Source organism: Micropterus salmoides, unplaced genomic scaffold, assembly GCF_014851395.1.
Source record: "Micropterus salmoides isolate LMB-PRFRI ecotype aquatic unplaced genomic scaffold, ASM1485139v1 Ms_hic_scaffold_23, whole genome shotgun sequence".
Classification (NCBI taxonomy): Eukaryota; Metazoa; Chordata; class Actinopteri; order Centrarchiformes; family Centrarchidae; genus Micropterus; species Micropterus salmoides.
This window is the reverse complement of record NW_024041484.1, coordinates 13,668,464-13,735,332: the sequence shown is the minus strand read 5'-3', so window position 1 is coordinate 13,735,332 and position 66,869 is coordinate 13,668,464. Positions and strand designations below refer to the sequence as shown.

At 38.8% G+C, this 66,869-nt stretch overlaps 3 protein-coding genes across 3 annotated transcripts; all 3 read right to left on the bottom strand.

Moving 5' to 3' along the window:
• Positions 1-8,264: 8,264 nt before the first annotated feature.
• Positions 8,265-10,333, bottom strand: LOC119918369 (green-sensitive opsin-like). The gene is made up of 5 exons (XM_038739067.1): positions 9,949-10,333; positions 9,601-9,769; positions 9,214-9,379; positions 8,827-9,066; positions 8,265-8,723 (listed from the first exon to the last, which is right to left on the bottom strand). The coding sequence occupies exons 1-5, from the start codon at positions 10,331-10,333 to the stop codon at positions 8,625-8,627; spliced, it is 1,059 nt and encodes a 352-aa protein (XP_038594995.1). The 3' UTR covers positions 8,265-8,624.
• Positions 10,334-16,369: 6,036 nt separating this feature from the next.
• pkp2 (plakophilin 2) lies at positions 16,370-29,809 on the bottom strand. Its single transcript, XM_038739051.1, has 13 exons — positions 29,514-29,809; positions 27,703-27,773; positions 26,158-26,777; positions 25,934-26,072; positions 25,194-25,401; positions 24,781-24,958; positions 21,501-21,618; positions 21,026-21,175; positions 19,305-19,481; positions 18,226-18,379; positions 17,888-18,080; positions 17,629-17,716; positions 16,370-17,088 (listed from the first exon to the last, which is right to left on the bottom strand). The coding sequence occupies exons 1-13, from the start codon at positions 29,704-29,706 to the stop codon at positions 17,026-17,028; spliced, it is 2,352 nt and encodes a 783-aa protein (XP_038594979.1). The 5' UTR covers positions 29,707-29,809; the 3' UTR covers positions 16,370-17,025.
• Positions 29,810-32,781: 2,972 nt separating this feature from the next.
• On the bottom strand, positions 32,782-48,490 carry nudt4b (nudix (nucleoside diphosphate linked moiety X)-type motif 4b). Its single transcript, XM_038739061.1, has 5 exons — positions 48,017-48,490; positions 39,722-39,832; positions 37,972-38,016; positions 37,564-37,651; positions 32,782-36,381 (listed from the first exon to the last, which is right to left on the bottom strand). Exons 1-5 carry the CDS (start codon positions 48,110-48,112, stop codon positions 36,161-36,163), a joined length of 561 nt encoding a protein of 186 aa, XP_038594989.1. The 5' UTR covers positions 48,113-48,490; the 3' UTR covers positions 32,782-36,160.
• Positions 48,491-66,869: the final 18,379 nt, after the last annotated feature.

Genomic DNA, 66,869 nt, shown 5'->3' with positions numbered 1-66,869 from the left:
ACGTTTTTGCCATATGAAAGAAAGCAGGTGGGATGCTTTGGACAATCTTATCATAGTGTTGACGGTTGCACTGATTTTGTACCAAAGTCTTCAAAAGATAAAACATTTCCAGACTTGTCTAGTAAATGGGTGACAGACCAAATGCTGTTTTTCATCCATTCATGGAAATACAAAGACTTATTTCTAAAGAGAATCAATCTGTAATTCCAGATGGGTACATCACGGGGCGTAAAATTGTGTTTGTACAGTAGTTTCCAATAGAACAGTACTTGTGAATGGAATGCACACAGTTTTATAGGTAGTTTTGGAACATCACAGTCAAAGAATACAAGTAAATCAATACATCCAATTTAAAAAATTCCCTGGAGACACAATACCAAACGCCACTTCCGCCTCCACTGTTTGCTAGAAGGAATCTCAACCATTTAGTTTTTAAGGTTCCATTCATACACTCAAAGTCTATGGCTTGTAGCCCACCATCTTCATAGTCTTTCACTACAGTCACTTTTTTTTTTTAAATAATGAGATTTTCTTTTCCAAATGTATTGAAAGTTTAATGTGTTGATGGCTTTAATAGCGTTGTTGTGGATTGATAAAGAATTTTGGTTATATAGATGTAACCAAAAAAGAGAAAGATCTCTTTTTAACCATCGGTCTAATAATGATTTACATTCATTTTACATAACATACATAAGTCATTTTGTTCCATACATTTAAGGTTTCACTTAGAATTGTTTTTTATATGTAAACCTAAGTACTTGACTGTAGTTTTATTATTAGGGATGCCGTACTGCCTCAAGGTGGCAGTCATGTATAGGTAATAACTCACACTTTTCCAAGTTCAGTTGTAAATCGGATGCTTTTGAGAATGGGTCTATAATTTCAGCCTTTGGGACCTGCTCAACATATAGCATAATAACAGATATTGAAACTCAGACTGATAAAGAATAAATACAAATTTTCAAATTAGGGGAGACCGGGTATGGTTGTAACACTTTTGCTTCAGTAACTTTAATTTTTTTTTAAAAGAATTTTTAGCTAGAAAAATTCTCAAATTTTTATACAAAGTACCCACATTTGTTGACCACAAATGGCACCAATTAAATCCTCTACAAGAATATCACAGACCTCGTGAGTTGATGTCAAATGCAATGTGTTCCCTTGTTACAACCTACCCCAAAAGCGGGGTAGGTTGTAACAATCACACAAAATAATCAAAAATTGATGCCACACTATATGATATGCTTCCAAAACAGGTAGTTATATAAAAGAACAATGTTTCTCTCTTGCTGTAACAGACTTTGTCTGATGACTCACGCGCATGTACAGTGTGTGTGTGTCACTGTGTGTATATTTTTATTCAGAGCCACAGTCAGTGCTTGAAGTGGGCCGGTATTGGGTTGATTGTTCTTATCTAGTTTGTATGATGCTTTGGCAATATTGTTGTTATGCATCCATGCCAATAAAGCTACTTTGAATTTGCATTTATTGAGCTGTTGGTGTCGGTATATAAAAACATCTCATATTGAAGCCGAAGCCACAGAGTTGAAAATAGTCTTGAAAATAAAAGTGTGTTCAACCATGTGAAATGCCAAGAATATAGAACAAAACGATCATCATTTATATGCTCATTATATTCAAGTAAGTTAAGGACAAGGCGGCTTTAATTGTGTATTGATCTACCTTTCATAAATCCTGATTAAGTATCACTTATTATTTGAGAGAGATGATTGAGAATATGTATGTTAGCAATTTGTAGTCATTGTTCAGAAGTGTTATTGGTATCCAGTTGTCCCTGATTTTGCGATCTTTGTCTGGTTTCGGTATGAGAACAATTACACCTTGCCTCAACGTAAGTGACAGGTTGTTTTTAGCTTCTTTAAGTGTTTCAAATAAAAGCGCTTTGATATGCTCCAAGAAATATTTATAAAAATTGGCTGTCAGATCATCTGGGCCAGGCCAACAGTCACAAGTCAAATACTGCATCACCTTTTCATGCTCATTATATATGATCTCTGCATCACAGCTACTTTTGAGGAATAAAACCTCTAATATTATTAAAATAGGTCACTGCTGCACAGGGCATTTCAGAGACATTTGGAAGGGCATGTTGTCAGGGAAAAATTCTTCCCAAATAATAAGAGTACGGAGTCAAATATTTAATGAATCAATTCTGTATACGTGGCCACGTAGAGAAAGATCACATTTCTCGCTCAACATGTCTCCCTCTCCTTAAATCAAATACAAAGGCACAGCAGCAAATGGGGAACTGCAAAACAAATGGCAAATCACAAATGGAGTATTAGCATACACTCATTGGCTCTTCCTAAGCTGACAAAAGGAATAAAAAATGTATATAGCACAAAGATGTCCCCATATCCCTATCGTCTCATCCATTGGTCTGTGTTAAAATCTCACCTATACGCTCGCAGACGTTTATGTAGACCAGTACCCTTTGATTGGTGATACTTAGGAAGACTTATTTTCCAGAATCAAATCCTAGTCCTAAGAATCTGCAACCTAAAATTTAATTGTTAAGTATTCCTTGGGGATACGTGAATAGATACAGATTGTTCTGTATCGATACATCGGCAAACGCTGAGACGCAGTTTTGAAAAAGAAACACAAAACAGAAAAGACCATTTTAAGTTTAAAAATTAAAGAAATATTTTCTTTGCACCTATTAATAACTCTGGGATTAAAAACTAAATTGTCTGAACCTCAAGCCTTTCCTTCTCTGTTATATAGAATAATTAAGAACAGCTGTTATAGTAAATTCTTTGTAGGACATGATCATTAATCAAAATCAACATAGCCACTGTATCGTGATACATATCTTATTGTTAGATTGTAGAGAATATCGAACTCTAGCTTTAAAACATTGTTGGCTGACGTGACTTACGGGGAACAGTTGCTGCTGAGGGGGTTGCTGGGGATGTTGCTGCCTTTGCTGTTGGTGTTGCTGCTGATACTGCTGGAAGTGATCTGAGACTAGAGATATTAAAATAAACATAGGAGATATACCTGACCTGCTGTAGTGCTGCAGCTGCTGCAGAGGCTGACTGCTTCGAGAAAAAAAGAGGGAGATGCTCACATTAAGTTTTCATACATTCTCCTGAAATCTACTAGGGCCATTTTGTCACTGTTCACTTTGATATCATGAATTATTTTTTTTTACACTGACACTGACATTTTTCTATGTATTTCCAATTGTTGAGTTTATATAGTGTTTTTGTTGTTGTGGAGAAAATATTTATTTCATATTTTAAATGGAAATCTATTACAGTCCTATTCTGAATTGAATGGTAATTTAAAAAGGTGCTGATTAGTATAATTCGGAGGAATAAGTATCACCAACAAAGTCTCTGGCGCTTAACTTGTCATTTGGGTCACAGAATCTGATAGGTCACACATTTTGGTGTCACACCTGCTGGCTAACCGGCACATTACTTCTCCAGGCTACACACAGCAATATAAACAACCACTGTGCGTTCTCTCTTCACGTCGTTCTCGTAAAATACATCCAACAACCCACAACAAGCACAACGCTACAACCCCGTAACGAAAGTTTTCTGTAGGCAGCGCGGCTGAATCACTGACGGTGGCTGAACGGGAGGGCTCGTCACGGATAAGGTCATCAGGTGAAAGGTCATTTGTTTTACTCACTGCTGAATTATTTATTCATTTTACTAATAGTTATATTGGGCAGGCCTTCACAAAAGTGCCTTTACAAAATAAATAAAAAATAAGAAAAGTTTGCCTTGACAAAAGTGCACTTTGGGTATCTAGGGGCAAAAGGTGCTGAAGCACATACATTATGCTCATGCAAAGTACATGCACAACTTTGGATAAGATTTTCTTCTCCATTGTTAAAATACCTTTGAATCACATTGCTCAATATTCCTAATTGATCATCACTGAAACATTTGCTAAATATACATGTATGTATTGTTGTTTCATTTGCCCCGATATGTTCAGGTTCAAAACTTCAGAAACAGTTTTTAACTGTATGTGACCTCAAACCCACAACCTTAGAGTTAGTAGGTTAGTGTTCTAACGAACAGAGCCACAAAGGACCACTGCAATGATTACAGTAGCCTATGTACAATACAATGCTGCAAAACGTACCACATGATTACTATCTATAATTGTTGTACCTATATGTTGCAATACTGTAAAATACCGAATAGTAAAAATTTGTTCCTTGAATCACTGGGAAGATGTCTTCATTGATCACAACATGATTCCATATGGGATAGATATGATAATGATGATTAGATTCACTGGTAGTTTAAACGATTAAACTGAGAAGAGAAAAAAAAAGAGTAGTGAAATTTTACCACATACTTGCGATAATAGCAGTGAACAAAAACTATAAACATTCTGTCCATTCCCACTGTGTGTGGAGCCGTCTTTGACTACTGAAAATAAACACAAACTTTTGGCATCCTCGCACTGCAGGTTAATTCCAATTTAAGTAGGCTAACTAGATTACGGGCTGGAGTGTTCCGGCTTATGAATTACAAGGTTTTGGCAAAAGAAATTAGGACAGTAATCTTATTTCATTAGAGATTCAAAATATATCCGTTGTACAAACAGGACATTATCTTATTAACTGAGGATGAAGCCCTAATACTAATTGAACCACTTTGCTTTGCTTTAAATCTATGACCTCAGTTTGGGCCCTTGTGAATGAAACCATTGCGCCATTCAAATTTATTCAGAAGCAGAAATGTACATGTCATGTACATACACGCATTGGTATAATTTGCAATTATTTAATCAAATATTTACCTCTTTATATATATATATACACACACACACACACACATACGTTTTATGTTAATTCGTTTATCATGATTAAATATCTGTGTTAGCAGATTACTTACAGAACAGTTGTGTTTTTGGAGGATGAAAGGAGACTCAATTCTGTACCAATTATTGGACAACATTGGCAGTTAATATTTCAAGTTTGTGTTTTTATGGGTTGAAAAAAGGGCTATGTGTTAGGGACTCTTGCTAGGGTGTTATCATTAGGTTATTATATATCATTGTTCAATATGACATACTGGGTATTTTATGCAAAGTGGTTTATCTAGCAGCTGCTGTTGCTTTTGGTTGCTAATCGATCATTGTCCAATCTTCTATAAATCAATAAATCAAATATGTTTTAGATCAAGTAAACTGCTAACAGGAAAGGAGAGATTTTGCTTTTCTGAAGATATATTTTCAGCCCTTTCCCCTCCCTTTTGTAGCAGACTTGAACTGCAGTGCATTTTAATCTGCACCAGGTAAAGTAAAGCTTTTGCCAGTCTTTCACAGTCAGTGTTCTCACATGTGTAACACTCAATAAATTGCAAGAATCAAAAAATGGAAAATGAGATGAACCAAAACTTAAACTAATGCTAACATTTTTCTTACTGTAAGCATCTACATGGGTGGGATTTGGTTAAATGAACCAGCACTTCAGTAATACAATGTCTAATACAACATTAGCCAGAGGATTATGCAACTTTATCTCTTGTCATATTACATGAGCTCACTATTCTTAATTAGGGCTAATATGTTGATAATTGTTGTGCCGGATCTCCTTTTATATATAAATGACTGCAAGCCTGATGGTTCACAAAATGCATTTGCTCCATAAAATCTACCTGCAAATAAAAAAACACCAAATACTTGATGATGATATTGTTCTAACCCAACATCTATGGAGCAAGGAAAGGGGAATGTCAAATCGTTTTGTTTCTTTCAGCTCAAAAATACAGCTAGAATCTTTTATGTACCAACAAACTGTTTTTTGTGCTCTTAGTTTACTTAGTTGTTACGGAGAGTAAAGAGAATGAGGATGGATTTCTAAATATGTTTATATACCAGTTTGGATTATTATCTGTGGCAGGTCCCACAGTCCAAAGATGTGCAGGTCAGGTAAATTGGTGACTCTATATTGCCTGTAGGGTGTGATGAGTGTTGTGTGGGGATGTCTGTCTGTATGTGTCAGCCCTGTGATTTGAGCTCACTGCGTTTGTGTCAGTTTACCCTGGGTTTTCCTAGGTTAAGTGATTATCAGTGCCTTTCAGTGGTGTAGTCTAGTTTTTTCTATTGAGTATACTGTGATTTCTCCCTCCCAGCCTCATACTCCCCCGTCCCAGCGTGACGTCCCATAAGCGCCACTACACTCACTAATACATACAGTATGCATGTACATATAATAGAGAGCATTCTGAAGGACTGCTTAGGATGTGTGTTTTCAACAACACAAAGACTTTAACAGCTAATGACAGTTTCAGGTGGGAAAGGGCGTCATTTTGTGTTCAAACGTGGTGGGGACATTTTAGGGCTCAGATTAGAGTTGTGACAAAAAACTTAGCATATGTGACAATCCAGAATATTGGGGGTCACAAGATCAAGACTAGAAGATATTTTAATAGTATTTAAAGAAATATTCATTGATGAGTACATGATTGGGGGGTGTGGGGGTCCTCCCCCAGAAGATTTTGAGCATTAAACATTTAATTTCCTGCATTCTGGAGACATTTTCTGCACCTATTTATGGTAGAAATATCTAATGTTAAAGCACATCTAACTCAGCCAGTTAAGAGCTACATTTATCCTTAGATGTTATATGAATCTGGTTTTATCATCTGGCAATTTTCAATGCACATTTCACAGTGCAAGTTGCGCTGTGTGCTGTATATGCAGTTCTGTCACCAAAACTCATTCATTACAGAACATTAGCACTGAAGACACACCGAAAGTGGTCCATATCCTCTCAAGCTCACTTTAAAAAAAACATTGTCAAACGTAGGTTATGTACTTTATCAGCTTAAATGCACGAGCAAGCATCCAGGAAAGGCTACTACTGTACACACACACACACACACACACACACACACACACACACACACACACACACACACACACACACACACACACACACACACACACACACACACACACACAGTAGCTTATTCATTGATCCACCACATTAACATTAGTTAAGTAGTTCTAGATTCAATTCAATAGACCAACAATGCTGTTACAGTTCAGTTAATGATAGCTTTAATGACAACATAGGCCAATATGCTATTTTCACTCACCGGGTAGCCTAAATACGACAGCATCAGCCTCATCTGGCTCGTTTTCTGTGTTTCAGTAACTTTAACGTTCGTGTCACCTGCTGCAGCTGTAGTATCACCCGGAGCGGCAGCAGCTTTAGCTGCAGGCTTACGAAGATACTAAAAGTGTAGTTTGAGTTTGCTTGCGTTTCACATCTCCTTCAGTGATTCACATTAGTTCATTTCAAACGCGCCACGCAGCTGTGTTGTTGTTTGGTAGCTGACGTCAGATCCCGGTCACAGGCCACGGAAGCCGCAAACGTCAGTTCAGAGCTTCGCAACACAAACGGGGAGAATTTATTAATGAACGTGTTAAAGTTCTGTCACAAAACGATGTTGTTACGTATCATCTTGCCATTTCAAGTGGGTATACGGAAATCTTTGACCATTCCTAGTGGGTATACGGCCCATACCTGCGTATCACGTAGACTACACCACTGGTCTGTTCTCCTCCCCTCCTCCTCTCTTCTCTTCCTTTCTTCTCCTCCTTTCTTCCTTATCTATCTATCTATATATCTATCTATCTATCTTTTTCTCTACCTCTCTCTCTTCCTCTACTGCGCTCTCTTCTCCTTGCCTCTTCTACTCCTCCTGTCCTCCCCACCTCAACTACCTGATTAATGTTAAGGAAAGATTGTGGTCATGGTTAAAGCTTTCTCCCATAGGTATTTTATCTGTTTAAATGATCAAGCGTCTGCACATAACATAACAAACTTTCCTGTGACAATGCTTAAGGCGTCAGGGTTGCAACACTCTTATCCCTGCTCTTTTCACTGTTAATTGGATCAGATGACATGATCATAAGGTGTCTCCTGTGGGTGCTTTCAGGCAGGATGCATAAGCAGGTATTAGGCCAGGCTAGGCAACATTTGGTCAGCTATCTTAGTGCTGAACACCATGAACAGGGGAAACACAAGCTTCTGTGAGTTTCATTAAACCAATTTTAATCCTGTTAAATGAAAATAAAGTTCAATGTCTCATTAATAAACACCTTTTGAAGTCCCAACTTTATAGTATTGACTGCCAGATTCTATGGTATGTAGTTTGAAATGAAATCAATATGACAACACATTTTGATGCATGCATTTATTTATCTATGATTTTTTTTAAATTTTTTAGATATACAATGTTTACAATCATCCACGATGACCAACTAAAATGGTTTAACATTGTACATAGTTGCTCATTTTGAAAATACAGTACAAAATGTGTCCCCCACTGATGTAGATTCAATGGTGCAAAAAAGCTGAAAGATTTCAGGGACAACTGTGCCTTTGACGGCAAGGGTAGTCAAAGTGAGCATCCACATACACATCGACATGAAAAACACTTTTCCACATCCTTTAAATAAATGATGAGAAAATGCAGTTCATTAGTTTGGTCCTAGAGCTGTTCAACAAGTAGTTCAGACGTCCCTGAACTTCACTCAGTCCATGTCAAGGATTATTCCAGATCAAAGAGAAAGTAGAAAGGAAAATGTCCAGGTATATGAAAATGTCTCTGTATTTAAGAGACAGAGGATACCTCTGTCTTGCTGGCAGAAACTGAGGTCTCATCCTCCACCATGCCGCCCATTCCAACAGTGCTCAGCATGCAGTTACGGAACTGAAAAAGAACACAAAGGATGTTGAAATAAAAGGCATGTAATGTGCATCATGGTGGGATAAGCGTGAAAAATGAAGGTTAGATCATTTTCATGTACACATACCTGTTTGTTAAACAGCACGTAGATAATAGGATTATACAGAGCTGAGCTCTTTGCAAAGAAGGCGGGAATAGCTGCTGTCAGGGCGGAGAAGGAAGCTCCCTTGTTAAGGAAGATCCAACCAGCGAAAGTGGCATATGGCACCCAAGCTAACAGGAAACCGAAAACCATCAAGACGCACATGCGTGTCACTTCCTTCTCGGCTTTCTGGGTGGAGGCCGAGTCCTGCTGCTGGGCTGCAGCCTAAAGAGTTTGTGACCAGAAAGCATCATCAGAATTCACAGCACAGACAGTTTTGCAGAACATTAAATGAAAAGAAACTATAGAATCATTTTTTATTGAGGTTTGGCTATAAGTTTAACATCAGTCATGAACTTGAACTTGACTTACAGCTTTGACAGTCAGCACAAGGCTTCCGTATGTAAAGAAAATGATGAAGACGGGAGTAAAGAAGTGGACGACAAACATGTAGGAGACGTATGATTCATTGTTGTAGCCTGGGGCCAGAGTGTAGTAATCGGGTCCACAGGAGCATTGCATACCCTCAGGAATGTACCTGTGTGAGGTTTAAGAAGAGCAGTTATGGCAAAAATCATTAAGACTTTAGCTATACAACAAGATTTGCTTGTCCAGTATGTAGGCTACCATGACTACGCTTGTCATTTTCTTTGTTTTGTTTGAGCAGTTCTAAACGTTTTTAAATAGTTAGCTGTCAGACTGTAAAAGTTTAAAGTCGTATTTATTGTAGATAAAATGACAAATACAAATGAGAATTACCTGGACCAGCCCATCAGTGGAGGTCCAGCGCATGCGAAGGCCATAACCCATGTGAAAGCTACTCCAGCTCCAGCATGAGTTCCACTGAACTTGAAGCTTCCCATGGGTTTGCAGACGACAATGTATCTTTCAATAGCCAGGACCACCAGTGACCAGAGAGCAATTTCACCTGTAGAAAGGAAAGGCCCAATTTATGTTCAGTATATTTCAGTCATTGTCAACAACAAATGGTGCGTCATGATACCTGCTACTTGCTGCTCTGTGGTAAATGTCAATATACTGAGAAAACTTTACAGGAATTTTAAGAAGCTGTTCAAGCAGTATGAAAAAACAGAGTGGACGTCATACCTCCAAGTGTGGCCATGAATCCCTCAATAGCGCAGGCAGTGGGTCCAAGAATGAAGTAGCCATTAACAGCAGATGTGATGGTGATGGTAAAACCAAAGCCGCACATGATCAGTCCAGCCACAGCCAGGTTGACCAGGATGTAGTTGAGAGGTTGCCGGAGCTTCTTGTTCTGGGCCGTTACAAACAATGTCAGACCGTTGATGGGAGTTCCGGTGCAGATCAGGAAGAACATGTAAAAAGCTAGAAGCTTGAACCATATAGGATCTGCCAAATAGTATTGTGTGTATTCAAAAGGACTTCTTACAATCCCAGTCCTGTTGGACATAGGGATGTAGAAGTTCTTGCCCTCTGTGCCATTGGGCTCGATTCCTCCATCCCAAGCCATCTTCTCTATTGTTTATCTGTTGAGCGTCTTCGCCTGAAGAACCCAAAAGTGTTGATGGACACGAGAGTCAGAGATGTGCAGCGTGATTTTTATACTTCACCACTAACCCTGTCATCAAATTGCCAAAACTGGATTACAGGACTGAAGTAGTACAGAAGTTAAAGGTCAGCAATTAAACTTAACTGGCTATAAAGATTAGAACAAAAGTAAACTGATCTACTTTCCAGGTCTGGAGGATTTTCTTAATCCTGAGCCTTTAGGCAGTGACGCGCAGGAATATTATTAATCTTGTAGAGATTCAAACTAAGGCACCAACTCTAGTGACCGGAACAAACGCACTTAAAATGGCGCTTTTTTTATGTGAGATCTCTCTTCAACAAGACTTTTCTTCTCAATGACATCATTTTATCTGCACATTTAGATTTTATGTTTTTAACAGAAACTAATGATCACAGCCAAATTGTTGAACTGTGTCCCCCACATTCTGACTGTTTTAATCAGCCCAGTGTCAGTGGTCATGGTGGGGGCCAGTGTTTTTAAGAAGAGCTTTAAATGTCACAAAGTAACGTGTGAGACATTCTTTTCCTTTGAAGCTCTCATTTTTAACCTTGGCCCTACAAAACCACCAGGCAGCTTTTTTACCAGAACTCAGAACACAGAATTTATATCTACTCTTGTTTTAAACTATGACAAAGCTGTTCTTTGTGTTGATTTTAATATCCATGTGGATGACTCCACCAATAGTTCTCTGAGTTTTAAAATATCACAAATTCTTTTACCTTCAAATAAAATGTAAATGGACAAACACATTATCGTGGTCATACTTTGGACTTTGTTTTTACTTGAGGTGTGAAAATTTCAACTGTGGAATTACTGGATTTGGCTGTATCCCATCACAGATGTATAGTTTTTAACTGTGAGTCACCCGCTACTAATACGGTCTCATCCCACGCCATATGTTCTTGCATCCTAAATTACCACACTGTCTCAACATTCTGCACACTGTTTGGCAGTCAAAGCCCTCACTTGTCTGAATACTCTAATACTAACAATCTGCTTGTCCTTATTAAATATTACAGCACCCCTTAAAGTTAAGTCTAAGTCCAGAGAAAAAAAGCAGCCTTGGCTCAACGACAGTACTCACAGCTCGAAATGGGAATGTAAGAAAGCAGAATGCAGGTGGAAAAAATCTGGACTGCAAGTACACTATACAAGCATGAAGGAGCTGCTGTTACAGTATAACAGAATGGTTAAGGATTCAAGAACAAAATGTTTTTCAGAACTCACCACTGCCCACCGCCACAAGGTTTTTTATTTAGGACTGTATCAATTTATCTGCATGATGCTTTGTCTTTAACTCTGGTCCCCTTATTATTTTTATTACAAGAGAATGAGGCTCTCAGTCTGACTGATTCTCAGAGCAACATAAGCTGTGAGGAGACAAGCAGGATATTGTTAAAAGGATTAGGCTTTCTTCTTTCCTTGTGCCAAAACTGAGGTAGAAAATCGTGGCCTTTTATACAAAAGGGGTAAATTAGAAATTGGCAATGGAAAAGGGAGAAAGAGCACAGTTTAGTTTTTCAAATGGGAAGGCTTAGGGTTTACCACTTTAAAACTTGTGAGAGTTTATGACTATGAAAAATAAATGTTATTTGGATACCACTAGTCCCCAAGTGGTATCCAAATAACATTTATTTTTCATAGTCATAAACTCTCAAGATGAAAGTGGAATTGTTTCTCAGCTCTTCCTTGAGGTGACAGATAATGTTACACCACTGCCCTCTGCAGGATATTTTAACAACCAACAACCAACTTATATTTTTCTTGTTTTACTGACTAAAAATAGGATTCTATATCTTTAAAGAAAACATAAATGCATCTGAAAAGTGTATTCATTCTATTATTCCATGTCCTCTGGGAATCTTCTATGTTTTTAGATTTATAAAATGTTTCTCCTACAGCATAGCACAAGGCCAGAAAACAGGAGAAAATTGCAATTGAAGTGAAAAATTTTCCTTGCAGATGCGTACAGGCTGGCCAGTGTTGTCATGTCCTCGCTCTGTGTGGGCTGGAATAAAGGGGGATACAAGTAGAATCACTGACACAAAGCCTCTTTGTGGGGTACTGTTAATTTGATTTAGAATATTCAATCACCATCTGAAATCAAGTGAGGCCTCTTTAGATTTCCCTGTTGGGATCAGCTTCATTAGACAAGTGGATCTCAGGGGGAATTTGGCCTTTTTAAATAAAAAAGTGTGTGAGCAAGACCACCAAGGCTCTGAGGATGAGATTTCTATTAGTTCCTATGAGCAGTGACTTCTAGACCTGCTTACCTTCATTTCATATGACACACACAATTTCCTATCTTCCACTATCCACTGTATCACTGTTTCTAAAGTCACTGTTAAACTAAATCAGTTTATTTAAGAAAATGTTGCTAAAGCCCCCCTTGCCCTGGCCTTAAAAGTCTTGTCTGGGAGGGGTGATGTTGATTGTCATCCAGCCTCATATTCTCAGGTAACAGAAATATGCACTCAAAGAAATCGTATTCACTGTACCTGTAATATAAGACGATATTTACATTATATTATACTTTGCAAAAGTCATTTGTCATATATAATGCCTTCACACCGAGTGACTTTTTTAATAAAATTTTTTGTAGACCTCATTATAAAGAGTGATTTATTATTATTTCCTGGTATTCACATCTAGATGTGTTAAACAACTCAGGACATACCACCCTTTGTTTGAACCCACCCATTTTTCAAGTGAGCAAAAGTATTGGAACATGTGACTGACAGATGTTTCTTGTTGCCCAGGTGTTGCCTTTTAGGTTGATTGTCCAAACATTAAATAGCTCTGCATGACTAGTCTAAGTTTTCATCCTTAGTTCAAACCTATAAAGACTGGATTTCCTGTTAAAGAGGTAAAACCAACATGAAGACCAGAGAGCTGTCTATGGGAGAAAAGCCAGCCATTGTCAAGCTGAGAAAAGAAGGAAAATCAACCAGAGCCACTGGACAAACATTGGGCATAGCAAGCACAACAATTTGGAATGTCCTGAAAAAGAAAACTGGTGTACTGAGCAACAGACGTCGGCCAAGGAAAACAACAGTAGTTGATGACAGAAATATTTTGAGAGCTGTGAAGAAAACCCCCAAAACATCAGTAAGTGACATCACCAACGACCTCCACAGTGCAGGGTGAAGGTATCACAATCCACTGTTTGAAGAAGACTCAGAGAGCAGAAATATAGAGGCCACACCACAAGATGCAAACCATTTATCAGCAGGAAGAATCGGAGAGCCAGATTGAAATTAGCAAAGAAGTACAGAGATGAGCTGCAAAAGTTCTGGAACACAATCTTATGGACTGATGAGACCAAGATTAATCTCTACCAAAGTGATGGAAAGGCCAAAGTGTGGAGAAAGAAAGGAACTGCTTATGATCCGAAGCGTACAAGCTGATCTGTGAAGCATGGTGGAGGTAATGTCATGGCTTGGGCGTGCATGGCTGCTTCTGGAACAGGCTCATTAATATTTACTGATGATGTAACTGTACAGAAACACTTTGTCTGCCAGTTTAGAGAAATGCATTTAAACTAATGGGGAGGAAGTTTATCATGCAGCAGGACAATGACCCAAAGCACACTGCCAACAAAACAAAGGGCTTCATCAGGAGGAAAAAGAGGAAGGTTTTAGACTGGCCAAGTCAATCATCTGACCTGAACCCAATAGAGCTGCATTTCACCTCTTTAAGAGGAGACTGAAGGAAGAAACATGCCACCAAATATTAAATGTTACTTCCTTTTTTAAATTTTTTTTAAACCTGTCCTGCCCAGCAGCCTGGTATAGAGTATGATGACCTGGATACCATATTGTGCCAGCCGGATTTTACTTTAACAAGAGAGTATTAATATACTCCTTTGTCTGTTTTATTATATTTATTTTAAGATTTTATTGTTTGTTTTTAAAGCTGTGAATGGACTGCCCCAACATATATCTCGGACCTCATCCAAATTTATATGCAAGCGCGGCCACTGAGGTCAGAGGGCCAGCTTGCAGTCCCCAAGACAAGACTTAAAACTCGGGGGGCAGGGCCTTTTCTGTGGTTGGATCTAAACTCTGGAACGCTCTGGCCCTCCATGTCCGAACAGCCCCCTACAGTTGAGTGTTTTAAGTCTCGTCTAAAGACACATTTTTATTCTTTGGCTTTTAACTCTGCGTGAGTTGTGTGGTCCTCTGATGTCTTTTATTGTTTTACTGTATTTTAGTATTTAAACCTGATGCTCTTATTTTGTTTTTACAAAATTTTATATTAATTGTTTTGTATGTTTGAGTCTTCTGTGCAGCACTTTGGTAACTTTGTGTTTGTAAAATGTGCTATAGAAATAAAGTGGACTGGATTATATATTTAATTATGTATTGATTTGTCATCGCGGGCCGGAGCGGGGGGCAGACACGGGGATGGGGGGGCACAAACAGACAGCACAGAGAAAGGACAACACCTGTAAGAGAAGGGGGATGGAAGGTGGGGACAATAGGGAATAGCAGAGGGAAACACCAATTGCAGAAAGCAACGAAACCTGCAATAGAACAGAGAGGGGGGCTTGGGGAGGAGGGAAAAACAACAACAAAACAATAAAAATAATAATAGTAAAAGACAACCAGCCGAACAGCAGCAATAAACAGCTGACATAGTAAGACAACTAAGAGAAAAATGAAAACAAGAAACAGTCACACACACTAAATAAGCAACACAGCACAGCCACGAGAGCTGGAATAATAACAATTAATTTAAATAAGTAACTGATAGACAAGCATCAGGAATAATTCTACCAGGGACAACCCAAATTAGTTTGTGTCTATGTGTGAGACTGTGTCTCTGTATGCGTGTGGGTGAATGTGTGTGTGTGTGTGTGTGCACATAAGCCTGTTAAAGAATGTAGTTCTTAGTGAGAGTGGGATGCCACAACTGTGCCACACCTACCCCAGCAACAGGCAGGCAAGAACCCCAGTAGCCAATAGGGGTGGGAGAAAAAAATAAAAATGAATAAAAGACTCCCAGATGCACCGCGATGCAGACGCGGAGGACCCCGACCCAACCAACAGACGCCCCCAAAAATAAATAAATAAAAATCAAAATAATAACGACCATCCAAATGCCCCCACGCCAGGGGAGCCACGCCCCCCCCCCAGCCCAGTTTAGGCAAGGCCGTCACCAACCCCACGGCACCCCCAAGGCCCGGGGCTCCAGGGGCAGGACACGAGGCCAATGAGAATCCCCCCCCACTCCTTCGACCCCTCTACCTGCCTCTGTAAATGTATTGTTTTGTGTTGGATGCATGTCATGGATTGTGAAGTGTTGTATGGTGGAGTAAAGATAAGGTGTGTGGTAACTAAGGTGCAGTTAAAATTAGAGGGTAGTTGTGACACAGACACCCCACAACTGTCAGGTAGTGGAGCCTCCCATCGTGCCCCTCCTACCCCCCAAGCCCTCTCTGTCTAATGTGTAATTCAAATTGAGGGGCGGCCAGTGGGGGAGGAAAAAAGGGCGAGGCCGCAATAAAGCAGCCTGTCTGCCCCCCAGAGTCCTAAGGGTGTATGTAGTGAGACATGACCAAAGGGGGAAAGGTGAAGGAGGTCATAGGGAGGCTAGAATGGTCCTCCTCACTGGGACCAGATTCCTGACTGGCCCCATCATGTTATTTACTTTAAGATTATTTGTTCCATTACTTTTGCTCACCTAAGAATGCTGTGGTCTAAAACAAACAGTGATATGTCCTAAATTGTTTAACACACCTAGATGTGAATACCAGGAAATAAAAGCAGAAATTCTGAACTCTTGTCTCATAATCACCTTTTGATCTTAAACCCAAATGTCTTCAGTGAACAACAAAAACAAAGGAATTTCCCTTCCAATACTTCTGGAGGGGACTGTATATGTGTGTGTGCATATTATATTATATATATATATATATATATATATATATATATATAATATAGATGGATACAACTCAAATCAGAGAGCAAGAGATTTACAGCAGGAAATGATTTTAATTATTTAATAGACTATATACATTTACATATAAATTCATTGGTTTGTCAGAAATAATGGTTGGTTTGATTTTCATCCTTCACAATTCACGCTTGAAGTGCTCAAAACAAAAAACAAAACACACAAAACAGTATACACAAATGTTAAGCTGCCGCTACAGTAAAACTACACAGTCATAAAGAAATACTTCATTCATTATCTTGAACATATCATCTGAGACTGGAGAGACTTTGTTTTCAGGATGTGTTATGTTTTCTACATTTATCCGTCAGTTTTTCTGACCAAGAGAGAGGCCAGAAGTATCTGATGAGGAATGTGTTCTGAAATGTCAGTGGGTTTATTGTTCTGTTTCTCCATTATCTCTTTTTCAACATCCAGCTCTTTCCCCATGTCATATAATGAAAATGGCAAGTTTATCCTTCAGCTAACACACATGTCGCAGGACCTTTAAGGGAAATATAAACATGGTTCACAATATTTTGTTTGCAGCCTTGAGGAAAAAAAACAGTTACTAAAATGTGACACAGACCATCCAGTAAAGGAGGAAGAGCGCATTAAGTGATTTGGGACCACAAGTGCAATTTTTGTTGACAATTATGGTTTGAGTTTGGTATTTACAGATCCATGGCTCAGTCTCATACAGAGTTCACAGCCTTTGTTGTCCTTGCATTGATGAAATCAGTTTTCCTGTAGCCACACTGTTGAGAGAAAAAGTTTTGAATATGGACACTATATTTAGAAGAGATTCTTAAAGCCAAAATGTATTTGTTTGGAATTCTTTCACTTGCTGCCCACAGGGGTAGTATAAAAAAAGAGAGCAATGCAAGGTGGCCAAACAAGTGAATTAAATACCTGACAGACCCAATCCTATTAATGTAATATTGCCATGAAGCATCCTCTCTCTCTCTCTCTCATAGCCGACACTGTCGAATTTTCTACAACAGGCCTAAATTTTCAGTGTTATGTATGTTATGCTGTACAAAACTGAAATGACTGGCGGCTATTTGCTTTGTCTACGGTATAAAACATGACACCTCAAATAAAAATGTTTTTTAAAGCTTCTAATGGTTCATAAATAGATCCGATAAACATCAAAGAGGCTGCAGAAATACATGCAGATGGGATGGCAACATGTGTTGAGCAGCATCTAAACAATGACTCCAACCTGCTCACTGTGTGCAGACAATCAGGACAAATGACTAAGACATTAGTATTGTATTGCATGAATAGGAACCCACCTTCTTGTAGGCCCCATGGAGATCACTGTGATTCCACATGGTGTGCAGCAGGACGCATGCTGCCTGACCTGCTCTGGTTGGTCCATGACTAGGAAATTTAAAATAATTAAGAAAAATGCTCTTGTAATATAAGTATTAAAAGCTAGACATTCCAGGCTCTTTGCCGTCACTACATTCTTCATAAATAAATCAAACAGGACATTATTCAGTTTCATATAGGAGCACTTTATGAGCAGCGATAAGCTGAGCGCAGACTAACCCGTTGTCCTTGCTGCTGATGTTGATGATCTTTGGGAGCGCTCTCTGGTTGACGATGGCCCTGACGTGCTGCGTGCTGCTCTGACTCAGGTTGATGAGGATTTGACACAGAGAAACAGTCACCTCAGTGGGCAGGTCTGTGCCGGTGTAGTTGTTGGGTAGCATGCCCACCACTTCTGGCAACAACTGCTTCACTTCAGGGTAACAAATATAAGATATGTTGAGAGTGTGCTGTTTTTTAAGGTAACATTCATGGTCCAAATGTAAACAAATGCTTTGTGGAGAGAAATAAACATGGTTAAACATCAAAGTATCTCAGGTTTGAATGGAAATTGTTACCGATGTCAGGGTGCAGTTTTTGGTAGCGCGAGAAGTTTTTTATTAGCGATATGGCTGTCCTCCTCACATCACTCTCTCCTTCCTTTAACATCTTCTTGACATGCTGAAGGCCATTTTCCCGTTGGACAATAGTTAAGGCAATAGCTTCAGTCACCTGCAAGGCCACAGAAAACACATCAAATGTGTGAGTTTGAATTTGATTAATATAACAATGTTTTTTTGATGCTGTTAAAGCAGTAGTTCTCTAATGGGTCATGGATGTTGAGCGGACCTAAACTTGCATGAATATGATTCAGGCGGTGACATAAAAAAACAAAGGTGCTCTGATGCTAACAAGACTATTGTGCTAACCCGAATCTTGCTTATTCCAATCGCCTGTATTGTTAATGATTGATAAAAAATGACATCCACTTTTGCTGGGGAGGAGGGGCATGAACTTTTTTTGGCTTCTTAATGAGGGTGTGACAGAAAAAGTTTGAGAACCACACTGTGAAAGGTTTGTTTACATCAATAGTTTTTGTAAACAGTCTGACAAATAGTTTTTATTGTGATCAGTTTTCCATCTACAATTCCCTGTACACATTGTCAAAGAAATACTCAGTGTGCCTTTAAAAAAAAATAAAATGAGTGACATGAATGAGTCAGATTTGTTCCATTACATGAATTTCTCCATAATCACCAAAAATAATAATTTTGAAAATTAAGAATTAAGAATTAAGAATTTTCTTGATTAACTCTGTGTTATATTATAAATTTAAAATTAATTTCCATAACTTTCCAAATGTCTCTACTCATTTTGTAAAATCACTTCAACTTAGTTTCAGTTATCAGACAGAGATGTAATCCACAGACTGCTGGTAAAATAGGTGCGACATTTAGTATCCAAAACATTTATTACATTTATTACTTTGGTGTTTTGACTGTGGTTCAGGAAAGTACAGCAGGTACAAGTAAAACTAAAAATACAGTAAAACTAAAACATTAAATCCAAATATGGATCTACAGAAGTCTACAGCTGTATATGTCAGTAGTCTTTATATGTTATTTTCCTCTTTGCAGAATGAACCTGTAAAACTTACTGCTCCGTTCCCAGCTGTGATGTTCTGCAGGGCTCCGATGGCAGCTTCCTGGGTGTAGTGACGCACACTGCGGGCCATCAGTGACAGGTACATCCGGATAGTGATGGCGCTCCACAACCACTCTATGCCACGGGGGTTGGCCTTCTCCTCCAGCAGGGAGCACTGTTGCTCCAGATGCTGCAGAGAAAAGGGTTTATGAGCTGCAGCTGATTTTATATTGGTGGTGTTAACTGGGTTCATAATGACGATGAGGCCACTATTATGCAGCAGATTAACTATGAATTACATGCCTACTTTTTTGTCTGTGTTGTTTTTCTTGCTTTTTGTGCTTGAGTAGACATTTAAAGTTTGTTTTATGGCTGACCATCCATGCCATTTTGCATCATACTGTAAATTCCTATAATTATAAAGAAATCACACTGCCTAGTGCAGTCAATGAGCAGCTGCAATGCAGATTGGATGGGCATGCAAAGACTTTTTTCATTAAAGACACAGTGAAATGAATAATACATTTTCCAAACTGTTATCCCCTATCCCTGTTTTTATTTTCTATTTGCTTGTTACATACTAGAAGTCTTGTTACATGCTAAATATATGTTAAAAAAAGAGAGTATTATTTTATCAATATCCCTCTACTTTCTCATCCTGTAGAGCAGTAAAATATTTTTGATGGCTTTCACTCCCCTGATTTAACACACAAAGTTCAGTTTTCTCATCACAAGAAGGGCTACTCTGCCTTTGAGAACTGTTGTATAATGTCTTCTGTGACTCTGGAGGAAGTAAAATAACCTTCATTATGTAATCAGGGTTATCCATACTAGGGACAATACAGTAAGTCAGGATACCTCCACATAAATATGACACCCCTCTCCACACATATGTGTACTACCCTTAAATTCAAGTAAGGGAAATCTTAATGGTATAGCATACACTGACATTTTATATAATTGTGAGCTTCTAACTTTTTGCAAAGCGTGTGGTGTGGCAGATCTTCACTGGCCTGCATAGAGGCCTGAACTCAACCCCACATATACACATACATCTCAAAGATACACTAAGATAAATGCAAGCATTCATTTGGAGTTTTGTTTCTGTCCACCTGACAAAAGTCCATTTGGTCACTCTCCTTTTAGCTCTGGTTTGGTCTCCACCAACTCATGAGGGAAATATCAGAATCTTTAGCTCTACTATGCTGCCTAAATAGTTGCTAATTTTGTTTTATCTGCCATTGGGTGCTGGACAGGAAGCATACAGTCAGTTTTTAGCGCTCCTTTTGTCTGGAAACAAGAGCAAGGAGAGTGAACCTTGAACTGAAAACACTGCAGAACTGAGGGGAACTGCAGTAGTCATTATTCTCTGTGGGTTTCTAACTGCTTTTGACACCTTTCATATACTGTTAATCTAAAAATATTTATTTGATCTAATTTCTTAGATATTAGAATGAATTTATTAGTAGTTTTTAATTCTAGATTTCATGAAGCATTTAAACTTTAAGTTCTTTGCATTGTTGGCACAGACGCACCAGGAAACAGCAGGAATGTAAAATGTATTATTTGGTTTGACGTTTCTCTCCACACACATACTTTGTATATAAACCTTTTCAGAAGCTGTTTTATGGGTTATTAAACCTGCAGCAGTTTTTACAGAATATCGCTCTCAGATATTATACAGCAAGGACATCTTTTATACTGTCAATGTGGATTATTGTTTGAAGGGATTACCTCTGTGATCTTTGCACTGCGATAAGCAAAGCAGCCGACGGGAACCAAGTTTTGTTGAGATTCCCGAACATCTCTGATGTACTGGTTAGGAAGCTCTGCCTCTATCTGATAAGACAGGTTGTGCAGGATGCAGACACAGTTTTCTGTGGACTTCATAGCAGATACATAGATAAATATCAAATTAAATGCAGCATGGCAAGCTGTATAGTCCAGTGAGTTTGGCTTTGTAAGTGAGACCCAACTGTTCCTGAACTATTGACTTTAATCCAGTGAGAAGCAATAGGATTTATATGAATGACCTGACATGCACTACAGGATAGAAAAGTTACAAAATATGTGCATGTGGAGGAGAACGATTTAGAAATTCTGACATGTAGACCAGTTATAAGTTGCACAATAGATCAAACCACTGAGCCGGTTGATGTGAAACAGACAATAAATGGTATCTCTGGAATGCTTATCATATTCATTTCACCTTGTCATCTGTCTTATAGTCAGCTATGGATCCCCGGATGTAGTAGACCAGAGAGTCAATAAGATTCTCACACTCCCTCATTGCTTTCCTGCTGTGTGGTCCAGCAGAGCTCAGATTTCTAGAAACAGAAACAGTCAAAGTAATGTGATATTTGTGTTTGTTTCAGTCAGATGAGCATTTTTCAGTCCCACTGAAACCATTTTAGAAAACTTAGCAACATTAATGACAAATAATTCTGATAATTATAGTAAGCCAAATGAAAATTGCATCTTATGTCAAACACATCTTTTAAAAAAGTTAATGGATGCACCATTTTGGATCTCAGGCATTTTCATAACTAGTAGCAAGCATGAGAAATTATTTCAGACTACCAAACCATTTTTATGTAATCCTACTTCCCTAGGAAAATAAATACAGCTATTAACATTGTAACTCCACACAACAGGTTCTTTGTGCTGTGATGAAATTTAAATTGGAGAGGAACTCATCATTTTTCTCATCCACAGGGAGCTCAAAAGGTTTGAGAACATGATTAGGAGAACATGATAACAGCAGAGCAGAGAGAAGAGAGAGCCCAATGAATAATTCAGTCTCTCTCATTTGATTTGGCTATAGTTGCCAAGGGAGTAGTACTTCTGATATCTCCTGCTTGGTAAACAGAGAGATGATATATGTCTTAACAACTAAGCCAACAATATGATACATAATCTTAGACCACAACATTTAAATTGTAGTTTTCCACAATACCATGGCAGTAGAGAACTTGTATAAAAAATAGGATAGGGATTACTTATGATTTTTTTGTGACTAGGCTTAAATAGAAAGCAGTATTAGTCTTGTTATTTTTAGCCACGCTAGCTAGATGTAGTGGAGAATGAGGCTTTTCGCCACACTTTATACTTTCATTTGAATCCTTCAAAAACTGAATATATAATATATTCCCTTTCAATGAGTAATGGAGGTCTCAACTCGAAATGGAGTAACCTGACTCTCCTTAAGCTTATTCAGTTCAACTTCAAAAGATATGGACTGTCAAATACGTCTTGCACTTGTGACAATTATTCTCATCGTGGGGTTGCTGTGTCTCAATTCGCGCCCTTCCATACTTACACATACTGTTATGATTGCATAGTTGCATTCACACTGACAAGTATGGCAAAATGAGTACCCAGATGGAAAACTCTTAACGGTCAAAAAGTTGAGCGTGGAACACTGGACACTTTTCACCCTCAATGGTTTCCATCTTGGCTACGTAGCGGAAGAGGAAGGAGCATCATCTTATTTTCAAATAAAATGGCGGTAGAGGAAGCTGCGGCAGTTGCAATTGTCAAGTACATTCATTTTACTCATAAAACTTAAGTTATTGTTTTTGGAGCCAAGGAAGAACGACTGAAAGTCAGTGCTCAGCTTCAATCGGTAATATTAAAAACCACAGACCAAGCCAGAAATCTTGGTGTAGTCATGGACTCAAACCTGAATTTAAGCAGCCACATTAAGACAATTACAAAGTCAGCCTACTATCACCTGAAGAATATTTCAAGGATTAAAGGACTTATGTCTCAGCAGGACCTGGAAAAACTTGTCCATGCATTTATCTTTAGTCGATTTGACTACTGTAACGATGTTTTCACATGGCTCCCTAAAAAAGACAGCTGCAGCTGATTCAGAACGCTGCTGCTTTCATCCTCACTAAGACCAAAAAAGTGGATCACATCACTCCAGTTCTCAGGTCTTTACACTGGCTTCCTGTATGTCAAAGAAATCCTGCTGTTAGTTTATAAAGCACTAACTGGTTTAGGGCCAAAATACATTTCTGATCTTCTGCTTCGTTATGAACCATCCAGACCTCTCAGGTCGTCTGGGACAGGTCTGCTTTCCGATTCCTTTCTGAGTCTAAACTAGTCAGTTCAGTTTTTCTGCTCCATATATCTAGAACAAACTCCCAGATAACTGCAGGTCTGCTGAAACAGTCAGTTCTTTTAAATTAAGACTGAAGACTTTTCTTTTTACCACTGCCTTTAATTAAATCAAATGTAAGGCTACAGATCAATATTGTACAATGCACTGTGACTTTTACAGTCCTGTTTTACCCTATTTAACTCTTTAAAATTAATTTTATCCTGTTCTAATTTTCTATTTTACTTTTTAAAAATTATATTTTAATGTGTTTTTTTTCACTTTCCCTATGTTGCTTTTATGTTTTATGTAAAGCACTTTGAATTCCCTTGTTGTTGAAATGTGCTATACAAATAAACTTGCCTTGCCTTAATGAATGTGAAAACCAACCCTGTTCTCCCCTATTGTCATGACTTTGGTAATCCGCTGACTTTTGCTCTTGCACCACCACCAGCTTTTGTGGTTTTAAATAAATGTCTTGACAACTATTGGAATTTCAATTAGTTAATTACTCTGGTTTATAAGCAAATTCCTGCTAAACTAATGACATTACCATCAGCTTCTCCAGTACTGTGTGATTAGTGCTCACTAGCAAATGTTAGAATGCTAACAGGCTAAACAAAAATGGTGAATATAAACCTGCAATACTGTGAGCATGTTTGAATAATGATGTTAGCATTTAGCTCAAGTAGGCTACAAAGCTACAAGCATGGCTGTAGACTCTCATTGTTAAGATGACTGATAACTGAAACTGAAGACACTGAATATTTCTTTACTGCATCATCAAGTTACTGTCCTGTTTGTTTCCTTCTTTAAATTCCTTTTATTGGGAGTTTGCCACCAAGATTAATTGGAAATCAAAATGACTAATAGTCCTTTCCACAGAAATCCTTGTCAGTATTTCTTGCTTATTATTGTAGCAAAATAAAGCTAAAGCAACAGTTAACACCTTGTTAACACCTTGTTGTTTACGCACAGCCTGACACTAAATTGTAGTTCAGCCATCTGTAAACTCTTGCCCTTTGTAATATCATAAAAGTATTGCCTTATGCTGCACAACAATTACCAAACAATAACTCTACTGTGGATCTTTTTTACTGCTAACTAACTTTTTCCACCAGTTTTTTTTCCCAAATGTGCCATTCTGTTCCATACTGATCACAAAGTATGACTTTGTGGTCGTTGGTGTTAAAGTGTAATCAATTTTTATGTATTTAATGTCCAGCAAAGCACATGCCTATTGTTGTAGACATTCTCAAATGCCATATTTAGTTTGGTACGAGCTGATTATCTAACTCCAGTAATGTGTCTGTTTACTTTTCTATAATCAACACGGCACAAGCCCTCTGAGTATCTCGTTTTAAAGCTAACAAAAGAAGCTTACCGCAGGCAGCCAGTAGCACTGTAGAAAACATCAGCATCAGCTAGGAGCTCGTCTTTTGGGTTTTCCCCTTCAGAAATACCAGAACTGGGCACCAGGACTGACTGGGTGAGGACTGATAACGCCTCTCTTGAGAAGCGCTCCTTCAAAAGGTCATGAGAGGAGAGGTTCCACAAAAGACCTAGGAGTGAGATGGAAATTTACTTTTTTATTTGCAAAGAGCTTTATGTCAAATGTTTTGCTAAACTAGGTCTATATTTAAAACCCCTACAGTGCCACCCTTAAAGTCAGCATGTGTATATAAAACAAGTACAGTTGGGGTGACAATATTACCAAATAGTGCAGCAATCAAAAGTAGAAAATGTGGTTTTAAACATTGTCGAGATCCTCTTTATGTAGGTAAGTAAATAGCTGACCAGTAAGTTCCCTTCTGGTCTCCACATCTCGGCTGCTCTTCAGTGCATGCAAAATGGTGGCCAGGCCGTCATTTTCCTTCACCTCCATCTTGTTTTCGCTGCTCTGGTAAACTACATTGCGTAGTGCCCCAGCTGCGACATGCTGCACTTCCTCATTGTCGATGCTAAGAAGCTGCAGGAGCTTTCCAATCCCACGGAGACAGTATACCTGGGAACAAGAGTGGATTATTGATTGACAGATTCATTGGCAGACAGACGCAGAATCTAAATAAGCCGTGCCATTCAAATGTCACGTATTAATTCATTGACAACATGAAAGTGAAAATAACACTGCTGTTTCCCTATTTTATTGTTCCTTCTAAATGCTCTGAATCTACAACATTTAAAGTGTGTCTGAGATGTCTGTTTTTATGTGATTGAGCTAGGGTTTGAGGAGAGAAAAATACTTAAAATCTTATATTTCAAATCAGGCTTGGACTATTTTGTTTAAAAACGGTTTGGATACACTACAAATAATAATAATACACTTTATTTAAATAAATAGTAGGGTGGGTCATATGCAAAAGACACATTTCAACCCCACTTAACATGACTTGTGTCTGTTGAAATGTTGCAGTAAAACCTACTACAGACATTATCTAGAGTGATAAGATGTGGTAATATGTTGCAATAAGTGCCACAAATGAAAACTTTGAAATCACTGCAAAATGATCCCAGACAATGCATATGATAAAACATACCATCTTTTTAGCATCTGCACTCTTGAAACATTGACTCTGTATGTGGCTGGCTGCACAGATCAGGGTTTCGTCATTATCCTGGGTCAGCAGGTTCACGGCCCTCTCTAACGTCATCTCTGGGGGCTTCTTCTCTGACTTCCTGTGTGAGAAGACAGCCATGAATGCAAAAACCCCCCCCCAAATGTCTCAGACATTACAGGACACAAACAAACACATAATCTTACAGTGTCATGACATTGTGTGCCTGTATCTGCTGAGTGGGGAGTTCTACTTCCATCTGCCTCCCCATGTCCACCTCCATGCTGGCGACCGAGGGTGGGTATGAATTCAGTCTGCGGGGACCCTGACTCACCCTCCTCATTTGACCCAACCAGGACAAGCCTTCATCATGCTGGATAGCTCCAAGCACCATATCACCATTTCTCTGCACTGTATGTTTCTCCTGTTTGACAACACTTTGGTTAGGATTCCAGGAAGAGCCATATTTGCCACTCTGAAACGCTGCCTTCGCAAGCACAGGCCGTGGTGCGACTGTCTGTCTAAGTGACCTATGGCGGTAGGTCCCGAGTGCAGATGTGGACATGCTTGGCCGCGTCGCACGGGGTGCCTCTGAGAAGGCATAGCGTTGAAATGAATCAGCAACCACTGAGTGGTCTAACAGAGTGCCCCCCATGTGCGACTGACTGGGTCCCGGATGGGAGTATGTCCCAAAACGGAGACTACTATAATTGAAGCATCTGCGAGGTAACGCTGGGCTCTCTGGTGGAGACACTTCCACTCTCCTGAATGGTCTCTGCACATTGTTGCTTGAAAGAGAGCGGCTAGCGAAGCCCAATCCATTTACCTGTGAGAAAAAAAAACACAATCCACACTTTTATTCAATCCAGATATTTTTTTCAGCTGGTTCTTTCAGTTTAAAGTCCTTTATTTAGTATTTATATATATATATGATTACTGAGTAATATAATTCATTAAAAAAAACATTCATTCTCATTGTATTTATAACTGAACACCCGCATACAAACTCCACTATTTAATTTACACAAATGAAATGTCTGAAATGTATTGTCTTAAACTGTGCTGTACGAAAAAAATGGGGTATTATATAGTAATATAATATAATTCCCTATTTACACAAGTTGCCATGTACAACATTTTTTGTTTCTACAATAAGCACATTGGCAAAATCTCCTGTATGTGGAGCCAGGCAAAATGTGGTAAAAGGTTATCAGACAAGTCAAAAATATAACTGAATATATCCAAACATCTTAAATTAGAGTTTAAAAAGGAATCTAAAATTTTATATTTTTCCTTTACCACTAATCACATGATAAAATACATTACACAGTCAGTTTGAGGGCTCCATATACCTAGAGCTAACACGGTCACAAATGATCTATAATGTCAAACTACATGTAAGAACACAATGATTCATTTGATAAGCCTGGAAGCTCTGAACAAACTGCAGCAACAGACCATTTGACTACATTCAAATGATGGAGTACAATTTTTAACGTGCAGCCTGATATGCATCTATGAGTACAAGTAGTTCTTTTATAATGGACAGGTACAAAATTAAAAAGAGGACAACTCAAACACGCAAAGTATTGAACTCATGGCTTTCTGTCATAGAATTTTCTGCATGAGTTTTAACAGGGTGAAAGGACAATCAGATCAGACGTTTTAGTGACAGAAAATGATCAATGATAGTAAATAGTTTGTGTGTGTCTGTACATGAATAGGGAGAGCGAGGTAAACCAGTCCCTTACCTGTCTCTTTGGTAAAAGTCCATCTGGAGCAGCAAAGCTGTTGGCTGTGTTTTTCTGTAAATGGACACCAGCTGAAACAAGTTGAAGAGGTTTTGTTAGTGTACTGTTTCACACTGTAATTCCTAAACGCATGGATACACTACCACTTCCTTGGGTTGGGGGCATGACTCCTAACCCGGCTGCCTGAGCTGAGACAGTACAGTGCACACTCGTAGTGCTGCAGGGGTCTATAAACTATCGCAAACCAAATATCATGTCCATTTGCATTATGACAAGAGGATGGCAGATGAGATAGGTATTTTAAACCCTGTCTATGTCTGTTATTTAAGTGTTTCATTAAATCATATAATTGCCACAAATACCAAGTTCCACGTTATTTATCAAATAACATAGTTAATTGATACTTTCTTAACTTTTGGTTGGACAAAAACAGACATTTGAACCTTCGGCTTTATGATATACATTTTTAAAACGATTTCCCCATGTTTTATAACCAAGCAATTAATCACTTATTATAGAAAATAAGTGCCAGATTAATCAATAATGAAAATAATCGTTGTAGCTGCAGCCCTATTAATATGTAATTGACAAATTTCCCTCTAGACTAAATAATTTCTGACTCAATATTCATTAACGCTGAGCTTATTCTACTTTTTCAGGTCTGAAATGACTTCACACTTGTTTTAGTTATGGAACTCGCTTGAGAAAGCCAGCTGAAATAGTTTCATTTTTTCGTCCTACATTAGACCGACATGGTAAATCATCTTGTTTAAATTCATATAACCTATTAATAAGTAGTGACAAACTTATCTTTTATAGAACAATAAAACAACAAAAATATTAGTATTATTTTTGGTTTACGACTGACTGGAGTTCACAGCTGACCCACCCTTCACTTTATTTAGGCTACCAGTGCAAAATAAATAAGGGCATAACCCCATGGAAAACAGGCCAGCGGGTGAGATATTAAATTCAAGCTTTGTCACCTGTCGCTTTGATCTCCCTTTAGTTGGATGAATGAAACTGCAGAAACCTGTTGGACAAGCAAAACACTATGCAGCATGCATTCCAGTCTCAAAATATACATGTATTTAGTCTAAATGATAGTAGACATCCAGTAAGCTAACCACAGAGCGTATCCTCTGGATAGAGAAGGCCGCTTATAGGGTTTATAGCAGTGGTTCCCATCTTAGGGATTAGGACCCCTCCACAAGGTCAAAAGATAATTAATGGAACACGAAAAAAGAAAAACATTGTTCTGCTGCTCAAATTTCTTTAACCTAATTGTTGCTTTTTATTCTCTTGTAAAATATTATAATATAATAATGGTTTCCCCTTGTTGGGGTCTAAAAGTTAAAGTAAAACAATCAAATGAATCAAACTGAGAGGTTTATAGGAGAAATCAGTGTCAACCAATGATGATGGGTCACATCACCAGCAAGTACACACTTCATTAAAAGCAGTCACGAACCAAAACATGCTGGAAACTATTGTTTAATAGCTTATAGTTCAACTGTCTTATACAGTGCTTCCCAAACAAAATTTCAAAAAGAGAAAGAGGCCTAGATAACTAGTCTTTGTTTTAAGTATGAATAGTGTGAGGGCGCCTTGTGAATATTTGGCCCCCAGAGTGTACCACCCTCAGTACACACAGGCAATTTTGAAAATAGTGGGCTATCTCATAGGGGTGACCTGATGTGCATCCTGATGCGGATACATTTGTTAACAGCCTAATATCGGAGAGCCTATTTTCGGTATCCTGTGACTCATCCATTCATTAATCAAGACAATATAAGAAAACTGGATATTACCGTTTGATGCGGGCTTTCTTGCCTTCCGTGACAGTGTGAGCTGAACCTGCTGGTGAACGCGCAGACTCCGGTCGTTAGAATTCAGTTTCGTCGAGGATCTTGGAGTCGGCTCGGCCGGCAGAGCCAGACTGGTGTCATCCAGCACGAAGGAGTCCTGCGCAGGTAACGCTGATTTAAAAAACACCTCTTCCATTGTGAATAAATTCAAATCCGCTGAGAGTCTAGGTCGGTCGCTTCATTTGACTCGATATGTCGGATAATGTCCTTCTTTGTTGTCCCATTCAGGTGGGTCGACCGACGTCCTGACACTGAGGAGGGCGGGGCTAGAGGCGGACTTACCTGAGGTGTCAGGTGTGGGGAGGTAGGCCTATCGGTTAACATTACTTTTTAATATTACAATCAGTGTGGGATGTAACTAAATAAATTTACTCGGTCACTGCAGACTACTTATAACCAGGGTAGGTAATATATTTCAAATGCATTTTTGTTATAGACTATTTGTTGAAATTCTCTTTACATCCTGACAGCAATTAATAAATCAAATGCCCATAAACCCATCCAATCATTTCATTAGGCTGAAGTACAATTAACTCAGTTGTACTGTAATTATTTTCAATTCCTGCTACTTACGCCTACTACATTTCAGAGGGTAGTGTAGGCCTACTTTTAATCTACATTAATACAGCTTGACTATTCAAGGCATTGTAAGCAACTGATTCCAGGAGTTCAACTGGAAAGGATAAATGTGATTTTTTTTTACAAGGTACAAGGTAGATTTATTTGTCACATTACAACAGGTTGCAAAGTGAAACTGGGTTTGTAACTCCCTTCTGCTACAAAGCAATTAGAAAAATGGTAGACAGTAATAAACTATACTAATTTCTTTCTGTCCGCTCCATATATCACAGAGAAATCAACACATATGTTTAATCTTTCTATCGCAACAGGCTTATTTCCTAGTGTATGGAGGTCGGCTCAGGAAGTCACTGCTCTACATAAAGGATGTAATAGAAATGATCTAGATCAGGGGTCTGAGAGTCTCAAGTCTGAGACTGTGGGCCTCCCCTCAGGCTTGGCAAAAGGCACCTCCTTGACCTTCCTTAGTTTCCTTAGAGGTTAGTTTCACTCAAGTCCAAGATGCCTAAGGGATCATGATTATGTTATTTGATGCCATAGACTCAACAATTGAACAAAAACAACCTAATATTGCTGTTTAACATAATTTCAGACTACACCAAATACAAAAAGAGGTCTGTCCTGAGGCATTTATTGTTTCTGACTCTGGGAAAGTGGGAAATACAGTAAAATTCCCCTAAGCTACTGTATCTCTAAAATATCTCTTCAACCAAATCACACACATTTAGGATATTCTATCTCCTTTTTATAACTAATGTAATATTTTTTCACTGAGCCTCCCCTGGAACAGTTTAGAAACCCCCCAACTTGGAACACGTCTGATCTAGATAATTACAGAACAATAGTAGGTAGTGTCCAGGGTGAGAACACAAAAGGTGTTCTGCAAGGCTCAATTTCGGGTCTGTCCTCTTCACCATTTATATTAATAATATTGTCACATCATTAAGTGGTTGGCAAGTCCGTCTTTATGCTGATGACACTAGTGTGTACTGTATTGCTGATTCTGTACAATGAGCCAATGAAAACCTGCAACTTTCCTGTAATGCTTAAACTGGTACTTAATACAAATAAGACAAAATTCATACTGTTTACCAGAGACACCGATATTGATCATAATAGTATGCGTATATCCATGGCAAATGAATCTAACATTGAAATAGTTACTGAATATAAATATCTTGGCATCTGGCGGGATGAAAAAATTTACAGTAAAATACCATAAAGACAATCTTCTGCAAACTATGTCAAAAAAGTGACGGAGCAGTTTACAGGAGAAATCACACTTTGTTAACCAGTGACAATGGGTCATTAGCACACACTGCAATTTAAGATGGATAATTTATCTTTATTATAACTATGAATAATGTGAGAGAGGCGTGTGAATGTTTGGGACTGCCATCAGAAAATAGAAACAAGTCTGTCATATAGGGGTGGCCCGATGCCCGTGCATCTTGTTGCAGTCACCTGTGTAATAGTATCTGAGAGTCTATTGTGTGGTTAATCAAAATCACAGAAGAAAAATGAACGGTCTATCATTCTGCCCTCAGATTTATTACTGGTGATAGCTACGGCACTCACTATTGTATCCTGTTTGATAAAGTGTGGTCTTTTCTGGAAGAGAAGGACAATAGACATTGTTATTCATTAAAGTCCTTGTTGGAAAGCTGCCACCTTATGATGCTGGACTGGAACTTTGGAGCCAACCTAACTCACTAAAAATTATATATCTGATTTATACCATAGACTGTTTATACATGTAAGGTCCCCCGAAGGTGTCCCAAATGCTTGGAATGATCTTTAACACACACTGAAAATCAATACTCTACAACCTATCCCAAATTTCCCTATGTGTAACTGTTTTAACAGATTTTTCTTTAATCTCATATGTAATTTAACAGCTGTAGTGTAACTTAACTTTAAATATTATATCACATGGTTACAAGACAATTTAAATTATGGTTATAAATGCAAAATAACGTACCCACAAAGTAGTTATTTTTAAGTAGACTTTTACTTGTAATGAAGTATTATAATAATGTGGCATTGCTACTTTCATTTACTTGTACAACATCTGAATATTTTTTCCACCACTGATGATCATAAACACACCCAATTTTTTATGAGGGCACACAAAGTCAACTTTCAACTAGCAGGTGCAGGCTTCTGCTCACCTTGGGATGAATAAGTAATAGACACCTTTAGGAGTCACGATTAAGTTTTCCACACTAGACCAGAACATCGCCCCCTTTGCCTCGAGTTGTAAGGGGATAGCCAGACAGAAGAGCGAACTGTTTAACCCAAAATTGTCAATGCCAATAAACGTATAACATCACAGATGCTAATCCCTGCTGAGAATGGGGGGTTGGAGGTGTGAAGCTGCCCACATTTTTTACTCCCGGGTGCTACAGTAGATTAATCTAAGCAAAGTATTAAAACATAAAACCTTTAAATGTTTTGACATCATGGCTCATTAGGTGTTGGGCCTCTCATTGACAGGGCTTCTTTTTCTTCTGCTGCTGGTAGATACAAAGCCACAGAATCATTTGCCAAACAGGCATAATTATGACATTTTGCCTCATCGGCAATGTATACAGTAGATCTTGCCTTCAAATAAATGAAAATTCAACAACAGTTACAATAAGATGTTTCCCCTTTAATGCAGTATTTTCTCAAAATCACTGTTTCCAGTCCAGGTCTTCAAATCACATTCACATTAAACTTTTCTGTGCATAATATTTGTGACAAATCTTGTGTTTGCTTTCATAAAAAAAATTCTCTGGATACATCCATGTGACATTACAATGTGTTCAGCAAACAATCACGCTGTCTAAATCTGCAAATCATTTAGTGGACGCTTGTGTCCAGGTTGTCTTGCATTGTTGTGCTTGGGCACATACATTTCATATGTGCTGTCGTGCTTTACCCCTAAAAGGAGTGTTCATAGCTCAGCACAGACCCAAGCAGCAAGCAAAAGGTTTCAACAAGTGAAGGAAGAAGGTGTTTCAGGGGGACACTGAGCTCAAAATATTATATTAATGAGTTTAAGTTAAATTGATGTCATTTGGATTGTAATTTCATATGCTCTGGTACATGAGACTTGGCTTTATAAAACAGCATGGAGTAAAAAGAACAAGTTCCTGGGGTTCACTAGTTATAAATTTAACAATGAAGAAAGCAGAGCACTAAAAACACACTTTTCACATTATAAATGATCATATTCTTAAATTGCATTGATTAAATTCATAAAACAAGGTTGAAGATATTTTTTTTCACAAAGGGATTGGCCTAAAAATCTGTATAGTATAATGTGACATCAAAAAAGGTTCCCACCTGAATACCAACACATTTTTTTTTTTTATTTGGCACATCATATTTCATGTTCATCAACCACCAATACACACACACACACACACACACACACACACACACAGGTTTGAGGTGGATGGAGTCCTTATTCTACAAACAAGGCTGAAAGTTTATGATAGTTGAATTGGTGCATCAGAGTTTATGATATTGCTGATAAGACCTTGTAATGGAGCAGGTGAAAGGACACTAATGTTGTGATGTCTGAGTCACATGGAAAAACTGAAGTGGACATATGTTTTTACTCCTATAGTTGGAATAACACATTTTCATTGTCTTACCAAAGCCTGCAAAACATTCTTCTGCTCATTACTGTTCCGCCTTTGTTTTCTAAAACGGCACCCTCCCAAAATGTTATAAAAACCCGAATTCACAATTTATGTCAATATTTATTAATACTCAGTCATGTGTATCTGACACACACAAGTTGATTAGCAAGATGCTATATATATATATATATATATATATATATAGCATAAAAGAGTGTTTATTTAACCATCGTGTCTAGAAATATTTTTGAAGATCTGTTTTTGCCAATCTAACGTTAAAGTTAACTTCTATCCTGTCCTCATTTTGTGCTGTCTCACTGAAAACCTCATTCCAAAATCCAACTCTTCATCCATAATTGACAAACACACTGGTTTTACCACATCATGATTTAAAATGCATTACCTCCACCATCTGTATTTCATTATTTCATACTAGGACACAAACCAACCAACCTTCACATCCTTAAACACGTGGCACATTGTCATTGATACAAATATACTGTACATACATTTCTCATTGGGGTTTCTACATGTTTTTCCCCCTGCCCTTTATACACTGTTAAAAAATATAAAATATAAAGAGACATTTTAAAGGTTTGTTCAGGTTAAAAACACATGTTCAATGTTTCTCTTCAGCGCTATTTACAATTCTCTGTATAGTTACCAGTCGTCATTCAGCTGTCAGCACAGGAGTGAGTGGGTGTCTCTTTTCAATAAGAACAGTTACTGCTTATGGGCAAAAAATAATTATCTGAAATGTGACATTTTAAACTGCTAATTTCAACCATTTTTCTATCTACAGATCCAAAATGTAGATGTTGGTAATTGACAATATATAGTTGAGAGACATGCACCAATCGGCCGGATTTGAATCAGAGATATTACAGAAAAATTTAGCTTGTTTAGGCATTAACCCCCAAACCAGGAAGAAATATTTTTATTATACTTATATATTTCTTAACCAGTAAAAGCGCTTTTCCTGATAGTGTGCAACAACTCTTGATCGACAGACACTGTTACAGGCATTTTTCACAAGTTTTACAGACCAACCCATTGATAGGCCAAAATCATCAGCAGATCCATAATGAAAATAATTATTAGTTGCAGCCCTAGGTGCAAGTAATCTTAGTTACTTGCAGACATTGAACAAAACAATCATATTGTACATGGAAATGTCATTTGGTGGTCGATTGTACCCTATTGTAGAGTAGTCAACCGTAGACATTTTGATTTATGGTGAAATATACAACTGATTTGAACATAAACCACTTTTTTTTTTTTAATTACTAGATTTTAAATCAACTCAATGGACCCTAGCAGCATGGCAAAGATGCACTTGACACCATGAAATGCTTTCACTTGGACAACATGGGAAACAGTAAGCGCTCATTAAAGTTATGTGGCTTTAAATGGACAACAACACCAGTTTGTTGGATCAGTCAAGGTTAGCGGGATCGTAACTCCGGAGGCATTGGCTGAAGTTTAACTATGAACACGGAAGTACCATGTCAGGGGATATCAAGCACAGCCTCATGACTCAGATCCAATTTACTGAGGTATCACCTGGTACAGTCCTGTGAGAAAGTGCATCTTTGACCGTTCAGGGCCAAAAGCCATTCCTGTCTGGCCCTTTCCATTTGCTTTTGCTGTTTATAGTAATTGTTACAAATATTTGCACTTATTTCCATTCATTTGTTTTTGAAAAATATGTGATTTTATGTCAATTAACCCAACTAAAATGATAATTACTGATTAGACAGTTTAAAGAAAACCCCACTTTACATTAAATGGGGAGGAGATCCCTAAAATACATCACTGCTTGAGTGACTTTTTAAAAATGCGATCCCATGAAGCAGAATGTGATATATACGGTTATTATCATGGGTTGATGACCAAGACATTATTAAGTCTAGCAACATTCCCCACATGAACGTCCTTTGGGGTTAATTAATCTTTTATTGACTAGAAAGCATATCCATTTTTGCTTAGAAAATAAAAATAACCGACAAACAACCCAAATACAACATTCATACAAAGTTTCTGTAAGGCATTCCTTCACCAGGTCATTCACACCAGCAGACTCTGCTGCAGCTTCCTCTTCCCAAGCTCCAGCTCATCAGTCTGTTGTTTCCCAGCAAAAGAAAAAAAGTGTTCTCGAAATAGCTACACCCACAGTTTTTCTGTCAGAGACTTCTCCTGCTCTGTCACACAAGTCTTTAACACAGTTCTGGCCATGGCTTTGGTGTGTCCAGCAGATAAGACTAGAAATTATACATACAGGAGAGCCGTAACTCTGAAAAACCCTTAGATACATGCAAGACTGTACAGACTTTCGGTGACCAGTCAACGCAGGACAGGACACAGGGTTTAGGTGCAGTCCTATCTGCAGGAGGTGCCCAACACGCTGCCCGTTGAGGGGGTGGTGGCGGTAGCGCTGTAATGAGGGTAGTTGTCGTTTGTTGGCGGGCCTGGGAGGATGGAATTTCCGTTGGTTGGGGAGCAGCTGAGCTGGAGCCTCCGTAGGTACTCGGCGTGGACGGGTTTGTGGCTCTGCAGCACTTTGATGGCCTCGTCCACGGTGAACCACTCCCGCTTCCGGCCTGCAGAGGGAGGCAGAGCACAATGTAGTTCAAAAGAAGCTTTCATGTTGTCTTCCTTGTGTCCCCAAATATAGTGCAACTAAAGAGAGGTAACATACATATTCTACTCTTCACATCACTTATGTGTTTTTATAAAGAAGACACTTATTTAACGCTGCCTTTTCCACAGGTGGGACATTACATTGTATCAAAGCTATTTCTTGTAATATAAATGCAATAAAGGAAGTCATAAGCTTTAACATCTGCAGCATGTTACTCTCTCTTAACTATAGTAGGAGGAGATGTTTCACTCTAATAAAAAACTGGGTATATAAATTATAATGTAAACATTTTGGAGTAAGCAACCACAACAGGTAGCGTGTATTTAAATGTTATCCTCAAGATCAATTGTGTATATGTTTTAATACTTTGCTTACCAAATGCTTAGATGCTGTTCATACTGTACATACAACTTTACATTTGCACTGTCCATTCTCCAACTCTGTCCTCTTCTCTTCTACAAGTTTTTAATATATTCACATATACAGTATAACATTTGTATATTATAACTCAACTGTACATATATTAAAGATAAAGCATAACTGCACTTATCTGTATAAAACACTATATTTCTGCACTTCTGGTTTGATCCTTGCATTTCATCAGGTCTGTACTCTGCATAATGGCAATCAAGTTGAATCTAATCTAATATATAAATGTGCACGCATATACAAAAATAGAGTAGGCACTGTAACAGCGCTCAGATTTCAGAAAACAAGCAAATAGTGATGTAGCAGGCAGACGTAATAACTGGTAACACGTAGTGGATGCTCCCCACTGAGCACCTAACAAAGTAAGGCTGGGTTCTGGCGTCTAGGATACTGACAGCTGTTATATGCTGCAGCTCAGAACCCACTGCAGCTATGATCAGTGGCCTAGATTTATAGGCACCTGTTGTCACTGCATACCCCAATGCCCATAAAGTCTTCATGCAGTATACTGGCTCACATATATAAAAAGATGCAGTATATTGTGAAAGGCAAGCTAGTCGTCAGTTCAGCAAGAAGGACGGGACAGACACACACACACAACCAAGTCTAGTTGCCCTTGACTTTAACCTTCGTTGGATAACTATGACCTGGATGACTGAGAATCTTCACACACACACACACACACACACACACACGTAAAGGGAAACTGTACCTATGTTGACGGAGTCTTCCCAGGCCTCCAGTGTTTCTGTGACCGTCAACACATACACGTACGTCCGGTGCTTTCGATCCTGGTTTTGCTTTAGGGATCAGAAGGAAAGAAAACTGAATAATCAGTGATACAAAACCATAACTACACACGAATGCAAAAAGAAGTGTGACAGGATAGTATTCACGCCTGTAAAAATTCAAGCACTAAAAGTAGCATCTTAGCCATTTTCTGTTTATCTGTCCAATTCTTTTTCTTGTCAACACTAATCTAAACCAAAATACTTGTTGCACAAAAATGTTTTTGTAAAAAAGTACATGGTTATTTGTGCATTTTATACACGTGTAAGTGCACTTTGTTATACATATGTACGATAAAGTGTCTGAGGATGATGAAGTCATAAAAGCTTACCTCAAATACACCAAGCAGACGTCCTAGCTTGCCCTTCACGCCAGCCTTTTGGAATCAAATGAAGGAGAAAAAAAATGTTAGAAAAAGTGTTTTAGTCCCCCACTGGCCGCACAGCATGCAGAACAAAACCGACAACAGGGGACACTAAAACGCTTTTGTGAGATTGTTTAAAGGTTTTGAGTAGCTGTGGCCTTTGAATAGAGGGTGAAAACATTTGAAAAGCAGTTTGCAAACCACAGACTATATTCTGTGTCAAAAACAATGGGCATTGTGTATTTCATTTCAATGTTTAAAAGAACCTCAGGTCCGCCTCTATGTACTGAACTCGACTTTGACCTCCCAGACTTTGTTTCAATATGGAAATGCTTGATGAACAATTACCCAAATACTAAAACGTTCAGATCTGAACTACAGAATAAATACTGTTATCCAGAATGAGATATTTTTGGAGTTCATTTTTGTCCTCTGTGGCCTCACAGCTTCTTAGTTTTTTTTGTAAAAACTGTCAGCCAAACTACAATAGTTGTTTCTCTTAAAAAGGTGTAATGATTTCTATTTGAAACTGTACTGTTTAAGACTGGTTGAGTGAAATATCGATCATTTGTAATTTCCTGTTGCCTAGAAATAAAAAACCTGGCACGGATACAGAAAAAGTGTTCCCGAAATGCAATTATGTCCCTTTCATAACACTTAACGGTTGCTTTATTGATTCAGATGTACTTCACAGGAATCAAATTACTGTCAAGACACATGAAATCTGTCCTTTCACCTTCTCCAGTCCCCTGCTCCGCATACTTCACAAGTGTCACTCTGTCTCACTGATGTGTCCGGTGTCTGTGAATGCACAGGAATCCAGCGAGGAGCCAAGTTTAGACCGCTGACGTGGCTGAGAACACAAGGTTCTCAACCAGAGGGACCTCTGGAATACCAGCGGACCCTTCGGTCACCCAGCCACTGACACCGTTGCCCTTCAAAAATCCCTTAGCATGCACAATGCAGCCAACTATTCGAACCCCGCAACTCCATCTCCGGTCACTTTGGCATGTTTCTTACTGAAAATGATGTGTGAGAGACCCCGTCATGTGACCCCAGGGATGCATAGACGTGTATTGAGGACATTTTGCATCTAAAGCATCACAGGTGTAATGTCCTCAGCAACCAAATGGCAACACTGACCCAGAAGTCATGCTACGTATAAAATATATATATATATTTTACATTACAGCAGTTTTATACTCCTATTTTACTTTCTTCAACTATGAAATTGACCCATCTTGTCTTTATATGGGACTAACCTTTAACATAATCATTCTATTCATAATCATTTCTTGGTTGAAACTACCGTAGCTGTTGAAGCATTCAGTGCATTAAAATTACAAAAGTGATGATTATGTGGAACATAGACAGTTGCAGGGATGTTGGACTTTTATAGCAGCAGCAATAACACCAAGACATTTCCAGAGAGCAAATGTTTACATGCTGCTATAAATACCATACCATAAATACATAATGACCCGGTAGACCTTTGGATGTAAGTTACTATCAAACAGGTTTTTTTTTGCTGGTTTAACTATCAAAATAAAATGTGAGGCTATTTTTTGGCTGTAAACTGTTCTGTTCAACAACCTATATATACACCTTTGCTTTCTCATCATGAGCTCATTTTATGGTCGCACAAAAATGACCTCACTTTTGGAGTCGGTTCGGTTCATGTGATATTAAAACAAAACAAATTCTTCAGTTTATTCACCTCCTCAAACACTTCTCGCACAGCGGCACCACATGGCTCCTCTTCCGGCTCCATCCCACCTCCGGGAACGATCCACTGGTCCGGATGCCGACTGCTGCTGACCAGCAGAACCTATAATAAAAAGCACACATTTAAGAATTGTATCACATCTGACTTAATTTGTTTTAGTGTGAAATAAGGAATGTGTGTCTTCATGTGCCCCAAGAGGAAGCAGGATGTCTCACCAAAAAGGTTCTGTTGTTACAGAGGTACATTTAATGGGACATGGTTTTCAGCACATAACAGTACATTCATATTTACCTCTATTCACTAGCCTTGACTTAGTACGTCACATTGATACTGAGGACATAAGATTCTGGAGAAACCCAGTACCGGGACAAATACCATGATATAGAGCCAACAACGACACAGCATGTAACGAACATTAGTTAAGTTGTGGGTTAGCAAACTGTCATTACAGTCACTGCTGCAAAGCAAACATGCAGAGAGGACGAGACGGTCGCAGAGCCAGCACACCAGCTCCAGACAGCGATGCTCACAACTCTCCTGCTACTACAGTTAGGGCTGGGCAATAAATCAATAACAAAAATTAATACAATCTAATCTTCCTCTATGTAAATGTAACAAATGTTCAATAAATGTTTAATTCATTTGAATCACGAACAAATCAGAACTTAACCGTTTTGTTTGTTCAACTTTCACTAAGGAGCAAAAATCAGCCTTTAAACTCGAAAGAAATATTGATTTGACATCGATACGATACGAAATCTTTTATCGCGATAACATTTTTGGGCCATATCACCCAGCCCCAACTATAGCTAACATTTCAACAACAGCATGCGTGTGTGTGTGGCGGGGTAGGGCCCACTTTGGTTGTTTCCCCATTTACAGAGCCAGGGGTGTGCACAAACACCAGATTATTTTCAGCACACACACAGAACAGACAGCTTAACCGTAAGGAGTTATTTGCTGAACCAAAAGACGTGTATTGGATTAGACTCTCATAACCTTTAACAGGAGACCTGACCCTTTACCCATTTGACTCAGATCTCAGGGTCAGATGAGTGATGATTGGTGCCTTCTCTGCTCTTTATTATTCCATTGTTGCTTATGGGATCCTAAATGAACCACAGCACTTATAGCTTTAAATATTTAATCCTGACATTATATTTCATATAAATGGTCTTTTGAGTGACAGAAATGCATGGAATAAATGGAATATGCATAAAAATATGAGAATGATCCACACTCACAAATAGTACTTTACTCCATTTAAATGTCAGTTGATAATTCCAATTGTTTTAAAATATCACACATTAACATTATTAGACTCTTAACTAGACCAAACTGATTTATCCTTACGTTTTTGGGGACCTTAGCGTGTATCCATTATATCTTTTGGTGATAACATTCTCCTGTTTTTGGTTACTAACTATTTTGGTTTCCCATTTCCCAGATGCTATATCTGGATCCTTCTGCCTTGCAAATACCATTTTCCAGCACACAGTGATGAAGCGGTAACAACACAACATGACCCCAGCAAACAATGCATGTAAACCAAACATGAGCCACTCAAAAGCTGTCAGCGCTCCACCGATGGGCCTGCGGGGCTTGAATTACACTACAGTTGCAGTGTACACTGATATGTGCAGATCGGATGTGCCTGTGTCTGCAGTTTCTTGCGGTACAGCAATCACAACAGACACAAGCACACCTGCTGTGAACATTATCGCATTTGCATGGAGCAATTCAGTCATTAGTAAAACAGCTGGTGACAGGACGCAGGTCTTGTTTATATAAGCAGCCAATACATGAAAAGCCAATGAAAGTCTTGTCGGTGGTTTGTTTATTTGTGATTCAACTGCATTTTAGGAATCCTATGCCACTTATTTGTCAGTATAGAAATTATTCTACAATACAGATGAATCAGTGACTGTAAATATACGCATTAAAGAGAGAAACGTGTATAAAGCAGCTTATGCAGGATATGCTGACGTCCATGTCTGCCACCCATCTGATTACCATATCCAGTAATCTGCCAGAGGAGTCAGTCTGTCACTTAATCCTAACTCATCTTTCACATAGCTTCCCTTATGTTCTCTAATGGGATTGTGGCTGCAACTACCACAGGTTTTTCCGAGGATCTTCTACACTTGGACGGCACATGCTTAGGGCCTTGACAAGTGAGCGCTGTTGGCTCCTATCTGCCTCACGTGCCGCGTTCACCCAGCTCGGCCAACTGCTTATTCCCAGACGATATAGGTTAGGATGAAGGGGCGGTAGGGAAGAAGGAGTACTTACTCCGCTGCCCCTACAAATGTCAGACGTGACGGTGTGCATTAAGTGAGTGCACGCTCTGAATATTTTCTGGAGATGAAAAAAAACGCAACTTATGTTTATCCTATAATCCAACAGGTGCATGTCTTTTATAGTGTGCAGTAAGTGACGCCTGTTGAAGGACGGTGCATTTACGCTTACAGCACAAAGAGTGCACAACATGACATCTTCTCAGTAGAGTGCAAATGTACAAAATGTGCAAAGTAAGAATTTTGTAACCTGCTTGAGTGAGCTCTTTGATGAACAGGCTGTCTTTTGGCAGTGAGTTGAGCAAAAACAAACTGGATGTCCACTTTTTGTACTTTAACTCACGATCTGTGGGGCTCTTAATTAAACTAGATAGTAATTGCTATTTGTTGGAATATTTAGAGGACCTTTGGTTTTCTTTGTGAAGCAACATGTGTGTCATATGTATCATGGGTTAATTTGTCCTGCTTTTAAACATGAATAGCACCTACCAGAAGTCTGTTATTTCATACAGGATAATATTGTGCCATGTAACTCCATGTGGGGTGGGTTATTTAATAAAAATAATTAATTCATTCTGTATTTTTGGGATGAGATTTCATGGCACTCCAACCCACTGCCCTCACTGTCTGACTGTGCGCTGAGCTGCAGCCAGCGAGGCTTAAAGGGAGATCACTGGTGTCAATGTGTCCAAAGCCGACAGTATGAGATGTATACAAAACAAAAGCCACAGAGCTTCCGGGGCAGCGAGGACATGGCATATCTCTGCTCCGGTTGTTCCATTTTTATCTTTTGCTTGTTGCCCCGACTCTTATCTGTCCATCCTCAGAATACCACGCAGGCTACACTCAGTTTTGTTTTAATGAATTTAGGAATGTAGAGCACCGAATCGACATATTACAAACTGTATGTAATTAAGAATGTGTTTCTTCGCATGTGCTTCTGAGATGAATACAGCTTCATGTTCATAAGAGGGAGCAGCAGGGCTTTGGTGCTGCCTTTAAGCTCTGCAAAAGGAAACTTTTATCTAGAAGACACATTTGTTACCTCAGCAAAAATCAAGCCTGCAAGACCGGTCGATTCCCTGAAATGTAAGTATATGACATTAATTAAGTGGTCAGTAATGTGGACGGTGGTCCCCACGCATTTTGACTGACATACCCCAATTATTAAAAAAAAAAATTATATAAAAAGTGGACATTGGTTCTATAACATTTTTTAATACAATGAAGCTTTTTAGCTGCTATTTCAACCAGTGAACCATTTCTTGACAACCATCTATCTACCTTTAGCTATTTTAACCATTAATCCACTACTTTTATCTATCTTTTGTTTTTTTACTATTTACCCATTATTTAGAGAACTATTGCAACCATTAATCTATTACTTTTAAAGGTTCAGTGTGTAACATTTAGGAGGATCTATCAGTGATGGAGCAGTTGGTTGCAATTTGCAACCCTCACCACTAGATGCCACTAAAACCTATACACTGAACCTTAAATAACTATTTCAACAGTTTATCCATTACTTTTAGCTATTTAACAGTTTATTAATTCCTTTGAGCCATCCATTTCAAACATTTACACCAACTACTTCCAGTGTTACAGCTGACTAGCATTTTCAATGAAAGTGTAGTTCCCATTTTATCAAATTAGTTGAGCTACTGTACAAATCTTTCCAAGTACCCCTTGGCAAATGTAGAAGACAGACACATAATCTATATACACTCAGAACTTTACTCTTTCTGAACGGTCTTAAAACCTCTGACAAACTGAAAAAAACAGCATGGCTTAAACTCCAGAGGCTACAGCTAAAAGCGTGAGGAAAAACCAAACAAAATAACTCACACCCTCATGACAGGCCACAACGGTCAGCTGACAGCTGAACTGGGAGAACAGAAAACCCACTTATATTTGAAAACAGGGGCATGGTGAAGGAGAAACCCCAGAGGAACACTGAGTGTTTCCCAATGACATTTTACTGTTTTGCAACTCACACCACTTCCCAGGGCCCCGCCCCCAGTGTGAAAAAGGAGGTGGGCAAATTCTGAGGCATACAGTAAATCTTGTCTGGGTAAAGAAACCCACTATTTCAGGCTCATGTGGCGTTATTTCAGCTTTCACTTGCAACAATGCAAAGTTACACAAGCTTCACCTCCTGGATAACCGACGTGGCATGCCATATGTATTAATGTGCAAAAGTTTGTCTTGTAATTGATTTAAAAAAGATGATAAGTCCGCCTCAACTCAATTTAAGGTGTCAGAACCACCATAGTAAAACACAGGCTATGGCAGTGAATCCTCTGGCATCGGCTCAAAAAGGGACAGCCGCAGGGTTAATCTGGAATACATAAACACCTCCTCCTCCTCCCCAGGAGGAACGCCCCTAGCTGTCAAATAAAGAAGGCTCTAAATGCCAGGCTGGGCCGGGTGCCGGGAGGAGAGACTGATGGAAAGTCTAAGTCACTCAAGTACACAAGTGCAGGGGTGGAATCAATAGTGGCAAGACAGTAATATAGTCGCTGCATTATACAGGTATCAACAAATAAGAGGAGTCGTAACCAGGGACTGCCAGAGACAAACAGCAGGAGTGGGCAAAGACAGAGAGACTTGATGCCTACATTTCAGACTTCCATTTCATTATCTGCAATCTGCTGTTCTACCTTTAATAGATAATAGCCTCTGGGTTACAATCTGGTAAACATGAAAGTTACTGCTAGAACTGTTTTCCTGACCAGAGAGTTCCTCTCACTCTGTATAATGTATGAACCCATGGCATTATATAAAGTTTATTTTAATAAAGCCTCAACACTGCCAAATACTGACAGATACAGTATGTAACGCATTGGGTTGCTTCTAAATGATGAAACACACAATATGTTGGTGGGGATGTTTAAAATTACACTGCCCAAATAATACTACATTGTTATTTAATAAACATTTTAATATTTTGAACACTTTCAAAATGTATTATTTGTGTAACAACAATTTGGAAGGGGAGGAGTGGTGGCACTTTATGCAACTGATGGGTGACGAATGAAGGAGAAAACAAACATCGATATCGAATGAACCACTCTATTGGTATCGGTATCACTTTAAGTGTACTAGAATTGGTACTGGTATCGTAAATTATTTAACGATACCCAGCCCTCCTGATGAGAGCGGTGAGACTGAACCAAAACAATAAGATGAGGGGTGTTTTAAAGCTCAGCAGAGTCAGGTGATACATCGCTGTAAGTTGGCAACTAATTTAATATTCCGCATAGGCATTTAATCTATTGTTGATTATAGCAGCTTTAAGGCCCCAAAGCCCTACTTTTGACTGCATTTTCATTATTTCTGTTCAGCCCCCAGGTGAGAAAGTTGTGATGATATACCTTCACAGTAACTGTTCGTCAGCTACGCAGCCCCAAATTTGTGGCTTTCACTAAGCGCGTCACAGTATCTAATTAGAATAAGTTAAAATGTTCATAACCTGCTGGGGGAAATTGTTACTACATATAGAATCAAAAAGTTACTTGTTCAATTTGAATTAAGTGTATGAATGAGTAGACTTCATCTAATTTTTTGGAAAAGATTCTACAACCTATCACTGCCCTGTTACGATGTAAAATAATTAAAGAAGCTCTTGCACCACGCCAGCCCCCAAGCAGCTTACATGCTGTTAAACTCTGGTGCCCTACTCAGCTATCACTGCACTGTCAGGTTCCCCTTTCCTCCTGTTCGGAGTTTAATTGCTGCCATAGAATACTAGACTACCCCACCCTGAGCTCAGCTTTCTACTTTTCCTCTGCAAAACAAAACAGCTCAGCAGCATGTATGTCTCTTATGTCACCACAGTTGGGTCTCCTGTGTCTAGGAACTGATTGTGTGTGTTTAAGGAAAGTATTGATAGCACAACAGCCCATATCTCAAGCTTCTTTAGACAGAAACTGCCATTGTTAGCACCCAAAATCACAATCAAGAGCACCAGATTCTCTTACGTATGTGATTGCGTGAGCAGACATGCCTGTCAAAGCTTGAAAATCCTGAGGGTGATGGTCACACCTACACCCTTCTGTTGTCACAATATTCTCCGAATGTCCTTTCCTGTGATTTCAAGTTAGAAGAAAAGAATCACGGAGTACAAACAACTTCTGAGAAAAATTGCGCAAGAGCTCAGTTCACAAAGTTTTGTAAGAAATACAAATCCATACCTCATATTATATACAACCAATTTTAGAAAATCTCTAAACCTCTTTTATGGTCCTAAATGTAAAACTTAGATATAATAATGAGATAACATATGTGTAAGCGAGCAGGTATGGTGTGTAAATCTTCAGATCTGTATGTTGTACAGCCAAACACTGGAGCTCTCTGAGCCAGTCTAGAGACACCAGACTGGGCTGCTTTTACAGTATATTGTGTAACAGTTTGTTTATGCCCAGCTCAAAAGGGGGATAAATTTGGACCTGCAAGAATATGCCACAATAACAGAGATAATGGTCCTGATGTTTGGACATAAATATGACTTTCTAGTAATATGGCTATACAGCTATTATTAGTCTACAAAGGAACCAGTAACTTAGCAGACAAAAATATATGTAGGAATAACTTGTGAGTAACCCAAAACAAAACATAAATTACTTAATACAACAGGGTTCTACTTAGACTGCCTAATCAACAACATACTAAAATATGGACCCAAAAAGTAGATTTTTTGTAAATATAGCCATTGTGTCGCTCCATCCATAACTGGCCTGATAACTTGAAAGAGAAAATTACATTAATTTAGGCTCTCTGGGTAAGTATGTCTATATTGTTACTCTTCTTAGCATCCATGTCCTAAAAACAAGGGAAAAAGGGAAAACAAAAAAGTCTATAAAATATACAAGTAAATTGATGTTTTGTGTATCCACTTGTTAAAGTTGTCAGACTCACTTAGACTAACCCCTTAAAAAAATTATTTTATTAATTTTTCTGTAGTTTTTGTACCGTTTGTCATCTGTATTTGATATGGGTCACTGTGTTCATTGTTGGCTTCTTATATATGTAGCATGTAAAATATTGTAAAAACCCAGAAATCCAACAATATGTTATTAGCTCTTGAAATAGTCCTAATATCTTGAGGATATGACAGACAATGTGTTTTTAAATTAGGTTAGGAGTGGAAAACACGTCTGAAAGCTGGATCTACTCTACCGAGAAAACTCTTTAAGACACATTTATTATTTACATGGCAAAGGCCCCTTTAAATCCTCATCCACATAATTGCTACGCAGCTGCCGCTCAAGGCCGGCGGGATGCAGCACAATCATGAATGGCCACTGCCTGGTCATGGATGCTCACCCTGACGTGGCATTAAATGTGGTCAAGTCACGCGACATTTGATATATTTAATAATAGACTTACGACCTATATTCTTAACTCTTCACTCAACACAGGCCGAGGTAAAAGCCAAATATTAAAGGAAACGTGCTACAGAGTGCCTCGCCCCCTCTGTGTTAGCTACCCTCAAGCGAGCGAGAAGCCAGCAGGATGTAGAGAGAATGTGTCTTCAAAATAAGAGCTTTTCTTAAAGCTCAAGCGGGGTTCTTGGTCCGGTGTTTTATTTTGAAAGTCGTGAAAGTCAGTCGTTCTTTGCTAATTGAACCTAACTTGACAATGAGCCTTTTTTTCGTTCTTTCTCTACGCGCTCCTCAAACTAGCCTAAACTGGATGGCTCAAGGCGCACCAGCAACAGCAGCATCACGGAAACACCAACCAAAACAGCGGCATTGAGAAAAACACAAAAACAGTGTAATTGCAGCTACACATAGAAGGAGACGACATAAATCACAACGCATGTTTTCATTAAAGACTAATGTCAATTTCATCCGTTAACACCACTGTGTTGTTTGAATGACTGGGTGCAGATAGGGGATGAGTAGGCCACAAAGTCATGCATACCCCCTGTACATTGTTCATATGGTCCAGTTACATAGACACATAACGTTACACTGCGGGATCTCACCTCTTCTTCACGCTCATTCTTGAAGCACAGACATGCTGCTCGCTTCTTGAAGCCCTCGCCATCGTACGTCCTGGTCTGGTTCGGTTTGAGCTTCATTATGGATTTATTGTGTCTCCTTTAGATAGGACCGGAGAAAACAGAGAGAGACGGGGGGATCCAACGAGTTAACAGCAGAGCCGCCGCATCGCTGCTGCTCTCTGCATCCGTAGCCCGAGATGGTCAGTAATGAGAGGAGGAGGGGTTGCTGGAGAGATCCCAAGGTAACAGACTATCCTGGATTTATGTTTTTTCCTCGTTAAATCAAGGAGCCCGGATGATGAATGCAAGGCAAGGCTCAAGCTGTTGCATGTGATTTCCAGTCGGCAATGTGTGCGTGTGTGTGTATGAAGTCCGGCAGGCACAGATATGTAGACTACAACCTACACAGCACAGCCCTCCTCTGGGTCCATTTGCGCATGGCCGCTGACTCAGTACAATGATCAAGCAGGCTGGAGTTTTAGATATACAGATCACTCCTCTGAAGTAGGATTGAGCTCATTGGTTGGGTTAGACTCAGTGGGTGGAGCTACAGTTCTGGTCAAAAACAGTGATATTATTAAACGAATGCGTAATTGTGCTGATTTCAGAATCTCGCACAACATAAGATTATTTGGCAAGTAGACTCGTACTATGTCAGAGTGTGCAGCCACTGATGGGGATGTTCGTGAAGAAAATTCAATCATCTTTCATTTAGGAGTGTTTTGTGCTTGGTCAGGGCTGTAGCCATGATTTTATACTGAGGCAATGAGTCCTACAATACCACCCACAATACATGATCTAAAATTGTTAATGTTTTAGTTATTCTGTTAACTGCTCACTTACATTTTCTTTTATTTCCTAATTTCAATGTTTAAATGATGTTTCAAAGCATTCAGCTTACTGCCAGGAATACAATTCTGGTTGTGAAATATTTCTTTCTTTGTTGATTAAGTAATTTTATATGAGTCTAAAAATATTGTAATCAGCCTATCAACCCTGCCCAGGTTTTTATAATTCCCAGAATAAATACACATGACTCAGTGTCTTCAATAGCTACAGCAGTGATGTCTGTGTGGTGCATAACTTGTAAAATGTTTTCTTATTATGCATGGAGATTAAAAACCTACTATGACAAGTCAAAATATTTGCTGTGAAAAAGATCGTCAAAAGTGAAACACAAAGAATATAGACAGATCATCCTGGAAATGGAAGGTTGTAGGTTAGGTTCAATCCGAACTTATGTAACATGTTTTGCTCTATATCAGTAAGGTATAAAGTACCAATTCTGAAATCAAAGCTATAAATTCCCCAGAATATGTTAAGAACAGCATATTTATCATAACCAACAAGGCTTGTTGCCTTGCCTTGAACTATTAAGCCTCAGGCTCATCTCAGTGTTAATGCCATACACAAATAAAACCAGCCCTGTTATAAGCTCATGTATTTGTCATCACACAGTCAGCATGACACTTTCATTGCACTTGTATGGGAGTTTTCTTTTTGTATTTCCACATTTCAAGTTCCACCTTTTTCTAAAGCGACATGTTACATAAACTTTGTTGGAGATAGAAAAAAAATAAGTCCACGGGTTGCTTAAACTGAGTACGAAAATGTTACTGCTGACACTTCCTAAATAGATTCTAGTTTTTGTGTCTAGGGTCTTTTGGTGGTGTTTTTGACAGAACTGCATGCAAGATCACATACTACATGTTCATTAGTTCCATCTAATCCAGTGTGCTGGGAAATCAGTCAGCTACTCCCAACTTTCATTGAATTTACATCATATCTTAGGTCATTTTGGAGGAGTGTCCCAATCAGTGTGAAAAAAAGAGGGAAGAGCTGAGGGTCCGAAGTGTCAGTGTTGCAATACAGTCTGTTTAGCTGGGCCGGGTTCATCCTCAATTAACTCTTTAAGTACTCCACTAATGCGATCCCTTCCGTCTTTAATAACTACTCCACAGGTGGGGTTTTAGAAACTGTGATTGCACTATAGGGTAGTGACGTATTAACTCATTAAATGTTTTACTGTTTCAATTATTTGAATAATAAATGGCGTGTGATACAGTACATGATTAAATGATAATATAGTGGTGACACATGTTTTTCTTTGTCCAGGTGCTTTAACATCCTCCTGCCTTCTCAGTTCACCTTTGACCTGCAGGCTGATGATGAACCATATGTTGTAACTTCCCCGATAACCTCAAAAGCCAAATGACTATCAGGAGACAAAGATTGATCAAAGAATGAGATTGATCAAAGTGGGTCAAAGTGTGAGATAATCCACTTGATTGTCAAGATTATCCAGTGTTGTTGCTAGTCATTCTTTATTTTATCTGAGTGCCTAGTTTCGGGCTATGGAAGACAATGTGCTGGCAAAATCAAAAAATCTGCACATTTACCTCCTTTGCACCATATTTATTTTAAGCTTTTGGACACTCATACCTTTGCCAGAGAATAAAACATGCCAGATATGTACAGAAAAGTATATAGTATAGTAAGTACTTACAGTAATATAATCTGTCACATAGAGGAGGGACATAGACATTAATGCATTTACAGGATGAATTGTAATAACTTTGGTAATCCCTTAACTTTTCATGTAGTTTCATTATCATGTCAAAACTTTAATTTTCTCAATAATTCTATGTTTACAACTACCTTCTGACTTATGAACACTGAAACACAAATGACGCTCCCATCAGCCTCAGCTTTAGGCCTACTGTTTAGTGCTAAGTAGCAATGTTAGCATAAATGCTAACATGCTAAACTAAGATGGTGAACATGGTAAACATTATTAGGAAACATCATCATCTTAGCATTGACATTATGAGCATATTAGCATGCTGACATTAGCATTTAGGTTTAGTACCTACAAACTACAGAGCTGCTAGCTTAGCTGTAGACTCTTAGTTTCCTTGTTATTGATGTCTCTTTTCATGCGCAGCAACAGCAGTCTCACATAGATTTACTGAAAATCACTGGGAGAACCAAACTAACTGATGAGCTCACTAATGGTGTCATGGGATTTAATGATCCAATCTGTGAAAGTCCTCACATGTTAACCTCAATAACCCTTTTTCGCCCATAACCCCAAAATCACTACATGCACTAGTCATTATTTTGACAATGTCATCACCTGAATGTGATGGAAATACAATAAGCCTGCAGGGCATCATGTTAGTGGGAGTACAGCATCATCGTCTTGTTTTAGCTGGTTTATACTGTCATTACACTGATCTGATCATGATGTGATTTCTTGAATGATGATTGCAGCCAATAACAAATAGTGTAAAATTATAGTAATTAAGTCAGAAATAGATGAAATAACAGATTACTTATTGAGTGCCTTATGAAGATACACACACAAACAAAAACAGACATCCACATGATGTAGAAAAAGGGAATAAAGAATATTAAGATAACAGTTACTAGATAGATATTTCTTGAAATGATGGTTGTGGGTATCTGTAGATGAAAGCAAATGTTTAAATGAACAACGTGGGTCGCTATATATAGCTCAGGTAACAGTATATTTGATGGATTAAGAAGTAATCTTCAAGTCCAAAAGTGATTGAAAAAATCAGATTATATAAGTGAGTGAACATTTTGGAGGATTATTATAGGATTAGTACAATTTTGGAGGACTTGTATCAGTGCTATCAGAGTTAGGGAGACATGTTAGAAAATTAATGTATTTATAGAATTGTAATGTCATTAGCATAGATATATGATGTTAAGTAATTTATTATGGACTAAAATTAGTATCTGGCTCTCAATTATAACAACAGATGCTCAGTCATGTTATGATCTTAATGGCATCAGTCGCCTCAGAGGAAAATAAATCTTTCTGTCATCATGCTACTTGAAGTGGTTTATCATCATCTTCTTGCATAGCAAAGAAGGTCAATGAAGAGGTCTCCTTTTAGCTGAGGTGTGAGGGGAATAGAAGGATCCAGTTTCTCCCTGCTTGCATCGAGACAGATGGAGGAACGAAAGGAGCCAGAGCTGTACGTCAGCCTATCGCTGTCCTCACTTTATCAGGAAAGTCAGAGGACATCTGCTTTCTGACAACACAGCAGGCTTAAACTACACACAGTATCACACACAAAGACAATTAAGCTACTACACACACAAATACATATACCACACACAGTCAAAACTGTACAAAGAAATCCACTGCTCATCTGTAGTTACATCTATACAGATACACAAACAGACAGAAACACTCTCACACACATGGAGTATAATCTTCCGATTCTTTTGCCTGTGATCCACTCAGTGTTTGCAGCCAACTCCGATTACGCGTATAAAATCCTGAGCTGATTAGCTCTCCCATAAGTCTCTTCTTTGACCTCAGTGCCGAGCCTTCAGACATGAGGCATGTGAGGGAATGGCTTCTTGCCAGACAGGGAAAATTAGAGCCACAAAGCTGAAATGCCTTCTAACTCAAAATTCTAACCAAGATGACGACAATGAGGCATCATTTATTCCCTCCTAAATTTAGTGCGTGGATAATCATGCAGTGGCTCCCAAGCTAATTTTAGATTGGGCCATCTGTTTTCCAGTAACATCTCCATTATTAGACACCTCAGCTTTAAATTAAGCTTTTGTAAACTCAGCCTTCCCTTACATATTCACTAGGACAAACAAAGATAGGACAGTTGTTTGCAGGTACTCAGGGTGAAGTGAATCATGGGATAGAGCTTATCCAATGATGAAGTGAGCTCCTGACAGCCGGCCAAGGCTGCTAAGATCGAAGTGAGCTGCTGTCACTGTTGAATATAGAGCCTGTGACGTCTCTGGAAATGGATCTCTGCCCTCCATAAAGGTGGTGAACCTGAGCCTTTCTGCTTTGTCCTGAGCCTACTGTTAGTTTAATCAAAACTTCAGTTAAATAGCTTTTCTCTCAAAAGTCTGAGGCTTTGGCACAAATGTTACATTTTAGCTGGCAGGACTCAAATGCATGACTCAGACAGGGTTTTGATGACTGGCAAAAACTTTATTGTGGACAGGGATTGATGACGGGGAGGAAGCCGGTCCGTGGCTGGGTGAAACTTGGGAGGTATTGGTGGTGGGGAAAATGGAGTGGCTAAGCCGAATAGAGGTAAGTGTGGCTGGCAGAGAACAAACAGGAAGCAGGCAGTGATCCTGTAGCACAAAAGAAAACAAGGTTACCAAGAAGCAAACCTGCAGGTAGGTGCGATGAGGAAAGGCAGGTGAGTTCACTGGGTGGGATGATTGTTGGCTGAAGATCAGGTGTGTAGAATCAGCGGTGCTAGGAGCCACTCCCACTCCAGCAGACACAGACAGACAACACAAAAATAGACAGGTGCAAAAAGAAACACAAGGAAAGGGAAGAACACCAGTAAATACAGAAAAACTAACACAGCATAACACAATATTGGTCCTAAACATTACAGAGAGCAGACTTTAGTTTTAATGCATGTTGAGTTTTACCTGATTCACTTTGCTCTAATAATTTGTTACATAGCGGCCATCTTTAGGTTGATTTCTGAGCTCCATCACATTTACTGTAAGTAGCCTAAAAGTCTGATCCATTTGCTCTGGACAGTCAAAAACATTTGTAAGTATGTAAGTAAACTTAATTTGTATAGCGCTTTTCACAGACAGAGTCACAAAGTGCCTTACAACAACATTAAAGAGGTGGTATTATGCTCATTTTCAGGTTCAAAATCTTAATTAGGGGTTGTACCAGAACAGGTTTACATGGTTTAATTTTAAAAAACACCATATTTTTCTCATACTGCACATTGCTGCAGCTCCTCTTTTCACCCTGTGTGTTGTACGCTCCGCTCTGGAGCTACAGAGTGATGCATCTTACTTGTAGAAAGTCTTTGTTGGGAGTTGCACATGCGGAGTTCCCAGGTAAGGACTACTAGCCAATCAGAAGCAGATGGTATAAGTTACTCATGTCCACAACATCATTGTTCCACATCTTACCATCAGGACTAAACGTCGAACTGTTGCCGGTGTTCTGACGATCTATGCTGCCTTGCCGAAAAATGCTACCATAGCGCAAATCGATAGACTCGACTCTACTCGGCCCTGCTCTGTTTTCCATTGCAGACAGTACCCAGAGATGGTACGTAGCTTGTTGTCATAGCGACGCCACACACAACTGCCGCGACGTAATGTTCAATGCGACACACACACACCAGCAATCCACACAGCTTTCTCTTTTTTAAGTTAAAACATTTCAACATTCCTCAGAATGTAAAGACAGATAAGCGGTATAAAAACCTTCCAGCTGTGTTTTCCTCTGCCCTTGTTGCTGCAGCGGTCTGTGTGACGGCGGGGGCAGAGGGCTCTGTGAGCGGGCTGGCACAGGCATCCCCCGCAGCCACTTGCGGAGCTCCTCAACTCCGACAATATTCAAGCACATTTTTGTTCCGCTGTCACTTCTCATAAAACAATATTTGAAATCTACACAGCTGATTTCTCACCTCAAAACTTCTCAGAAGTGGATTTAGTGAAGAAATTCCATACGAAAACTGTAAAATTTTAAACTTTCTGTTGCTGGCCTCTGTCTGCCGCGCAATGATGATGCAGTGAATAGTGAATATTCTCTCTGACCAATCAGCAGTCTGTCGTGTTTTCACGTTACATTTCAGTATCCCTCAGCTCGCTTGGAACCTCGACGTAGGTGAGCTGATACGAAAAAAAGTACCTGGAAGCAGGTACAGGTACAACATTTCAACAATGGAAAACCAAACAAAGGCGAGTGGAGCCAAAGGGCCTCTGCTCAAACTAGCTTGGTTTGAGGGCGTGCCTGACCCCCTAGCTGCTTGGCAAGCTTTATGACACGTTTTCATTGTGACGTCACAAGTAAAGGAAGTGAAGGGCTGGATTACAAACGAGCTGTTTTCAAGTGGTTCAGAGCAGAGCTTTCTGTGGGAGATGGGAACTCCCTTTGGGCTGGACTTTGGGCTTTTTCACTTTGCAAACCTGTTACATGCACAAAAAAGATACATAACTCAATAAAGGAGAGGGAAAAAGCCAAAAAGCATAATACCACCTCTTTAACATTTCCAAAGGAAAAACACAGATAACAGGACACAGACAAAAAAGGATAAAAAAAGATAAAATGACCACTGAGCCACATGAAAAAGTGAGCTAATAATTCACAGTACATAGAAATATACATGATAAATATACAGTAAATGCACAATAAAGACATAGTAGATAATACAAAACACAGATAAATCCATAAAACATAGACCTGGTGCATACAGGTTACCCAAATGCATGTCTAAACAGGTGTGTGTTTAGCTGCCTTTTTAAGAAATCCACAGAGTCAGCATTCAAAATTTTAGATGTCACAGATCAACATGGGTCTAAAAGCGAGAGCTAGGGACAGACACTTTGCTTGTTAGACCTAAGAGAAGAGGAACAGTGTAGTAGTTCAGTCACATTTGCAGGAGCCTGAGCATGCAGTGCTCTGTAAGCAATAGTGAGACTCTTGAAGTGGATCCTGTATGCGACAGTGAGCCGGTTAAGAGATCTCAGTAAAGGGGTGATGTGAGACCATCTATTTGTTCTAATGAGTCCTCCCGTAACATGAGTGTCAAATGATGCGGATTGATCCAATATTACCAGTACATTTTGTAGGTTTAGAGTGGGCAGCAGAGGAGAGAGGCCCAATAATTTGCATAATCATAGGGGGAAGTTTTTCTGTAGCAACAACCAGTGTTTCTGCTGTCCGGTCCCTAATAGTGTTTAGACAGTCAAGGAGCCTAGAAAATCCTGAAGCCTCACTGGGTTTAAAAGAGAAATGGAGCTGGATGTCATCTGCAAATAAATGATATGTGATATGAAATGTGTCTTTGATCTCCAAGCCCTGGGGAACGCCACAAAACAGTGGAGAGGAATCAGACTATCAGAGGTCTAGAGGTACTAGCATAGAGCGCTCACCTTAATTACATTACCACTCTGTAATAACATGGTAATAGTGGGCTAATAGTTTGATAATAAAGAGGTAATAATTAAGTAATATTATGTAATTACAAAGTAACAACCAGGTATGCTATGGCATCTGGCAACGCATATACGGATATAGATACAGCAGTAGCTCCTTCAAACTTCCCTACACTTTGTTTTTGATCTGTTTTTTACGGCTTTATTGCCGAAACACATATTACCTATGACAGAAATACAGTCATTGGAAAAGGAAGACGGGGTTTTGGATGGACACTGATTCCCAAATGTCAAACTTTTTATGTGAGGATGAAACCACATTATTACCATGTTGCTGGTGTTTACATTCACCACAGAGTAAATAAAAAATGTACTGCAGAATGTTCTGGGTGTATACCTGTATGTATATGTATGTAAATAACTGAACCTATTGTTTTATTTTTTTTTAACTTATTTGGTACCATATTTTAATCAATAATCTGTTAAGTTCTGTGTGAAGGGACTACAAACTTTATTTTTGTTATACAACCTTGTGTTGCATAATGATAAATAAACCACCTTGCAGGTAATTGCTTGATATTAAAAATGGGTGTATCTGGGTAACAATAGACTGAAATGTAGCCAGTGTAACAGGGTAATAAGGGGTCACAAACAAAGGGCAATAATGGGGAAACGTATTTGAAGATAAGACAACAAGACAAAACTATTTAGTAATATTTTGGTAACAACATGGTAACCTTCCAATGATAAAATTGTATCAGTGCAATATTTGGTGACCTTAATGGGGTAATAACCTGATAATAATGAGGTACTGTGCGATGATTCTGGACAACTAAACAAGTGCCACAACGGCCGCCATACGTTATACCCCAGTGAAATGTCAGGAATGTAAGGCAAGGAAAAAACAGATACCGCCCAAGCCTACTTGGAGGAGAGGCCAAAAATGAAAATGATTGATAGGCCTCCTATTTGCAAAACAGCACAGCTCTGCCAAGCACAAAGTGTAAAACAGGTCATTTAGCATTTCGCAGGCTTGATTCATGATCATTAAACAAAAGCTGCCAAGTGTTTCCAGGTAATCCTTATGCTTCTTTACCATGAAAATACATAGAAACAGAAAGTTTAGCATTTTGCAGCCCTGATTCATGGAAGCCTATTACACTGCCACAAATGTTTCCAGGTAACAGGTCATGGCATTAAACATATATTATGTGCAGTATTGCCTTGAAACAAACTTGAATGTTTTGGTAGATAAGGGATAATTTAGCATTATAATATGGTTATTACCAATTTTGACATTTAAGAACGTTCATGTCATTTTGAAGGTATTACACAGATAGTAGCCTATAATATTGTGAAAACATCAACCACATTACCTAGTTTCTATCAGGTTAGTACCCCATTAAGGCCATCATATTACAATTTTGTAATCCAAATATTGCACAGATATAACCATTTTATTATTAGAATGTTACTATATTGTTACCAAAATACTACTGTAATATAACTACAGAGTTTTGCCTTCTTTAAATGTGTTTCCCTTTTATTACCCTTTGTTTTTGGCCCCTTATAACCTACCCAGCTATACCCATTGTTAATACCAAGGCATTACCTGGTTATTAATTTGGTAATTACATGGTATTCCTATTTCTTACCTCTTTATGATCAACCTATAACCCTTCTATTACCATGTTATTACCGAGATGGAATGTGAAGTGCTACCAAACATTTATTTCTGTCCTGTCAAGTTTATTATTACTGGGATTTTAAAGTTTTGCTGAAAGTCTCACTGTATTTGAAAAAATAAGCATTTCACATCCAACATCTTTTTTCAGAATCAGCGCCCAGCACAATGGAGCTGAATAGATAGAAAATTTCCATTGGAGTATTTTCTATTGAAGAAACAGTCTGTTTGAAACTGTCCACAGTTAGAAATTTGCATCTCTCTGTGTTCTTGTATTGGGAGAAATCTCTGAGTCCATTATTTACTCTCTTTTTAGCTCTGTTTTGGGTCTCCACCATCTCCCAAAGAAAAACATCTAGCTCTTTAAATGCAAAATGCTCCACTGTGTTCACCAGCTAGTTTCTAACCATGTCTGTCTTAAGATTGGTTGTGCCTAGTTAGAGTACAGTGTCTCAGTTTATCAGAGCTTTGATTTGATGAAAACTGATTCCTACTGTGACTGGAAATGAGGCTGAGAAGAGCAGTGAGATTGAACACATACAGTATTGCTGCTCAGATTAGGGTGCCTGGCATGAACGATGAGTGCTAAATACAGGTGCAACTGTAGGAACAACACCAGCCTTTTTCCATTGCTGTGGAGATTTGAATCAACAAATCAACATGTCTCTTTATACAGTTTATACAACAGAATAAATACAGGTCTCAAGGCTGCAGATGCAAGAATGACAATAAGTTGGTTGTGAGGGCTGAAGGACACAATGGGTGATTGTCGGTGCATATTCAAGCCTGTTATTAGGATAGACTCAACATGGGTAAACATCACTTAGGAATGAATTACGCAATCAGAAAGTCAGGGACAAGTAGGGTGGGGCCATGGCGTATGTTTTATCAGCAAATTAATATAAAAAAAGAGAATGCAAATACATAACATAATAGAATATATGTGCAAACATTTTTTGAAGCTCTAAATATGGAATAAATACTTCACCAGACTGTTGAGGCTATCTGTGGGTAAATGTTCCTCTCACAGTGATGCCTCTGTCTCATTGAGGTAGAACAAAAACACAGACACTCTATAATCACATGAAGATTAGGCTTTAAGGGGCATAAACAAAGCCAGACAGTGACAGTGTGATTGCCAGAATGTGGGAAAGTTGTCTGAGACAAAGCCCCACAGTGATGATGACACACGCGGTCTGAAAAAAGATGTCATTCACCTAAACAGGTAGGTTGTTAAGACTCAAAATGGGACTGCGGCGAGGCCTGCGGCAGTGGCTGAAGGCGAGGAAGAGGAAGTCAAAACCTCCACTCGTACCTGAGAGCTGCCCTGAACAACATTGTCATCTCTGAGACACATCTGAGAAGTAAACACCTTGACTGAATGAAGCCAGGGCATCTTTTTCAAGTCGAGATTCGTGTTGGTGGCCTTCCAATTACTCATTTAGACAGCACTGCTCCCGAAAGATACTTTGAGACAAGGTTAGCTTTCGGGTGTTTAACAGAGGGACCAAATCACAGTTCACTGACTTAAGTGCTGCTGTGGGTAAAAAAATTTAAGGTTTATTATTACAGTATATGCTACAGGAGTCTAAAACTGATATAAAGGGAGACGTTTTAAATCTTTAAGGATCAGCAGAATGTGAAAGAGAATCCAGTTATACGGCTTGTATGTATTGTCATAATTCATGTAGGTGAGGAAGCTTGTCCAAGAAACATAGTTTACAAAGGAACTGATATAAAAGGAAATAAGAGCAGAAAAAAGAAAATGATTGCTCTTGAGACCATCATCAGTTCTACTGACACAAAAGCAAAAGGGGGAAAAAATCTATAAGTCGCACAAGCATGGGCCAACAAACAATCCGCCGTGATGGTGTTCAATAATATGTGTTCTGACAGGCCATGTTTTGTTTTGCCCTCATACTGATGTTTGCAAGGGCAGGAAATAGAGTAGGTGACACTGGGTGAACTACATGAAAATCATTTATTGAATGACTGGAGTTCAAACATCTATTTTATTTCCTGCCCTAACAGAATGGGGGCGAAACAGCTGGACCAGTCAGAACACGCGTTATTGAACACATCATTGCCAACAGAAGGCAAGTCTCACATGTACCCCAACATCTTTAAGAAGTTGGTGAGCCCGTCTCAGGATGTCTTCTGTTGTCATTCAACAAATCCATCAATATGTGGACAGACAACACAGAATGAAAACATAGGCTCATATTATACCTTAAAGCCTTTACATCTGCTGGTCTTGATGATGAATAAATGAAACAAAAGCATTCATTATCTGTCCTATTAAACATAAACTATTCAGAAAGTATTGCCAATTATAAGATTGTTCTGGTGTTCCCTTTTATTCAGCTGCATGACTGTTTTGTTTAGCCCATGGTGACTCATTTGCTTGTTATCTTAGTTTGTATTTTTCCTGCAGTTGTTTTTATTTTAGGTGGAACATAGGATAATCTGGTGAACAAAATGTTTTCTGTTAGTGTACTTCTTTTTTCGTATGTTGTCAGTTGCTCTGAAGTATATTATTGTATGATTTAGTATCTTCTTTATAATGTGCATTTCCTCAATTTCTTCCAGTTTACTCAGAGGCCCTGGGAACACAAAACATATTATTTGAATGTTTTTATAAAATCTGGTCAGTGGTCATAGAAATGACTCAACCTGTGGAGGAGTTATTTTTCCATTTTGTAAAAATTATGTCAGGGTTTTGTGCAGGAAATTGTTTAGCAGAGGTGGTAAGCCACCCAGATCCTGAAGCATCTTGCATGGTGATCAATCAAGTGGTTTAATGATGACCCAAACAATAACCCCACTCATTAAACATACGGCATTTGCAATTTGAAATAGGAAGTGCGCTGTTCTTCCCTGGAAGATCATGTTTTATCGTAAGACCATAACTTTTTTATAATGTTATGTGTGTGTGTGTGTGTGTGTGTGTGTGTGTGTGTGTGTGTGTGTGTGTGTGTGAAACCCTTTATTTATTTATAAATCTTTTAATATAATAACCTCTGGCACTGTAGTTCCATCTGCTCTGCTCTGGTCCCTGTCTCCAAGCAGTTACCCTATTGGCTTTTGTCTCTCCGCTCTGGTCCCTGCTTGTCTCCACCTTCTTGGCATTCCACTGTCGACTTCAGAACACCCCCTGGATCAAGCTCATTCCCGCTCTATATTCATTAAGGCTGTAATAAAAGCTCATTCTTGTTCTATATTTATTAAGGCTTTAATAAAGTCACCTTTTAAATTATATTGCAGCCTCCTGTCTCTCTGTGTCTTACTCTTGTGTTCACTAGCTCCGCTGTGGACTAGTTGTAGTAGTTTTGGCTACCCTCTTCACAGTAAGAAAGATATTGGTAACATTATGTACTTGTAATTGTTATCTTTTGAGGCTAGGTGTAACAAAACCAACCAAAACCTAAAACAAGGCAAGTACATAGCCTTAATATAGATTGAACAGATTATTTTGTTATATATAAACAACAAAAATGTCATAAATACAGTAGTATTTTTACATTAGAGTTGGACCATGGTTTCACACCCCATCTGACCAGCCTCTACTGAAAACGCAGATTCTGCACAAAGGGAACTGCTAACATGACTAGAGATACAAGGTTTAACATCTAACAGTTACTGTAAGTACATTGCAGCATGGCGTGGCGTGACCTAACACAGCTTTTTAACACTGCAGCAAAATCCTCCCTGTTTTGACGTTTTCTATATGTCTCAGTGGCCGTCTACAGTCTTTTCCTCATCCCCTCCCTGAGGTGTGGTGCTGTTTTATGAATGAGCTGTTATGCAAGAAAAGGTGACCTGAATACAGATGGGGAGGGGGAATAGGGCGGGAGGGAGGGTTGAAAGTACTGTATGGCTGCAATTTGAGCGACGTCATTGTGTTGTGAAAAAAAAAAGTCAGAATCACATGATTCATTTGTGGTTGTTTGCTGCTAAATGACATCTACTGCGGATTAGGTTACATCAGTTGTTATCATAAATAGCTGTTGTATTTGCCAGTGTAATCACGCTAAAGCAGGAGATTTACTCAAGGTATGATAATCATAATAACCTGATGATGACCTGCACTGATTCTGTGGTTGTCACAGTCTCTCTGCCAGACAATGTGACAGCATGCCAAGGAAACAGGGTTTAGATGGATGTGACGATCTATCACTCACCACCTCACAGAGTAACGCTTGAATTTTGTATACAGTTCTGCAAAGGAAAATCCACTTAAGCTCAGCTACTGGCAGATTTGACTAAACTAAAATGAGAGAGGGGGAAGTGTTTGTTTGTTTTGCAAATTATTTAAGCACAAAAAACTACCTACCCTTTGTACCCTTTTTTATACCTGCTGTCTCATTTACGGGCCATCCCACCTGCCTTATCTCAGTCTGTCTTTGTTTATGCGAATTCATGGTTGAGTGTTCTCTCTATGTGACATTTGCTACATGAAATCTCAAGGAGTCAGTGCTACTGATCAGTCAGATTTGCTTTTATAATATTCATATCAGTCAATAAATATAATTATTATAGCTCAATGATTAGTCAATCGATTCTTCAACTATTTTGATGAATGATTAAACGTTTAAGTAAATTTTAAAAAGACAGTCTACAGCCATGCTAGCAGCTCTGGAGGCTGTACTTAGTTACAGGCAAGTTTAGTGTTTTAGCATGCTAATATTTTCTAATTAGCAATACACAAGAAAGTCTGGTGGATCCAACAAAAGACCAAACTTGTTATATGTAGAGCCATGCTGCTAGCATGACTTAAAATGACCAGCTTCTTGAATGTGACAATTTGCTGGTTTTCCTAATTTTCTTTGAATAATTTGGACTCTTGGTCAGAAAAGTGGTCAGATTTTTTTTGCAATTTGTCACCTTGTACACCAAATGTTGAATTAATTATTTCAGAAAATGACTCGCAAATTTATCAATAAAATAAAGTTAGTTGCTGTCCTACTTAACACTGCTACTGAACCAATGATTAATATGACATTTTGGAATTCACAAATTCACCCTTATTATTCCCTGGAGGGAAATCATTTTTATACTTCAAGGAGAGCTAAGGCAATGAGGTCAGCACCTTAGCAACACATCAGCATGGCAAATACTTTTTAAGTTTCTACTTGCTGGACTTCTTTGACTCACAAATTAGGAACAGGGAATGTGACATAGCTTAGTTTTACACACGGGGAATCTTAGGGAATCATGGGGAATCAGTGTTACTGATCTTACAGAGGAGTTAAAAATGTGTTCTGTCAGCTATCACAAACTGGTGTCCCAATAATTGACCAAACTCTAGTCTCTATTAATGTAATCTCTCTGTGGAAACCCACTCAAGCTGAACAGACAAGATATATTAAACCCTGAGTGCTAAAACCTCACTATCAGCACACTGATATGTTATTGATCAGCATTGTCAGCACCAGCATGACATCCGCTGGTGTGACTCCCTCTGATACAGTAACATGTCATCTATTAGTGCACAGTCGCAGGTTTATTTTCATGTCTGGGTGGTGGTTTCCCTGCTCAGGCCCCATAGAGAAAATCAATAAATGGCAACCGTTAATTATTTACATTTATCATTGCTGGGTGAGACTACCAATCTTGCCCCAAATGACTGTATGTACATTGGATGAGATCTGCGTTCGAACGTAATTATTTTCAGTATCTGATCACTGATCCAAACATAACAAAGTAGAAGGATTCCAGGCCTGATTTATTTTGCAAACATTAACCTCCGCACCAACCACAGGGAGCTGTTTGTGTAATTAAACACATACCTTTGGTTAAGATCATTGAGGGGACAGAAGGATGTTCACACTTGCTTCTTAGAAAACTTTCAAAATGCATTCTCATGCCCTGCTTGTAGATTCCCATCAAAACCACACATCGATTTTGTGATGTGGCCTTATGTGCCATTTAAACAATCATCAGGAGCTGAATAGACTGAACGGTTACAGTACATGCTGTCATTTACCTGTAAAATGACAAGTTAAAAACTGCTACTACTACTAAGCATAAGGACAGAGTGGCAGCACTGCACAGGTGTCTTGTTGACTGTGTGGCTGCTTAAATCTATAGCAAAGCACCTAACCCTTACATTCGGAGGCCTCTGCAAGCACACAAAGGTGCACACACACACATATATAAACACGCCCTTCTATCCTTCTCCGCAGTGGCTGTTATATATAGAAAGAGAGCAGGGAAGTGAAAGGATGGCCCAGGACAGCCTGTTCCCGCAATGGATGAAAAACTCACAGGAGCAGAAGAGGAATCCCCTCCATCCCCCCCCACACACACACACACACACACAACACACACACACACACACACACACACCACACACACACACACACACACACACACAAACACACACACACACACACGCACACACACACTCACACACAGTTGTTTACTGTATCCACAGAACAAACAAATCACAAATTGTAAAATGTGTTGTACAGAAAATAGTGTGTAAAATGTAAAATGCATGAAACTTCTATTACAAAATTCTTCTATACAAATGGCTTGTGTATAACCACCATGGCCAGCAGCTCTATGGTGCTTTACTTGAGTTAAATGCTAACATGATTGTACTAACATCATGCTCACCATAACAGTGCTAGCATGCTGATGTATAGGTAAAAATGTTTACCATGGTGACCATCTTAATTTAGCATATTAGCATGCTAACAACAACCAATAAGCACTAAACACAAAGTACGACTTAGACTGACGGGAACCAAACAACTGAACAAATAACACTTTTGACCTTGATAATTCATCCTCAGAGGACCATGAATGTCTGTACCAAATTGCATGGCAATTCATCCATTTGTTGAGATATTTCAATAAAATAAAAATCTGCCACATAGTGGTGGAAGAGGAAAAGTCAGTAGGATTTATCATCTGAGGAACATGAATGTCTGTACAAAACATTCATGGAATCCATATAATAGTTGATGAGATATTTCAGTCTGGATGTCTGCAAAATGCAAGTTAAATATCTATAGATATAGAGTTACAAATAGAATATTTCTCAGCTAACCTGTCCTTAAAATAATACTATATAATGGATGGCTGCCATGCAATGACTGAAGTAGATGTACAACCTGCATCAGATCAATGAGGAAACTGTTCACACAACAAAAGAATAAGATTTTACTCCTGAATACCTAATTTCTAAAAGGCTGAAAAGGCTCATTTGTAACTTACATTTACAGCAAAATTAAGCACCTGCATCAGCATTACACTGCAGCTGTCTTGTGATCTGTGAGCGTCCTTCACCTAATCTAACTTTTGAAAAACATAATGAAGTCTTTTCAGATATCTGCCGTGGCCAAATGAGGGATTCCTTTTTGGCTGACTCACTTTTGTTTTTATGCATTGGAGAGTAATAAGGACGGTTATATAACATCAGGAGGGCACAGGTGAGAGGGTGCTGTCTGCAGTCCCCCTCCACTACATCTGCAGTGGGGCGAGGGGGATGGGGGTGAAACACAGGGGTAAAGGAGAGGAGAGGAGAGGAAAGGGAGATAAGAGAGGAGAGGAAGGAGATGGGAAGAAAGATGAAAACTTGGAGAGGAAGGGGGAAAAGAGAGTAGAGAATAAAGAAAGAGGAGAGGGAAGAAAGGAGATAAGAAGGAGAAATGTAACAGAGGAGAGGGCAGAAAGAAGAAAAGAATAGGGGAAAGGAAAGAAGAGGAGAAGAGAGGGGGAATGAAGGAAATTAGAGGAGGTAAAGGGGGAAGAGGAGAGGAGGAAAAAGTAAATTAGATATGAAGAAATGAGAGGAGACAAAAAGGCAAAACAAATTAGAGAAAGAGGAAATAGGTAGAAGAGAAAATGGAAGATGAGAGGAGAGAAAAGTGAGAGGAGAGTAAAAGGAAAAACTAGGAAAATAAGGATGTAAGCTAAATGGAGAGAGTAGAAAGTGAAGATGAAGAATACAAAAAATATTCCAACATAAATCTACACAGTTGCTGCAAATAAGGCAAGAGAGGAATACTGGTGAAATTGTTAATTGACTCAATGCAATCTCAGTGCCTCACGTTTATTTCTAATGTGACAGCAGCAAATCATAGAGCTCTTAAACTTGAATTGCATTTAGCTCACACACTGTCCCATGATGAAGGATACATAGAAATAACGAAATCAAAGGGCCAAGCTTAAAAACATCATTCAAAGTGGTACGTATATTGCTATGCCTTCCTTATTAAAGAAGAGTAGCTCCATGGTATGACCTCCAAACTCGCAAATTAAAGCAAACGTCAGAAAAACTTGAAAGGAAATGGCGTACCACCAATGTGGAAGAATCTCGCTTAATCTGGCAAGATAGTCTTAAAACATATAGGAAAATAAGAACAACCCCTGGTTCCTTTTCAGCACTGTAGACAGCTCTATTGTGCCATGTATTCCTATAGCCCTCAGTTGTAACAACTTCAGGATCTTCTTTAATGATAAAATTCACATTATTAGAGACAAAGTCCATCATCTCTTGCCTTCAGTGTCAAACTTAGAAACCTTAGAAACAACAGTAGAACCAGATACACTGTATAAAGAGACTGCTTTGCTCCCGTCGGTCTTCACTAAGTTCAAAGATTTCTTCTTCTATGCCATCAACCTGTCTCTTAGACCCCATCCCTACTATGCTGCCTAAATAATATTTACCCTTAGTTAACACGTCTTTACTAGATATGATCCATCTGTCTTTGTCAACAGGCTATGGACCACATTCATTTCAAGTAGCTGTAATTAAACTTCTTCTTGCAGTTTTTCTCCATTGCTTAAACACTATAACCAGGCTTCAGAACTAAAATTTCAAAACCTTAACACCGTTTATCAAAAATTCCACTCATTTCCCTAAACCATAAACACGATTCCCTGTTTTGACACATCACTCAGATTTGTTGAACTGTCACTGCAAAACTCTACACACAAATCCTTTTATTTGTCATTGCCTAGACCATGTGGTCATTTAGAAACCACTAACATTCAGTAATGTTCATTCAAGTCAGCACAGCGTGAGCTCAATTAGCACGCAATTACCCAGGTGGAAACACAAGGAGTCATAACTGATAACACATCAGTCAGAACCTTCAATAGATAGATAAAAGGGCCAAAGTCAGGTCATCCAGTTTTGGAACAATAGATCTAGGGAGACATAAAGGACGGACACCGGAGAGGAGGACGAGCAGCAGGGAAAGG

Coding starts and splice junctions, on each gene's coding strand:
- LOC119918369 (XM_038739067.1), bottom strand. CDS start 10,333: ATGGCTTGGGATGGAGGAATCGAGCCCAATGGCACAGAGGGCAAGAAC. Junction 9,770..9,948: donor ATTCATGGCCACACTTGGAG/GTATGACGTCCA, acceptor TCCTTTCTACAG/GTGAAATTGCTCTCTGGTCA. Junction 8,724..8,826: donor ACGTGCTGTTTAACAAACAG/GTATGTGTACAT, acceptor GTTCTTTTTCAG/TTCCGTAACTGCATGCTGAG.
- pkp2 (XM_038739051.1), bottom strand. CDS start 29,706: ATGGAAGAGGTGTTTTTTAAATCAGCGTTACCTGCGCAGGACTCCTTC. Junction 19,482..21,025: donor GCAGTGCAAAGATCACAGAG/GTAATCCCTTCA, acceptor TTTTCTCTGCAG/CATCTGGAGCAACAGTGCTC. Junction 17,717..17,887: donor ATCAGCAGCAAGGACAACGG/GTTAGTCTGCGC, acceptor TAAATTTCCTAG/TCATGGACCAACCAGAGCAG.
- nudt4b (XM_038739061.1), bottom strand. CDS start 48,112: ATGAAGCTCAAACCGAACCAGACCAGGACGTACGATGGCGAGGGCTTC. Junction 39,833..48,016: donor AGAATGAGCGTGAAGAAGAG/GTGAGATCCCGC, acceptor TTTTTATTATAG/GTTCTGCTGGTCAGCAGCAG. Junction 36,382..37,563: donor GGAAGACTCCGTCAACATAG/GTACAGTTTCCC, acceptor CTCCCTCTGCAG/GCCGGAAGCGGGAGTGGTTC.